The 72,089-nt window shown below is 41.4% G+C and overlaps 1 protein-coding gene across 1 annotated transcript; it reads left to right on the top strand.

Moving 5' to 3' along the window:
* Nucleotides 1–36,969: 36,969 nt before the first annotated feature.
* Nucleotides 36,970–55,215, top strand: LOC110603201 (ras-related protein RABA1d). The gene is made up of 2 exons (XM_021740905.2): nt 36,970–37,380; nt 54,462–55,215. The coding sequence occupies exons 1-2, from the start codon at nt 37,160–37,162 to the stop codon at nt 54,895–54,897; spliced, it is 657 nt and encodes a 218-aa protein (XP_021596597.2). The 5' UTR covers nt 36,970–37,159; the 3' UTR covers nt 54,898–55,215.
* The last annotated feature ends 16,874 nt before the right edge of the window (nt 55,216–72,089 follow it).

Below are 72,089 nucleotides of genomic sequence, written 5' to 3'. Positions count from 1 at the left end.
TTCCAAACCGACATAGATGACTTCAGATCGCAGTCAGGATTCATATTCATTTTTAAATGGTGGAATTGTTAGTTGGAAGAGTTCCAAGCAGAGCACTGTAGCAGATTCTACAACAGAAGCTGAGTATATAGCAGCATCAGATGCAGCTAAAGAGGCAGTTTGGATGAAGAAGTTCATCACAGAGTTGGGAGTGGTTCCCAGCATTGCAAATTCTATGGACCTTTATTGTGATAATAACGGTGCCATAGCACAGGCAAAGGAGCCCAGATCTCACCAGAGATCTAAACATATACTCAGACGATATCACCTTATTCGAGAGATCATTGATAGAGGAGATATCAAAATATGCAAAGTAGACACAAATGACAACATTGCAAATCCACTGACCAAGCCTCTTTCACAGATCAAGCATGATCAGCACGCTAGGTCTATGGGTATTAGATACTTATATGATTAGGCCTAGTGCAAGTGGGAGATTGTTAGTGTATATGCCCTAGGCCATTATCTTGGACCTTTTTGTATGTCATTTTTTGTTATAAATAAAAGAGGTTTTTATCATTATTATTTGTTTGCATGTTACATAATAATGATTATCATCCCTGGTTACTTATTATTATGTTGATAATAATAAAATATAACTGGTATGGTTATTGATTGATAATCATGAGATGATTATGTATATGTTGATATAATTCAATAATCATAAATACTTGTTGGAGAACAAAGTATTGGATGGACCCGCATTGAGATCACTACATGGGTCATTGTCATAAGTGAATCTCAAAGTAGTTATGTCTTAATCCTTTGACTTGAGATTGTCATAGTTTCCAACATAAGGACTATTATGTTTTGACATAATCAAACGTTGTCTTTAATCGGACAATCATAAAGGTTATGATTGAACATAATAGAAATTATGTAGAGGAAACTATGACAATCTCAAGTCAAAGGATTAAGACATAACTACTTTGAGATTCACTTATGACAATGACCCATGTAGTGATCTCAATGCGGGTCCATCCAATACTTTGTTCTCTAACAAGTATTTATGATTATTGATTTATATCAACATATACATAATCATCTCATGATTATCAATCAATAATCATACTAGTTATATTTTATTATTATCAACATAATAATAAGTAACCAGGGATGATAATCATTATTATGTAACATGCAAACAAATAATAATGATAAAAACCTCTTTTATTAATAACCAAAATGACATACAAAAAGGTCCAAGATAATGGCCTAGGGCATATACACTAACAATCTCCCACTTGCACTAGGCCTAATCATATAAGTATCTAATACCCATAGACCTAGCGTGCTGATCATGCTTGATCTGTGAAAGAGGCTTGGTCAGTGGATTTGCAATGTTGTCATTTGTGTCTACTTTGCATATTTTGATATTTCCTCTATCAATGATCTCTCGAATAAGGTGATATCGTCTGAGTATATGTTTAGATCTCTGGTGAGATCTGGGCTCCTTTGCCTGTGCTATGGCACCGTTATTATCACAATAAAGGTCCATAGGTTTTGCAATGCTGGGAACCATTCCCAACTCTGAGATGACTGCCCTTTTAGCTGCATCTGATGCTGCTATATACTCAGCTTCTATTGTAGAATCTGCTATAGTGCTCTGCTTGGAACTCTTCCAACTAACAATTCCACCATTTAAATTGAATACGAATCCTGACTGCGATCTGAAGTCATCTATGTCGGTTTGGAAACTAGCATCTGTGTAACCACTTACAACTAGCTCGTCTTCCAATCCTCCATAAACTAGGAATGCATCCTTAGTCCTTCTAAGGTACTTTAGGATATTCTTAACAGCTGTCCAGTGACTCTCACCGGAATCTGTCTGATATCTGTTTGTTGTGCTCAAGGCATATGAGACGTCTGGTCTAGTACATAACATGGCATACATGATAGATCCAATAGCAGAAGCATAAGGAATCTTATTCATCCATTCTCGCTCATCAGATGTCATAGGATATTGATTCTTGCTGAGATGAATACCATGAGTCATGGGCAAGAATCCTCTTTTGGAATCTTGCATGCTGAACCTTTTCAGCATCTTGTCAATATAAGTACTTTGACTCAGACCGATTATCCTCTTGGATCTATCCCTATAGATCTTAATACCAAGGATATATGCAGTCTCACCTAAGTCCTTCATTGAAAAAGAATTCCCTAACCAAGTCTTAACCTTTTGCAAGGTAGGGATATCATTTCCAATGAGTAATATGTCATCCACATATAGAACTAGTAACACAACTGCACTCCCACTAACCATCTTGTAAACACAAAATTCATCTTTATCAATGAGCAAAGGTTCACGATTATCAGTCATGAGAAATCCATATCTCTCAGGCTGATGACGTGTCTTATCAGATCTGCATGGGACTTGTGTCACCCTTTCAGTCTCCACAACTGTTTGTGGTTCTGAAAGTGGTTCTATCGGCGGTTCAATGCTCTTTTGTGGTGCTTGAGTTTCCTCAAGTCGCACTGTACTCCCACTGAATCTCTGAGAGATAAATTCCTTTTCCAAAAAGGTACCATTTCGAGCAACAAACACTTTGTTCTCTGAGGGAGTATAGAAGTAGTATCCTTTGGTTTCATTAGGATACCCCACAAAATTGTACTTGATAGATTTTGGAGCTAGCTTATCTGAAATTGGACGTTTCACATAAGCTACACAACCCCAAATCTTAAGGAAAGACAAACTGGGCATTTTCCCAGTCCATAACTCATATGGTGTCTTTTCAACCGCTTTCGATGGTACTCGGTTTAGAATGAATGCAGCTATTTCCAAGGCATAACCCCAAAATGATAAAGGGAGATTTGTATGACTCATCATAGATCGAACCATATCTAATAAAGTTCGATTTCTCCTTTCAGAAACACCATTCCATTGTGGACTTTCTTGAGGTGTTAATTGTGAAACAATTCCACAGTTTCTAAGATGTTCATCAAACTCTTGGCTTAAATATTAACCACCTCGATCAGATCGAAGCATTTTAATAGTTCTACCAAGTTGATTTTGTACTTCATTTTGAAAAGTTCTAAACATTTCAAAAGATTCATGCTTATGTTTCATTAGGTAGACGTAGCCATACCTACTGAAATCATCAGTGAATGTAACGAAGTACTGATAACCTCCCCTGGCACTATTGCTTAGTGGGCCACATGCATCTGTATGCATTAAGCCCAATAAGTCTGAAGCCCTTTATCCAGTAAAAGGGTCCTTTGTCATCCAAGCAAACAAGATTCACAAATTTTAAATGATTCAAAATCAAATGAATCTAATAAACCATCCTTATGGTGCTTAGATATGCGACTCTCATTTATATGACTAAGATAATAGTGCCATAATATATTGGGTTTAACTCATTTGGCTTAGTTTTCTTAGAAGTTATGTTATAGATATTGTTGTCTCTAGAATCATCTAGATTAAGGACATAAAGGTCATCATATGAATTTGCAATACAATAAAGCAAATCATCTTTATTAATGGAGCATTTCTTATTCTTAATAAGAAATAAAAAACCTTCATCATCCAAAACAGAAACTCAAAATAGGAACATAAAAGCAATTGTTCAAAACTAACAAAAGCCCATCGGGCAAAATAAGTTCATAAGTCCCTACAGCTATGGCAGCAACTCTTGCTCCATTGCTTACACGTAGGTCCACTTCGCCCTTTTTCAGTTTTCTACTCCTTTTGAGATTCTGCACATTTGTACAAATGTGAGAACCATATTCGGTATCTAATACCCATGAAGTAGAAATAGATAAATTAATATCTATAACATAAATACCTGAAGTCGTAGTCTCACTACTCTTCTTCTTCTTGTACTCATCCAAATAGAGTTTGCAATTTCTCTTCCAATGCCCTGGTTCCTTGCAATGGAAGCAGATTCCTTCCTTAGGAACTATTTCCTTAGGAACTTTTGCCTTGGATTGCCATTTAGGCTTGCCTCGTCCCTTAGGCCCATTACCACCTTTAGACTTGGGCTTCCCCTTATTTTTCATGGGCTTACCCTTATTGACATTTAAAATTTGGGTAGACCTTTTCTTGATATTTACCTCAGCTGTTTTTAGCATCCCATGCAACTCAGGAATGGATTTCTCCATATTGTTCATGTTATAGTTCATGACAAATTGAGAAAAACTGCTAGGTAAAGAATGTAGGATCAGATCCGTAGAAAGTTCTAAACTCAAAGGATAGCCAAGCCTAGCAAGGTGATCAATGTAGCCTTTCATCTTTAAAACATGAGCACTAACTGAATCACCTTCAGCCATTTTGCAATCATGCAATGCAATGGTAGTTTCATACCTATCCTGCCTAGCTTGTTGTTGGAAAGCTTGTTTGAGATGGACACTCATCTCATAGGCCTCAAGGTGCTCCAGATCCTTCTGAAGTTCTGGGCACATAGTCGCCAACATAAGACATCCAATGTCATTAGAATCATCCATATGCTTCTTATGCTTGTTCTTAACAGCATTAGTAGCATCAGCAGGAGGTGGTTCAGGGACAGCTTCATCAAGCACGTAGGACTTTTTCTCTTGCTTTGAGAACAATTCTCAAATTTCTAAACCAATCAAAAAAAAATTAGTCCCTATTTTCTTTCAGTTTATCCTTCTCAAGGATAGATCGCAGTGATAAGGTGTAATTGTTATTAGCAGCTATAATTATCTACAAAAATATGCAAACATAATTAATTTAGTAGACAAATTAATATTGAGGTGATAATAATCTCCCACTAAAATATAACCCTCAAAATAATAATAATATTTTAGTGGGCTAAGATCCATATTTCACCTAATTCTAAGTCAGCTTTGGCATGACGCTTAGAATTAAGTTATTTAGGTAGGTAACCCCTTACCAATTACATCTAATGTAACTCTTAAATTATGAGGTACTGACATCATATGTCAAATGCATGTTATATCCCATCTAATGCCTTAGGCCCAAAACCGTTTTGATAGCCTAATTAAGCTCAACCAAAATTAAATAAATGAGTAACCATTACTCATCCTACCTTACTAGGATAACCTAATGCACTTTGCTTTGGCAAAACCTGCATTTTGGTGATCTTAGTCTTGATAGGTTTTAATATATGGGTGGCATTAAAACTTAAAATTTTAGAGTGAGGGTTTAACTTTTAATTTTAATTATTTTGTCTTGCATATATATATTATATTATAGTATCTCATACTAATATATGACAAAATAATAAAATTATTTTATCTTACATATATATATATATCATAGCATCCAATATGCATACATATATATATATATAGACAATGATGCATAGTATCCCATACTAATAAAATATAGTCATTTAAATCTAATTTAAAGACTAAAAATAATAATAAAATATAGTCATTTAAATCTAATTTAAAGACTAAAAATAATAATAAAATATAGTCATTTAAATCTAATTTAAAGACTAAAAGAAAATAATATTTTCTTATTATTATTATTTTTATTTTTATTAATTATTTTCAGAGGCAAAAACGTAATTTTGGGGCATCATCTTCTTCCCCCAGCTTCTGCCCGAAGGTCCAGAAGCCCGCCGGACGCTCCGGCCGTCGCTGCCACCTCGACGCGCGACTCAACGGCGGGAGAACCACCGGTGCGCGATCCAATGCGCGACCACTGGGCGCGCGATCCATGGGTCGCGTGATCCCCGGGTGCGCTATCCACGGGTCGCGCGATCCCCGGGTGCGCGACCCACCGGAGGAGCGATCCTCCGGTCGCGAGGCCCTCCAGGGGGCGCGATCCGCCGGCTCCGGGACGCGCAATCCCTGGGGCACGATCCCTGGGGCGCGCGACCCACTGGGCGCATGACCCCGGGGCGCGAGGCCCTTCGGGACGCGCGACTCTCCGGGTGCGGGACCGTTTAGTTTCCTGCTCGACGTCCGGTGAATTGCGCAACGATTGCGCGTCCGCCGAATGTCTGAGCCAACGCCGGCAGCGGAGACATTCTCCGGTTTGCCTGTTTGTCCCAGCCGCGGTAATTTCTGGGTTCACAATGACTTTCATCGTGAATCCTCCTCCTTTTTTTTTTTTATTTTATTAATTTAATTTTTCTAACAAAATTAAAATTATTTAAATGATCTAATCATTTATCTATAATTATCATGCCATTCTAATAAACATATATCACATATATAATATCAATCATGGCATAATTAATTTAAACGAAAAGCACAGGTAGGCTCTGATACCACTTGTAACATCCTTTGGGCCCACACCAGTAGATATTGTCCGCTTTGGGTTCACGCCCAGGGTTCACGCCCAGCTTCCTTCCCCCGCGTCCTTCCCCTCACGGGTTTGTTCTTGGGTCAAGGGATTTGATACCCTTTCTTCCCAAAACGCGTCTACTGGGGTCTCTTGGGGCTTGCTCTTATAAGGCTTCTCCCCTCCTTACCTCTTTCCGATGTGGGATACTTTTAATCCACCTCATGGGCCTCATGAGTACGGTATGCTGAGCGTCCTCTGTTGGGAAATCCCGAGATTAATTGCAATCCAGTTGCGCAGCGGAAAAATAAAATTTTGGATTTCCTTTCCCAGAATCCGAGTGCTCCGTTTAAATCATAAGAAAGATGTGAGACTAACCTGTTAATCTCGTAGTGAAGATACACTGGCGGACTGATGGTGCTGCCTTTTCAAACGAACACCCTCTATGGTATCCACACGAACGTTTTCTATCCTTCTAGAGTGCTAGCTCTTTTCAAGATGGATAGATTATGTGCTCTATGTTCTACAATCTTTTAGACTGAGTTTTCTCAAATTTTTTCAACTACCTACTCAATCTGTAGAAGGAGTATTTATAGGCCTCAGTCTTTTAATTTTCCCACAACTCTTTTCCTAAAAGAGTTGTGCTTAGAACCCACTATCACAATCTCACAGATACTCAAATATCTTTATGTGATAGAGTCCTTTATCTGTAACACTTACAGATAGACTGCAGATCTTTTAAATATTATTATCTCATAATAATAAATTATTATTATTAATAATAATAACACTTATTATTATTAATTATATTAATAATTAATATTAATAATAATATTAATAATAATAACACTTTATTATTATTAATTATACTAATGGGCTTTTAGCCCATTAATATAGCACATCAACAACGTTCTTGTGTGTGACCCAATAGGCTCATATTAATTGGCAATAGGCCCAGTCCAACAAGGCCTATAAGTCATAAGTGGCCTCTAGCAAGACATTATGACTACCCAACTAATATGAGGATCAATAGTCCAATAAAGCCTATTAAATAGAACATGTATTAATTCCTTTGTCTCACGATATCTAGTTTGAACATAAGTCATGGTCAATGTCAAACTTATAATGTTCAAACTTATGATTTCTCGATCTCTAAGTAGACTGATAAATTCAAATGATATTGATCACACTATCAATTCATTTGAGCACGGCCATGCATTTCTCAGTCTCACTTATCGAGGGGCCCAGAAGATATCTCTCTCATAGAGAGGGACAAATCCTATCTTGATTGTTCATTTTCCTCTACATAATTTCTATTATGCTCAATCATAACCTTTATGATTGTCCGATTAAAGACAACGTTTGATTATGTCAAAACATAACAGTCCTTATATTGGAAACTATGACAATCTCAAGTCAAAGGATTAAGACATAACTACTTTGAGATTCACTTATGACAATGACCCATGTAGTGATCTCAATGCGGGTCCATCCAATACTTTGTTCTCCAACAAGTATTTATGATTATTGAATTATATCAACATATACATAATCATCTCATGATTATCAATCAATAACCATACCAGTTATATTATTATCATCATAATAATAAGTAACCAGGGATGATAATCATTATTATGTAACATGCAAACAAATAATAATGATAAAAACCTCTTTTATTAATAACCAAAACGACATACAAAAAGGCCCAAGATAATGGCCTAGGGCATATACACTAACATGAGTTTCGTCTCTGTCTGGGACTTTCGGCCGCCGAAGGTGCCGCCGAACATGCATGAGTTTTGTCTTTGTCTGGGAGTTTCGGCCACCGAAGGTGCCGCCGAACCTGCCTGACTTTCAGCTCTGGAGGGACTTTCGGCCGCCGAACCTGCCGCCGAAAGTGCTCTGTCCAGCCATTTCTTGCATGTTTTTATGTGATTGTTTTATGATGTTTTAGGGGTTTTTGGGGAGTATATTAGAGTCATGTTTATGTATGTTTGGTCCCTCATTGGAGTCCACCTGTGTAGGTTCGGACCCGAGGAACCGAGGAACCCAGCAGTGAGCCAGCTGCTACAGAGTTTGTCAGAGCTAGCCAGAGGTGAGTGGAATAAACTTTAAGTTTTAAAATAAATGAAAATATGAATCTTGAGCATGATCCATGCATCATGAATGCCATGAGATATAGTAGGTTGTTTGCATTAGTATTCACGAATATGTTGCATTGCATTTATGATGTTGATGTTGATGTGGATTGGTTATTGGATGATCCTTTAGTCCTCATATGATATGATGATGTTATGGCATGATATGGTATGGAAGTCCAGGTTGTACCCATTCTACGTCCCTGGCACGATGTAAGAGGAAGTCCAAGTTGTACCCATTCTACGTCCCTGGCACAGTTGGACTGTATGATATGTTATGTTAAGGGAAAGACCGGTTGACCCATTCTACGTCCCGGCACAGTTGGACCTATGTAGAGGACTATAGGTGACAATACCATCCGAGATGTGATTTGTTGTGATGTGTTGCATTCCATGAAAGCATGAAATTTTAATGTATTGTTTTCTACTATTCTGCTCACTGGGCTTTGTAGCTCACCCCTCTCCCCTAACCCCAGATGTGCAGGTACAGGGTAGACCAGGAGGTTAGCCAGAGTTTTGAAGCATGTTTTTTGTAATAGTTAGATTGTGGACATGACAATTGTATTATGATATAATGTAAGAGTTTACAGTATGTTATGTAATGAGGAATATTGAGGTTATAGATGTGCTTGACCCTATGAGTATTGTAATCCCTTGTTAATGCATGATCTTAGATATTTGATGATACAGAATGTTAGCCAACTCATCTCATGTTGTATCGCCCGTTGGGGCATTGTTGAGATCCCACAGAGGGATCATGATTATGATCATGACTATGTACATGTATGTTCAGGTTGAGTTGGATGTTTAAAGGAAAATTTTAAATTTTTATACATGTTGTTGATCGTGTATGGGATTATACAGGTTTACAGGTTATATGTCAGGCTTGCTACGGGTCCCGGCGGCCTTAAGCCGATCTGGATCCTAGCGCCGGTAGCGGTCCGATTTTCGGGTCGTTACAGAATGGTATCAGAGCCCTAGGTTCATAGGATCGGACCTAGAGTGTCGGGCTCATAGATGTTATAGAAGGTCAAGCACAATAGGAAGATCATGTCCACTAGGATAGGATGTGAAGTCCTGTCTTGATTGATGATGTGAAATGCCATGACTTTATGCATGTGCATTAATGATATGCTATGCTATGTGATGTATGTGATGAGGGTTCATGTGTGCCCACATGAACCATATGATGCTAATGTTTGTATGATGAGTACTGTTTTTCAGAAAACAGGAAGAGAGGAACTCGTCGATCTGCACGATTGACTGGAGTGCCACCTGAGGATGAGGGCACGAGCGCCCGTCCTCCTACATTGCCTAGGGCAATGTCATGTAGAGCAAACAGAGAAAGAGTGTCAAGGGACCCTAGAAGGTCTTTTGACGCTAGCAGAAGGGGGACAGATAGAGGAGGAAGTTCTTCAGGAGTGAGGGAGGTTATGGAAGAGTATCAGAGGAGGGATGGGAACCTGGATGTGAGCATGGAGGAAGAAGGGACAGGGGAGTCTCAGGGAGGCGTTCAGGCCTCAGGGTATGGTTTTCCACCCCATTATCCACCCTTCCCCCAGGGTTCAGGGTATCCGATGGGAGGTACATCGGATTACTCCAGCTTTAACCCCTACCCTACCTACATGCCTTATCCACCTTTCTATCCACCTTACACGCAGTACCCAGCTTATCCACCCTCACCTTTCTATCCAAACCCGGCAAACCCCACCTCGGGGAATGCTGCACCTCCACCTCCACCACCTACAGAACCAGCAGCCCCAGTTACTCAACCTCCTAGACCTAGCTCAACTGATGGGAGCAAGGTAAAAATGACAGATTACCTCAAGCTAGATGCTCCCAAATACAAGTCAGGAGATGATCCTTTTGAGTATCTGAGAGTGGTGAAGACAATAACTGATGAGCTAGGGGCTAATGATAGCAGGGTCATTCAGATGGCAGGGTTCACTTTGAAGTGCAAGAAGGCACGGGAATGGTTCAAGTGTTATGTGGACCCGAGACTAGACGGAATGACATGGGAAGAATTTGCGAATGAGTTCGCTGGATGGGCTTTTCCAGACAGTTCCAGAGAACTGAAGATGATTGAGTTTGAGCAACTGAGGCAGTCAGAGCACATGGGTGTAGAGGAGTTCACGGATAAATTCTTGGAGCTATTGCCTTTTTCAGGGCAAGCTCTAGATACAGATACGAAGAAAGCCAAGAGGTATGTTATGAAGCTGCATTCCAGGTACTCCTCGTTGATTCAGTCAGCGGAGAGAGAAAGTTTCCACACTGTGGTGGATATGGCTCGAAGAATGGAAGCAAGTGCTATAGTTGAGGGGTCAGTGAAGCAGTCAGTGACCCAGTCTTCAGGGGTTAAGACCCCAGGCAGAGGAGGACCAGGTTTCTCTTCTCAGAGCTCAGGAAAGAAGAGGTGGGATAACACCACCAGGAAGTCGAAGAAGAATAAGTTTTGGAACAAGTTGAAATCCGGTCTGGGATTTGGCGGTGGCTCAAGCTCAGGCTCAGATGGTACAGAATGCCAGAGATGTGGAAGACCGCACAGGGGAGTGTGTCGAGCTGGGACTAATACATGTTTTAGATGTGGACAGGAGGGACACATAGCTCGGGATTGTCCTAGAGCGCCTTTTATGGGCCAGCCCCAGCAGACAGCTTCTGGTAGTGTGGCACAGCCAGCAGTTCCAGCCACAACTCAGGGCAGTGGCAGAGGTAGAGGGAGAGGGGCAGCCTCTTCTTCTGGTTCCCGAGGTGAAGGTCCATCAGCTCCAGCCAGGATCTTCACCATGACACAGCAGGAGGCTAACACATCCAACACCGTGGTGTCAGGTAATCTCGTCATTGAGTGTTCTGATGTGTATGCATTAATGGACCCGGGTGCATCTCATTCATTTATTGCTCCGAGAGCCGTTGAGAGGTTGGGTCTGATAGTCTCTGGGTTAGAGTGTCCCCTATGGGTCAGTGGACCCAAGTGTGACCCGTCAGTGGCAGTGTCAGTCTGCCAGTACAGTCCAGTTTTTGTTGAGGGAAGATGCCTCTCCGCCGACCTTGTGGTTCTAGATTTGACTGACTTTGACGTCATTCTAGGGATGGATTGGCTATCTATCCATGGTGCTACCTTGGACTGCAGAGACAAGGTAGTCAAGTTCAGAGATCAGGACGGGTCAGAGGTCGTCTTCAGAGGAGACATGAGGGGCACACCTAGAGGTCTGATATCAGCTCTTCAGGCTCGTAGGTTGCTTAGGAAGGGATGTCAGGGGTACTTAGCTCATGTGAGAGAGCTAGACAGTCAGGTCAAGGAGCCGGCCTCGGTGCCAGTTGTCAGAGAGTTCCAGGATGTCTTTCCAGATGAGCTTCCAGGTTTACCACCTGCTAGGGAGATAGAGTTCGAGATATAGTTGGTGCCTGGAACTAGACCGATCTCTATCCCTCCCTACAGGATGGCTCCAGCCGAGTTAAAGGAGTTGAAAGAGCAATTTCAGGAACTGGTAGAAAAGGGCTTCATCCGACAGAGTACCTCACCTTGGGGTGCTCCAGTCTTGTTTGTGAGAAAGAAGGATGGATCCCTTAGACTTTGTATCGACTACAGGCAGTTGAACAAAGTCACTACCAAAAATAGGTACCCTTTGCCAAGGATCGATGATCTATTCGACCAGCTAGCAGGAGCGGGTTGTTTCTCCAAAATAGATCTGAGATCGGGGTACCATCAGCTAAGGATAAGGGATGAAGACGTGCCAAAGACAGCTTTCAGGACCAGATATGGGCATTTTGAGTTCCTTGTAATGCCGTTCGGGTTAACAAACGCCCCTGCAGCATTCATGGATCTCATGAACAGAGTATTTAGTCAATACCTGGATCACTTTGTTATTGTCTTCATAGATGATATCTTAGTGTATTCCAGGAATGCAGAGGAGCATGCCCATCATCTGCGGTTGGTCTTGCAGACTTTGAGGGAACATGGCTTGTATGCCAAGTTCTCTAAATGTGAGTTCTGGCTGAGGAGCATTTCGTTCTTGGGGCATGTAGTATCAGAGAATGGTATAGAAGTAGACCCCAAGAAGACAGAAACTGTGGCTAACTGGCCTAGACCCACTTCAGTGACAGAGATTAGAAGTTTCTTGGGTTTGGCAGGTTACTACAGGAGATTCGTTCAGGACTTCTCAAAGATAGCAGCTCCTCTGACCAGACTAACCAGGAAGAATCAGAAGTTTCTGTGGACCGACCAGTGCGAAGAGAGTTTTGAAGAGCTTAAGAAGAGGTTGACTTCAGCACCAGTTTTAGCTCTGCCATCTAGTGATGAGGACTTTACGGTCTTTTGTGATGCGTCCCGTGTGGGACTGGGTTGTGTACTGATGCAGAATGAGAGGGTGATTGCTTATGCTTCTAGGCAGCTGAAGAAGCATGAGTTGAATTACCCCACACATGACCTTGAGATGGCAGCAGTAATCTTTGCACTCAAGATGTGGAGGCACTACCTCTATGGGGTAAAATGTGAGACCTTCACAGATCATAAAAGCCTGCAGTACATCTTGAGTCAGAGGGATCTGAATCTGAGGCAGAGGAGGTGGGTAGAGCTGCTGAGTGACTATGATTGCAAGATTCAGTATCATCCGGGTAAGGCGAATGTCGTGGCAGACGCCCTAAGCCGGAAGTCACTAGGCAGTTTATCCCACATATCGGCAGAGAGGAGGCCAGTGGTGAAGGAGTTCTACAAGCTTATTGAGGAAGGTCTACAGATGGAGTTGTCTGGTACAGGTGCCTTGGTGGCCCAGATGAGAGTGGCACCCGTGTTTCTGGAGCAGGTGGCTCAGAAACAGCATGAGGACCCGGAGTTAGTGAAGATTGCCAAGACTGTTCAGTCAGGCAATAATAGTGAGTTCAGATTCGACAGCAAGGGGATCCTCCGCTATGGGAGCAGACTATGTGTACTAGATGACATTGGGCTAAAAGGAGACATTATGAGAGAGGCTCATAATGCAAGATACAGCATTCACCCCGGAGCCACCAAGATGTATCAAGATTTAAAGAAGGTTTATTGGTGGCCAGCTATGAAGAAAGAAGTGGCACAGTTCGTGTCAGCCTGCAAAGTGTGTCAGAGGGTGAAGCTGGAACATCAGAAGCCGGCTGGAATGCTTAACCCGCTACCTATTCCAGAATGGAAATGGGAAAATATAGCTATGGACTTCGTAGTGGGGTTACCGGCGGCGTCCAATAGAGTGGACTCCATATGGGTGATTGTGGACAGACTCACCAAATCTGCTCACTTCATTCCTGTCAGGAGTGGCTACTCTGTGGACAAGTTGGCGCAGGTATATGTGGATGAGATCGTCAGGCTGCATGGGGTTCCTGTTTCGATAGTGTCAGATAGAGGGCCCCAGTTCACCTCCAGATTTTGGCGGAGTCTGCAGAATGCCATGGGTACTAGGTTGGACTTCAGTACTGCCTTCCACCCCCAGACTGACGGATAGTCAGAGAGGACCATCCAGACCATAGAGGATATGCTTAGAATGTGTGTGCTGGACTTTGGCGGTTCTTGGAGGCAGCATCTACCTTTGGTGGAGTTTGCCTACAACAACAGCCATCATGCTAGCATTGGGATGGCTCCATATGAAGCTTTGTACGGAAGGAAGTGCAGATCACCTGTTTGCTGGGAGGAAGTTGGAGAAAAGGCCTTGGCAGGGCCTGAGCTAGTAGAGATCACCAGCAGGGTAGTACCCATAATCAGAGAAAGAATCAAGACTGCTGCAAGCAGACAGAAGAGCTATGCAGACGTCCGCAGAAGACAGTTAGAGTTTCAGGAGGGGGATCTGGTATTGCTCAAGGTGTCTCCAATGAAAGGAGTGGTTCGCTTTGGGAAGAAAGGTAAACTAGCCCCACGATACATCGGACCCTTTGAAATCTTGCAAAAGATTGGGAATGTGTCGTACAAGCTGGATTTACCTGCTTCAATGGAAAGAATCCATCCGGTTTTCCATGTTTCAATGTTGAGGAAGTTCGTGTCAGATCTGAGCAAGGTTCTTAGTGAGCCTGATGTGGAGGTCCAAGAGGATCTCACCTATGTTGAACAGCCAGTACGGATCATAGACACCCAGATCAGAAAGTTAAGAAACAAGGAAATCCCGATGGTGAAAGTCCTGTGGAACCACCACAATTTAGAGGAATGCACTTGGGAGACACGGGAGTCTATGCTCCAGCAGTACCCTCATCTCTTTTAAGGTTAGATCCCTATGTGTTGATGTATTTTGTATGTTATGTTCCATGCCATGCTTGTGCTAGTTGAGGTACATTCGGGGACGAATGTTCTTAAGGGGGGGAGAATGTAATACCCGGCTAGACTCCGGTATCGAAATTCCTACCGTCCGGTGGAATCTCGGATGTCGGAGACCTCTAGAAGGGTAGAATCATGTTTTATAAAAATGTTTTCATAAAATGTTTTAAGGTATTTCATGGTTTTAAGTATAAAAATTAAATGAGTTTTTGCATGAAAAGTCTTTGGAGGAAAACCCAGGTTCGGCCGCCGAAAGTCAAGTTCGGCCGCCGAACGTGCATGCGTTTTGGAGGCACGTTAGGCCCCCGAAAGCAGGAGTGAGGGCAGTCCAGGTTCGGCCGCCGAAAGTCAAGTTCGACCGCCGAACATTTCATGGATGCGGAGGCACATTCGGCCCCCGAACGTGGCCTGGCCAGCCACTATAAAAGGGTCACTTAGCCGAAATGGGCGAGCTTTCTCCCATTTTCGGCCATAGCTAGCTTCCGACCTCCCTCTTCCAAATCTAGTGTTTTCCCTCCAAATTCCCACCATTTTTCTTGAGTTTTAAGCTTGCATTGAAGGTTTTGAGCTTTTAAACCAAGTTTTGGAGCTTTGGGAACTCAGGAGCCCATTTTCGTGGATCTCCAAGTTTAGGTCGTCTCCCTCTCGATCTTCAAGAGGTAAGAGCTGATCTTAAGCTCCTCATGTGTTTTAAGTAAGTTTTATGCTAGATCTATGGGTAGAAATGCATGTTAGGTTATATGTTGAGTTATGGGTTAATATTGATGTTTTGGTCAATGTGTGTTGATTGGGTGTATTTGAAGTGTTGTAGTTGGGGTATATGCTTGTTTGAGGCCCCTAGGATCTTGTATGCATGTTTTGGTTGAGTGGTATGCATGATTTGAGCTTGGGAGGCGAAATGTGCATAGGAGAACTGAGTTTCTGCCATTCTGGGAGAAACCAGGTTCGGCCGCCGAAGGGACTTTCGGCCGCCGAACCCTCTTGTGGAGGCAGGCCTTTCGGCTGCCGAAGTTGCCCCTGAAAAGAGACTTTCGTCTCTGTCTGGGACTTTCGACCGCCGAAGGTGCCGCCTAACATGCATGAGTTTCGTCTCTGTCTGGGACTTTCGGCCGCCGAAGGTGCCGCCGAACATGCATGAGTTTCGTCTTTGTCTGGGAGTTTCGGCCACCGAAGGTGCCGCCGAACCTGCCTGACTTTCAGCTCTGGAGGGACTTTCGGCCGCCGAAAGTGCCCTGTCCAGCCATTTCTTGCATGTTTTTATGTGATTGTTTTATGATGTTTTAGGGGTTTTTGGGGAGTATATTAGAGTCATGTTTATGTATGTTTGGTCCCTCATTGGAGTCCACCTGTGTAGGTTCGGACCCGAGGAACCGAGGACCCCAGCAGTGAGCCAGCTGCTACAGAGTTTGTCAGAGCTAGCCAGAGGTGAGTGGAATAAACTTTAAGTTTTAAAATAAATGAAAATATGAATCTTGAGCATGATCCATGCATCATGAATGCCATGAGATATAGTAGGTTGTTTGCATTAGTATTCACGAATATGTTGCATTGCATTTATGATGTTGATGTTGATGTGGATTGGTTATTGGATGATCCTTTAGTCCTCATATGATATGATGATGTTATGGCATGATATGGTATGGAAGTCCAGGTTGTACCCATTCTATGTCCCTGGCACGATGTAAGAGGAAGTCCAGGTTGTACCCATTCTACGTCCCTGGCACAGTTGGACTGTATGATATGTTATGTTAAGGGAAAGACCGGTTGACCCATTCTACGTCCCGGCACAGTTGGACCTATGTAGAGGACTATAGGTGACAATACCATCCGAGATGTGATTTGTTGTGATGTGTTGCATTCCATGAAAGCATGAAATTTTAATGTATTGTTTTCTACTATTCTGCTCACTGGGCTTTGTAGCTCACCCCTCTCCCCTAACCCCAGATGTGCAGGTACAGGGTAGACCAGGAGGTTAGCCAGAGTTTTGAAGCATGTTTTTTGTAATAGTTAGATTGTGGACATGACAATTGTATTATGATATAATGTAAGAGTTTACAGTATGTTATGTAATGAGGAATATTGAGGTTATAGATGTGCTTGACCCTATGAGTATTGTAATCCCTTGTTAATGCATGATCTTAGATATTTGATGATACAGAATGTTAGCCAACTCATCTCATGTTGTATCGCCCGTTGGGGCATTGTTGAGATCCCACAGAGGGATCATGATTATGATCATGACTATGTACATGTATGTTCAGGTTGAGTTGGATGTTTAAAGGAAAAGTTTAAATTTTTATGCATGTTGTTGATCGTGTATGGGATTATACAGGTTTACAGGTTATATGTCAGGCTTGCTACGGGTCCCGGCGGCCTTAAGCCGATCTGGATCCTAGCGCCGGTAGCGGTCCGATTTTCGGGTCGTTACAACATCATACCCCATACAGGTAATGCCTCCACATCTTGAGTGCAAAGATCACAGCTGCCTTTTCTAGATTATGTGTAGGGTAATTTCAACTCATGCTTCTTCAGCTGCCTAGAAGCATAAGCAATTATATTCTCATACTGCATCAACACACAACCTAGTCCCACTCGGGACGCATCACAGAACACTGTGAAGTCTTCATTACTGATGGGCAGAGCTAACACCGGTGCTGATGTCAACCTTCTCTTTGGCTTTTCAAAACTTTCTTCACACTATCCTGACCAAACCAACCACTGATTCCTTCTTGGCCAACCTGGTCATAGGAGTAGTAACTCTGGGGAAGTTCTGAATGAACCTCCTGTAGTAACCTGCCAAACCCAAAAGCTCCTAATCCACATTACTGTAGTGGGTCTAGGCTAGTTAGCTACAGCTTCAACTTTCTTGGGGTCTACCTCAAAACCCTTTTTTTTACATATCATGACCCAAGAAAGATATGCTCCTTAACTGGAACTGACATTTGGAGAACTGGGCATCCAAGCCATGTTCTCTCAGGGTCTGCAACACTGTCCTCAGATAATGGGCATGCTCCTCTGCGTTCTGAAATACACCAAGATATCGTCAATGAAGACAATAACAAAGTGATCCAGAAACTGACTAAAAACTCTGCTCATGAGGTCCATGAATGCTGCAGGGGTATTGGCTAGCCCGAACGGCATCACTAAGAACTCATAGTGCCCATATCTGGTCCTGAACGCCGTCTTGGCACATCTTCTCCCTTGATTCTTAGCTGATGGTACCTGGATTTCAGATCTATCTTGGAAAGATAACCGGCTCCTACTAGCTGGTTTAAATAGATCGTCGATCTTACGTGACAAATATTTGCTCTTGGTAGTAACTTTTTTCAACTGCCTGCAGTCATTACAAAGCCTTAAGGATCCATCCTTTATTCTCATAAACAACTCTAGAGCACCCCAATGTGAGATACTCGGTCGGATGCAACCCTTGCCCACCCACTCTTGCAACTGCTCTTCAACTTCTTTAACTCTGCAGGTGCCATCCTGTAGGGAGGGGTAGAGATGGGTCTGGTTCCCATCATCACTTTAATTTTTAAACTCTACCTCCCTAGCAGGTGGTAAACCTAGCAGCTCGTCTGGAAAAACATCTAAAAACTCTCTGACTGCGGGCACTGAGGCGGGCTCCCTAACCTGACTATCCAGCTCTCTCACATGAGTTAGAAACCCCTGACAACCTCTCCTGAACAACCTACGAGCCTGCAGGGCTGATATCAAACCTCTAGGTATCCTTACTCTGTTCCTTCTAAAGACTACCTCTGATCCATCCTGAACTCTGAACCTGACTACCTTGTCTCTGCTATCCAAGGTAGCACCATGAGTAGGAAGCCAATCCATCCCTAGAATGACGTCAAAAATCAGTCAAATCTAGAACCACTAGGTCGGCTGGAAGGCATCTACCCTCAACATACTCTGAACTATATCGGCAGACTGACTCTACCATCGATGGATCACACTTGGGTCCACTGACCCAAAGGGGACACTCTAACCCAGAAGCTATCAAACCCACTCTATCTACGGCTCTCAGAGCAAACAAAGAAAGAGAAAAACATCAGGGTTCATTAAAGCATACACATCAGAACATACGAGAGTGAGATTACCTGTCATCTCCATGTCCGATGTGTCAGCCTCCTGCTGGGTCATGGAGAAAATCCGAGCTAGAGCTGATGGACCTTCTCCATGGGAACCTGTTGAAGAAGGAGCTGTCCCCCTTCCTCTGCCTCGACCATTGCCCTGCGTCATGGCTGGAGCTACTGGCTGAGCCACACTACCTGAAGCTGTCTGCTGGGACTGTGCCAACAAGGTCGTAGTGGGACACTCACATGCCCTGTGCTCCTCCTGTCCGCACCTGAAACATGTTGTTGTCCCAATCCGACAGACTCCCTTGTGCGGTCTACCGCTCCTCTTACATCCGGAGCCATCTGAACCAGAGCTCGAACCATCGCCTAATCCCATACCAGACTTTAACCGATTCCAAAACTTGTTCTTCTTCGATCTTCTGAGGCCTCTGTCCCCCGCCTAATCCCAGACCAGACTTTAACCGATTCCAAAACTTGTTCTTCTTCGATCTTCTCAGGCCTCTGTCCCCCTTTTTACTCTTTATGGTAGCCTCGCTCAGAGAGGAGAGATTAACATTCCTTATCCCCGGGATTCTGGAACTCGAAGATTGTGCCACCTGTGGTTTAACTGACCCCTCAATGATGGCACTAGCCTCCATCTTCCGTGCTGCATCCACAATGGTGTGGAAGCTCTCCCTTTCTGCTGCAAGGATCAGGGAGGAATACCTAGAGTGAAGTCTCATGGTATACCTCCTAACTTTCTTCTGATCTGTATCATATGCTTGCCCCACATACTAAAGCAACTCAAGGAACTTGTCTGTGTACTCATCCATACTCATATCCTCCGTCTGCCTTAGCTGCTCAAACTCAACAACCTTTAGTTCCCTTGAACTGTCTGGAAAAGCCCATCCTGCAAACTCGTTAGCAAACTGCTCCCAGGATAAGCTTTCCAACCTTGGGTCCACATAGTGTTTAAACCACTCCCGAGCTTTCTTACATTTCAATGTGAACCCCGCCATCTGAATGGCTCTACTATTATTAGCTCCTAGCTCATCCGTTATCATTTTCACCGTCTTGAGGTCCTCAAACGGGTCATCTTCGGTTTTAAACTTGGGAGCATTCAACTTCAGATAGTCAGTCATCTTTACCTTGTTCCCAACTGATGAGCTAGGCTTGGATGTTTGGACATCCGGGACTATTGGTTCTGCTGGTGGTGGAGGAGGTGTAGCACTCCCTGGGTTAGGGTTTGCTGGGTTTGGAAAGAAGGGTGAGGGTGGGTACATAGGATACTATGTATATGGCGGGTAAAAGGGAGGATAAGACATAAAGGTGGGATATGGGTTATAGCTAGAGAAATCCGATGTACCTCCCATCGGATACCCTGGCCCCCGAGGGTAGGGTGGATACTGCGGTGGAACAAAACCCAAGGCCTGAGCGCCTCCTTGGGACTCTCCCATATCCTCTTCTGACATACTCATGCCCAAGCTACCATCTCTTCTCTGTTCATCCTCCTCTGATCCCCTCACATCCTCTGACATACCACCCTTAACTGATCTCCTCCTACTCACATTAAAAGACCTTCTAGGGTCCCTTGATGTAATACCCGGCTAGACTCCGGTATCGGAATTCCTACCGTCCGGTGGAATCTCGGGTGTCGGAGACCTCTAGAAGGGTAAAACCATGTTTTCATAAAATGTTTTAATGTGTTTTATATTTTAAGCATGAAAGCAATTGAGTTTTTGCATGAAAATAGCCTTGGAGGAAAAATCAGGTCCGGCCGCTGAACATGCTTGCATTTCGGGTGTGCCTTAGGCCCCCGAAGGCATAAGTGAGGGAAGTCCAGGTTCGGCCGCCGAACCTCAAGTTCGGCCGCCGAACATGGCATGCATGCGGAGGCACGTTCGGCCCCCGAACGTGGCCTGGCCAGCCACTATAAAAGGGTCCCTTAGCCGAAAACGGGCGAGCTTTTCTCCCCGTTGTCGGCCAAGGTGAGTTCTCCGCTGTCCCTCACCAATCTTTGATGTTCTTCCTCTAGATCTTTCAAGATTTTCATTTGTTTTAACTTTGTTTTGAAGATCTGAGCTTTTGAGCAAAGTTTTGGAGCTTTGAGGTTCAAGAACCCAATCTCTCCCACCTCCGAGTTTTAGGTCGTCTCTCTTTCGATCTTCAAGAGGTAAGAGTCGATCTTAAGCTCATTGCATGTTTTAAGTAAGTTTTAAGTAGATCTATGGGGGTAGAATGCATGTTTAGGTTACGGTTATGTTTATGGGTTTATTGTGTGTTCTTGAACAATGTGGATGCTTGATGTGTTGTAGATGGGGTTTATGATGATTTGAGGCCCCTAGGGACATGTATGCTTGTGTTTGTGTGTTGTAGAATAGGTTTGATGCATGTTTGGAAGTTTGGAGGCAAAATGTGCAAAGGGAGCCAAGTTTCTGCCCTTTGGCAGAAACCAGGTTCGGCAGCCGAAGGACTTTCGGCCGCCGAACATGGCTGGGGAGGCAAGCCTTTCGGCTGCCGAAGCCTGCCCTCGAAAGGAGACTTTCGTCTCTGTTTGGCAATTTCGGCCGCCGAAAGTGCCGCCGAACATGCATGAGTTTCGTCTCTGTCTGGGAGTTTCGGCCGCCGAAGGTGCCGCCGAACCTGCCTGACTTTCGGCTCTGGAGGGACTTTCGGCCGCCGAACCTGCCGCCGAAAGTGCCCTGTCCAGGCCTCCTTTGCATGTTTTTCTATGGTTGTTTCATGATGTTTTAGGGGGGTTTTTGGGGAGTAGTCTAGAGATATGTTCTAGTATGTTTGGTCCCTCATTTGAGTCCACCTGTGTAGGTTCGGACCCGAGGAACCGAGGGCCCCAGCAGTGAGTTCAACTGCTTCGGTGTTGTCAGAGTCAGCCAGAGGTGAGTGGAACTAAACTAAATCCTTTAAATTGAGAAATTGAATGTTTTTATCATGTTTCATGCATCATGATTATGCAATAGGACGATTGCATTAGTTTTCACGAATATGCCACATTGCATCAATTGTTGTTGATGTGGGTGAATATTGGATGACCCAATTAGTCCCTGACAGGAAGACCAGGACCCCATTCTATGGCCTGGCACAGAGTAAGAAAAGACCAGGACCCCATTCTATGGCCTGGCACGGTTATGGGACTCGAAAACCAGGAGCCTAGAGGAGGCCCTGGGGTAATGGTAAGTAATATATGATGTGACAGGAAGACCAGGACCCCATGCTACGGCCTGGCACAGAGTTAGCTGGGACTAATTGGTGACAAGTTCACCCAACCCTTATGTGAATTGTCTGTGTTATGATGCATTTCATTGGAGCATAGTGTTATTATGTTTTATAGTTCTACTCACTGGGCTTTTAGCTCACCCCTCTCCCTTTACCCCCAGGCTTGCAGGTACAGGATAGAAGAGGAGGTCAGATAGAGTAGAGCTTGTTTATATAATAGATAGAGTGTGGACATGACAAATCGTAGAATGATGTAATGTAAAAGTACAGTATAGTTATATAATGATGTTTATGGATATTAGAGGTGTGCATGACCATAGAATGTTGTTATCCCTTTTTTTAATACATGATCTTGGATATTCTATGATGTTTTGTAGACCAACTCAACATATGTTATGTCACCCATTTGGGGGCACTGTTGAATCCCACAGAGGGATCAATGTTTATGATTTATGTTATGTACAGTGCATGCACAGGTTGAGTTTGAGGTATGAATGGAAAGAAAAGTTTTAGATTTTTATGTATGTTGTTGATCATGTATGGGATTATACAGGTTTACAGGTTATATGTCAGGCTTGCTACGGGTCCCGGCGGCCTTAAGCCGATCTGGATCCTAGCGCCGGTAGCGGTCCGATTTTTGGGTTGTTACAGAGTGGTATCAGAGCCCTAGGTTCATATGGTCGGACCTAGAGTGTCGGGCTCATAGATGTGATAGAAGGTCAAGCACAATAGGAAAGATCATGTCCACTAGGATAGGATGTGGAGTCCTGTCTTGCATGATGATGTGAAATGCCATGATAATTTACATGTGCATTAATGATATGTGATGTATGTGATGCGGGTTCATGTGTTCCCACATGAATCATATGATGCTAATGTTTGTTTGTTATGTGCTGTCTTTCAGAAAACAGGATGAGAGGAACTCGTCGATCTGCACGATTGACTGGAGTGCCACCTGAGGATGAGGGAATGAGCGCCCGTCCTCCTACATTGCCTAGGGCAATGTCTAGTAGGTCTAACAGAGAAAGAGCAGTAAGAGACCCTAGAAGGTCTCTGGATCTGGGTAGAAGCAGATCAGTGAGGGGAACAGTTCAGGGAGGAATGTCAGAGGGCATGGGGGATGATATGGATGTAGAGCAGAGGAGGGATGGCAGTTTGGGAGTTAGTATGTCAGAAGAAGGTATGGGAGAGTCCCAAGGAGGCACTCAGGCCTCGGGATTTGTTCAGCCACCCCACTACCCACACTTCTCACAACATTCCGGGTATTCGATGGGAGGTACATCGGATTACCCTAGCTTTACCCCTTACCCCACACACATGCCCTACCCACCTTACTACCCACCATACTCACAATACCCAATGTATCCACCCCCACCTTACTATCCAAATCCAGCAAACCCTACCTCAGAAAATGTTGCACCATCTCCACCACCTACAGAACCAGCAGCCCCAGTTGCTCAGCCATCTAGACCTAGCTCAGCTAGTGGGAGCAAGGTTAAGATGACTGACTACATGAAATTGGGTGCTCCTCAGTATGAAAGAGGGGATGACCCATTTGTGTATCTTGAAAGGGTTAAGGTGATCACAGATGAGATTGGGGCCGATGATAGTAGAGCCATACAGATGGCTGGGTTCACGCTTAAGTGCAAGAAGGCACGAGAGTGGTTCAAGAATTATGTGAACCCTAGAGTGGACAGCATGTCTTGGGAGGAGTTTGCAAACGAGTTTGCAGGATGGGCTTTTCCTGATAGTTCAAGGGAGTTGAAGATGATAGAGTTTGAACAGTTGAGGCAGACGGATGAAATGAGTGTAGAGGAGTACACCGACAGATTCTTGGAGCTGTTGCCTTTTGCTGGGCAAAGTCTGGATACAGATTCGAAGAGGTCAAGGAGGTATGTCATGAAACTTCATTCCAGGTATTCCTCCTTGATTCAGTCAGTGGACAGGGAGAGCTTCCATGCCATAGTAGATATGGCCAGGAAAATGGAGGCCAGTGCCATCGTTCAGGGGACAGTTAAGCAGGCAGTGGCACAGTCTTCTGGTCCTAAAACTCTGGGTGGGGGAAGATTAGATCCCTCTACCCTGAGTGCAGCAGCTTCAGGCAGTAAGAGATGGGGTAAGTCCAAGGGTAAGAAGAATAAGTTCTGGAACAAGGTTAAGTCTAGTCTGGGATTTGGAAGTGGCTCAAGCTCTGGTGCGGATAATGCAGTTTGTGCGAGGTGTGGTAAGCCACACAAGGGAGTATGTCGATTTGGGACGAACGCCTGCTTCAGATGTGGTCAGGAGGGGCACATGGCTCGAGAATGTCCAAGAGCAGTCCCGATGGCTCAGTCCCAGCAGACAGCTTCAGGCAATGTAGCGCAGCCAGCAGCTCCAGCCATGACTCAGGCCAGTGGCAGAGGCAGAGGGAGAGGGGCAACCTCTTCTTCAGCGGGTTTCAGAGGAGAAGGTCCATCAGCTCCAGCACGGATCTTCACAATGACACAGCAGGAGGCAGATGCATCTAACACCGTGGTGGCAGGTAACTTAATCATTGGTTGTTCAGATGTGTATGCCTTGATGGACCCTGGTGCATCTCATTCTTTTATTGCTCCGAGAGCCGTGGGGAGGTTGGGTCTGATGACTTCTGGGTTAGAGTGTCCTCTCTGGGTCAGTGGACCCAAGTGTGATCCATCAGTGGCAGAGTCAGTCTGCCAGTGTAGTCCTGTGTTTGTTGAGGGAAGATGCTTGTCCGCTGACCTAGTGGTTCTAGATTTGACAGATTTTGACGTCATTCTAGGGATGGACTGGTTATCTACCCATGGTGCTACCTTGGACTACAGGGACAAGGTAGTCAGGTTCAGAGGTCAGGATGGGTCTGAGGTTGTCTTCAGAGGAGACAGGAGGGGTACACCTAGAGGTCTGATATCAGCTCTTCAGGCTCGTAGGTTGCTCAGGAGGGGATGTCAGGGGTATTTGGCTCATGTGAGAGAGCTTAGCAGTCAGGTTAGAGAGCCCGCCTCGGTGCTAGTGGTTAGAGAGTTCTTAGATGTGTTCCCAGACGAGCTGCCAGGTTTACCACCTGCTAGGGAGATAGAGTTCGAGATAGAACTGATGCCTGGAACCCGACCGATCTCTATCCCTCCTTACAGGATGGCACCAGCAGAGTTGAAAGAGTTGAAGGAGCAGTTACAGGAACTGGTAGACAAGGGCTTCATCCGACCGAGTACCTCACCCTGGGGTGCTCCAGTTTTGTTTGTGAGAAAGAAGGATGGATCCCTTAGACTTTGTATCAACTACAGGAAGTTGAACAAAGTCACTACCAAGAACAAGTACCCATTGCCAAGGATCGACGATCTATTCGACCAGCTAGCAGGAGCGGGTTGTTTCTCCAAAATAGATCTGAGATCTGGGTATCATCAGCTGAGGATCAGAGAAGAAGATGTGCCAAAGACAGCTTTCAGGACCAAATATGGACATTTTGAGTTCCTCGTGATGCCGTTCGGGTTAACCAACGCCCCTGCAGCATTCATGGACCTCATGAACAGAGTGTTTAGTCAGTACCTGGATCACTTCGTTATTGTCTTCATAGATGATATCTTGGTGTATTCCAGGAATGCAGAGGAGCATGCCCATCATCTGAGGTTGGTTCTACAGACCTTGAGGGAACATGGCTTGTATGCCAAGTTCTCCAAGTGTGAGTTCTGGCTAAGGAGCATTTCATTCTTGGGGCATGTGGTGTCAGAAAATGGAATAGAGGTAGACCCCAAGAAGATAGAAGCTGTGGCTAACTGGCCTAGACCCACTTCAGTGACAGAGATTAGAAGTTTCTTGGGTTTGGCAGGTTACTACAGGAGGTTCATTCAGGACTTCTCGAAAATTGCAGCTCCTCTGACCAGGTTAACCAGGAAGAATCAAAAGTTTGTGTGGACCGACCAATGCGAAGAGAGTTTTGAAGAGCTCAAGAAGAGGTTGACTTCAGCACCAGTGTTAGCTCTGCCATCTAGTGATGAAGACTTTACAGTCTTTTGTGATGCGTCCCGTGTGGGACTGGGTTGTGTACTAATGCAGAATGAAAGGGTAATTGCTTATGCTTCTAGACAGCTGAAGAAGCACGAGTTAAATTACCCCACACATGACCTAGAGATGGCAGCAGTAATCTTTGCACTCAAGATGTGGAGGCACTACCTCTATGGGGTAAAATGTGAGATCTTCACAGATCATAAGAGCCTGCAGTACATCCTGAGTCAAAGAGATCTGAATTTGAGACAGAGGAGATGGGTAGAGCTGCTGAGTGACTATGATTGCAAGATTCAGTATCATCCGAGTAAGGCGAATGTCGTGGCAGACGCCCTAAGCCGGAAGTCATTAGGCAGTCTATCCCACATCACGACAGAGAGGAGACCAGTGGTGAAGGAGTTTTACAAGCTCATTGATGAAGGTCTACAGTTGGAGTTGTCTGGTACAGGTGCTTTAGTGGCCCAGATGAGAGTGACACCTGTGTTTCTGGAGCAAGTGGCTCAGAAACAACATGAGGACCCAGAGTTAGTGAAGATTGCCAGGACTGTTCAGTCAGGCAAAGACAGTGAGTTCAAATTCGACAACAAGGGGATCCTCCGCTATGGGAATCGATTGTGTGTACCAGATGACGTAGAGCTAAAAGGAGACATTATGAGAGAGGCTCATAATGCAAGATACAGCGTTCACCCCGGAGCCACCAAGATGTATCAAGATCTGAAGAAAGTTTATTGGTGGCCAGCTATGAAGAGAGAAGTGGCACAGTTTGTGTCAGCCTGCGAAGTGTGTCAAAGGGTGAAGTTGGAACATCAGAAGCTGGCTGGAATGCTTAACCCGCTACCTATTCTAGAGTGGAAATGGGAGAATATAGCTATAGACTTCGTAGTGGGATTACCGGCAGCGTCCAACAGATTGGACTCCATATGGGTGATTGTGGACAGACTCACCAAATCTGCTCACTTCATCCATGTTAGGAGTGGCTATTCTGTGGACAAGTTGGCGCAGGTGTACGTTGATGAGATCGTCAGGCTGCACGGGGTTCCTGTTTCTATAGTGTCCGATAGAGGGCCCCAGTTCACCTCCAGGTTTTGGCGGAGTCTGCAGGATGCCATGGGTACCAGGTTGGATTTTAGCACTGCTTTCCATCCACAGACGGACGGACAGTCGGAGAGGACCATCCAGACAATAGAGGATATGCTTAGAATGTGTGTGCTGGACTTTGGCGGTTCTTGGAGGCAGCATCTGCCTTTGGTGGAGTTTGCCTACAATAACAGCCATCACGCTAGCATCGGGATGGCTCCATATGAAGCTTTGTATGGGAGGAAGTGCAGATCACCTGTTTGCTGGGAAGAAGTTGGAGAAAAGGCCTTGGCAGGACCTGAGCTAGTAGAAATCACCAGCAGGGTGGTACCCTTAATCAGAGAAAGAATCAAGACTGCTGCAAGCAGAAAGAAGAGTTATGCAGACATCCGCAGAAGGCAAGTAGAGTTCCAGGAGGGGGATCTGGTATTGCTTAAGGTGTCTCCAATGAAAGGAGTGGTTCGCTTTGGGAAGAAAGGTAAGCTGGCTCCGCGGTACATCGGACCCTTTGAAGTCCTGCAAAGGATTGGGAATGTATCGTATAAGCTGGATTTACCTGCTTCAATGGAGAGAATCCATCCGGTTTTCCATGTTTCCATGTTGAGAAAGTTCGTGTTAGATTCGGGCAAGGTTCTTAGTGAGCCAGATGTGGAGATCCAAGAGAATCTCACCTATGTTGAGCAGCCGGTACGGATCCTAGACACTCAAATCAGGAAGCTGAGAAACAAGGAAATCCCGATGGTGAAAGTCCTGTGGAACCACCACAATATGGAAGAATGCACTTGGGAGACACGGGAGTCCATGCTCCAGCAGTACCCTTATCTTTTCTAAGGTTAGTTTCTTATATGTTTCATGTGTTTTATGTGTATGATATGTTGTATACCTTGTATGTGCTAGTTGAGGAACATTCGGGGACGAATGTTCTTAAGGGGGGGAGAATGTAATACCCGGCTAGACTCCGGTATCAGAATTCCTACCGTCCGGTGGAATCTCGGGTGTCGGAGACCTCTAGAAGGGTAAAACCATGTTTTCATAAAATGTTTTAATGTGTTTTATGTTTTAAGCATGAAAGCAATTGAGTTTTTGCATGAAAATAGCCTTGGAGGAAAACTCAGGTTCGGCCGCCGAACCTCAGGTTCAGCCGCCGAACCTCAAGTTCGGCCGCCGAACATGCTTGCATTTCGAGTGTGCCTTAGGCCCCCGAAGGCATAAGTGAGAGAAGTCCAGGTTCGGCCGCCGAACATGGCATTCATGCGGAGGCACGTTCGGCCTCCGAACGTGGCCTGGCCAGCCACTATAAAAGGGTCCCTTAGCCGAAAACGGGCGAGCTTTTCTCCCCGTTGTCGGCCAAGGTGAGTTCTCCGCCGTCCCTCACCAATCTTTGATTTTCTTCCTCTAGATCTTTCAAGATTTTCATTTGTTTTAACTTTGTTTTGAAGATTTGAGCTTTTGAGCAAAGTTTTGGAGCTTGGAGGTTCAAGAACCCAATCTCTCCCACCTCCGAGTTTTAGGTCGTCTCTCTCTCGATCTTCAAGAGGTAAGAGCCGATCTTAAGCTCATTGCATGTTTTAAGTAAGTTTTAAGTAGATCTATGGGGGTAGAATGCATGTTTAGGTTACGGTTATGTTTATGGGTTTAATGTGTGTTCTTGAACAATGTGGATGCTTGATGTGTTGTAGATGGGGTTTATGATGATTTGAGGCCCCTAGGGACATGTATGCTTGTGTTTGTGTGTTGTAGAATAGGTTTGATGCATGTTTGGAAGTTTGGAGGCAAAATGTGCAAAGGGACCCAAGTTTCTGCCCTTTGGCAGAAACCAGGTTCGACAGCCGAAGGACTTTCGGCCGCCGAACATGGCTGGGGAGGCAAGCCTTTCGGCTGCCGAAGCCTGCCCCCGAAAGGAGACTTTCGTCTCTGTCTGGCAGTTTCGGCCGCCGAAAGTGCCGCCGAACATGCATGAGTTTCGTCTCTATCTGGGAGTTTCAGCCGCCGAAGGTGCCGCCGAACCTGCCTGACTTTCGGCTCTGGAGGGACTTTCGGCAGCCGAACCTGCCGCCGAAAGTGCCCTGTCCAGGCCTCCTTTGCATATTTTTCTATGGTTGTTTCATGATGTTTTAGGGGGGTTTTTGGGGAGTAGTCTAGAGATATGTTCTAGTATGTTTGGTCCCTCATTTGAGTCCACCTGTGTAGGTTCGGACCCGAGGAACCGAGGGCCCCAGCAGTGAGTTCAGCTGCTTCGGTGTTGTCAGAGTCAGCCAGAGGTGAGTGGAACTAAACTAAATCCTTTAAATTGAGAAATTGAATGTTTTTATCATGTTTCATGCATCATGATTATGCAATAGGACGATTGCATTAGTTTTCACGAATATGCCGCATTGCATCATTTGTTGTTGATGTGGGTGAATATTGGATGACCCAATTAGTCCCTGACAGGAAGACCAGGACCCCATTCTACGGCCTGGCACGGTTATGGGACTCGAAGACCAGGAGCCTAGAGGAGGCCCTGGGGTAATGGTAAGTAATATATGATGTGACAGGAAGACCAGGACCCTATGCTACGGCCTGGCACAGAGTTAGCTGGGACTAATTGGTGACAAGTTCACCCAACCCTTATGTGAATTGTCTGTGTTATGATGCATTTCATTGGAGCATAGTGTTATTATGTTTTATAGTTCTACTCACTGGGCTTTTAGCTCACCCCTCTCCCTTTACCCCCAGGCTTGCAGGTACATGATAGAAGAGGAGGTCGGATAGAGTAGAGCTTGTTTATGTAATAGATAGAGTGTAGACATGACAAATCGTAGAATGATGTAATGTAAAAGTACAGTATAGTTATATAATGATGTTTATGGATATTAGAGGTGTGCTTGACCATAGAATGTTGTTATCCCTTTTTTTAATACATGATCTTGGATATTCTATGATGTTTTGTAGACCAACTCAACATATGTTATGTCATCCATTTGGGGGCACTGTTGAATCCCACAGAGGGATCAATGTTTATGATTTATGTTATGTACAGTGCATGCACAGGTTGAGTTTGAGGTATGAATGGAAAGAAAAGTTTTAGATTTTTATGTATGTTGTTGATCATGTATGGGATTATACAGGTTTACAGGTTATATGTCAGGCTTGCTACGGGTCCCGGCGGCCTTAAGCCGATCTGGATCCTAGCGCCGGTAGCGGTCCGATTTTTGGGTCGTTACACTTGATGTTCCTTCTCTACTGGACCTACTAGACATTGCCCTTGGAAATGCAGGAGGACGGGCATCCATGCCCTCATTCTCTGGTGGGACTCCAGTCAATAGTGCAGATCGACGAGTGCCTCGCATTCCGCTTTCTGAAACACAACATATATACATAAACATAAGCATCATATGGTTCATGTGGAATACATGAACCCGCATCACACACATCACATATCATTAATGCGCATGCATATTATCATGGCATTTCACATCATCATCAAGACAGGACTCTACATCCTATCCTAGTGGACATGATTTTTTCTATTGTGCTTGCCCTTCTATGACATCTATGAGCCCAACACACACTAGGTCCGACCATATGAACCTAGGGCTCTGATACCACTTTGTAATGACCCAGGAACCGGACCGCTACCGACGCTAAGATCCAGATCGACTTAAGGTCGCCGGGACCCGTAGCAAGCCTAACATACATCCTGATATACCTAATAAATCCCATACATGATCATACATATTCATAAAACTTTAAACTTTTCACATATACCAAGCTTGACCTGAGCATGCACCATAACTATAAACATAAAACCCCTTACTGGAGCCCTCATCAAATGCTCCAATTGGGTCAACATCTCATATGTCAAGCCTGGTTCAACATGTCTCATCATTAAACATTTACATTAATATCATGTACAACGGAGATTTACAATAAACACTAGGGCCAAGCACAATACTAATCCTCATTACATTACTTTACTTCGCATCATTTTACATTTCATTATATTACATGTCCACTAACACTCTATTACATGACATAACCATGGCCATTACCCTTGCTGACTCCCTGTGCTATCTCTAGTCCTACAAACCTGGGGGTTAGGGGAAGGGGTGAGCTACTAAAGCTCAGTGAGCAGAACAATAAAACAGTTCATAAAGGTATGCCATCATGAAATGCATCACAACACAAGTAAATCACCTTAAGATGGTATTATCACTAATAGCCCTCTACATATCCAATAAATGCCCGGCCCTCGACGGAGCTCCTCAGGACTTCCTTTTAATCATAACATAACATGTCCAATTGTGCCAGGGGCGATACGGTCACACCTGGTCTTCTCTTACATATTACCAGGGGCGATACGGCCACACTTGGTCCTCCCATCTCATATCATATCATATCACATCGAGGGCTAATGGATCATCCAATATCCATCCACATCAACAATGAATAATGCAATACGTCATATTCGTGGATTCTAATGCAACAACCTATAAACATGGCAATCATGATGCATGAACATGCTTAAAAGTTTATTTGCTTTAAAATAAAAGTGTCGTGTTCTACTCACCTCTGGCTGACGCTTTACTGACTCTGTAGCAGCTAGCTCACTGCTGACCTCCTCGGTCTCTCAGGTCCGATCCTACACAGGTGGACTCAAATGAGGGACCAAACATACTCTAACATAACTCTAAACATCTCCCCAAAAACCCCCCTAAAATATCATAAAACATTCATAGAAAACATGCAAAGGAAGGCTGGACAGGGCACTTTCGACGGCAGGTTCGGCGGCCGAAAGTCCTTCCAGAGCCAAAAGTCACAACCTTCGGCGGCAGGTTCGGCGGTCGAAACTCCCCTCCAGAGCCGAAAGTCTAAACTTTCGGGGGCGAGTTTAAACGGCCTAAAGCTGCCTCCAAGCAGGTTCGGCGGCCGAAACTGGCTTCGGCGGCCAAACCTGGGATCTCCCAAAGGGTAGAACCCGAGCCTCACATGCACATCCAGCCACCCCAAAGCCTCTCAACTCATACCAACTCACACAAAAGCATGCATAAACATATATTCAAGCATTTAAGGGCTTAAAACTAGCCTATACCCCAACAAACATCACATTAAGCATGCATTTATCATAAAGGGTACATAAACCCTAACACTTTAGATCTACTCTAAATATGCATTAAAACCCTTAACCCCTTCTTAAAACTTACTTAAAACATGAAAGAAGAGGAGGATCTACACTTACCTCTTGAAGATCGAGAGGAGATGCGATCCCAAACTTAGAGATGTGGAGGAAACGATCTCCGGAGGTCTCCGAGCTGCTAAAACCTTGATCTTAGTTTAAAATCTTCAAAACATGGTAAAAACTCATAAAAACTCTAGGAGATTTGAAGGAAAACATAAAATCAACCATGGAGGGTCAAGAACTCACCTTTGCTTGAAAATGGAGAGAGAAAAACTCGCCCATTTTCGGACATGGGGCCTTTTATAGGTGGCTGGCCAGACCATCTTCGAAGGCCAAAGGTGCTTCCACAACTCGACCATGTTCGGCGGCCGAACATGAGGTTCGGCGACCGAACCTAGCATTTCCCTTCAAAACTTTCTTTTCTTTCAAAACTCAATTTTCTTTCTTGATCAAACCATAAAAACATGTAAAAACATTTTTAGAAAACTTTTATTTTACCCTTCTAGAAGGCTTCCGACATCTGAGGAAATTCCAGATTCCAACGGAGATTCCGCCGGAAGGTAGGAATTCTGATGCTGGGGTCTAGCCGAGTATTACACCAGGTTCGGCCGCCGAACCTGCTTGTGGAGGCAGCCTTTGGCCGCCTAACCTGCCCCCGAAAGGATGGACTTTTCGGATCTGTGAAGGGGTTAGGCCGCCGAACCTGCCCCCGAAGGTTAGTGACTTTTGGATTTGTGAAAGGCGTTTGGCCGCCGAACTTGCCCTCGAAATTCCCTGACTTTTGAATCTGGAAGGGACCTTCGGCCGCCGAACCTGCCGCCGAAAGTCTCCTGCTCAGCCTTCCTTTGCTTGTTTCCTATGCATGTTTTGTTATGTTTTAGGGGTTTTTGGGGAGTTGTTTAGAGTCTTGTTAGAGTTATGTTCGGTCCTTCATTTGAGTCCATTTATGTAGGATCGGACCTGGGAGACCGTAGAGGCCAACAGTGAGTCAGCTGCTATAGTTTTAGTCAAGCGTCAGCCAGAGGTGAGTAGAACTAAACTATCTTTTCAAAGTAACTAAACTTTTTAAGCACGTTCATGTATCATGAATGCCATGTTTATGTATTAGGTTATTTTGCATTAGAATTCACGAATATGATGCATTACATAATTTACTTTGTTGTGGATGGATATTGGATGACCCACTAGCCTCGATATGATATGATATGATATGATATGAAAATCCAGGTCGATGCCCATTCTATGCCCCTGGCAATATGTAAGAGAAAGTCCAGGTCGAAGCTTATTCTACGCCCCTGGCTTTTATGGATATGTTATGTTATGTTTAAGCGAAAGTCTTGAAGAGCTCCGTCGAGGGCCGGACACATTGGATTATGTAGAGGGTTACTGATGACAAGTCCATCTTGATGTGAATTGTTTGTGATGTGATGCATTTCATACGAGCATATGTTTATAAAACTGTTTTTATGTTCTGCTCACTAGGCTCTTGTAGCTTATCCCTTTCCCCTAACCCCAGGTTTGCAGGATCAGAGATAGCACAGGGAGTCAGCTTAGTGGCTGGTATAGCTGATGTAATAGAATAGTTGTGGACATGTAATGTATAATGGATTAGAATTGTGCTTGGCCTTAGTTTTCTTTATCGTGTAATCCCTGTTAATATGATCTTTATGTAAAAGTTTTAAATATGTTTTATGTTTGAACCAAGCTTGAGGCATGTGATGTTAACCATACTAGAGCATTTGATGAGGGCTCTAGTATGGGTTTTATGTTTTCAGTATGATACATGTACAGGTTGAGCTCGGTTTCATGAAAATGTTTAAGTTTTTTATGATAATGTATGATCATGTATGGGATTTTATCAGGTACACAGGATGTATAGTAGGCTTGCTACGGGTTCCAGCGACCTTAAGTCAATTTGAATCCTAGCGCCGATAGCGGTCCGGTTTCCGGGTCGTTACACAAAGCTTCCAAGCTGGTCCTTAAGAATCAGGCAAAGACTACTGAGGATCAGGTGACCCTATTGCATCACCAAGTCTTTTATAACTTCAATGGAAATATTTTCTTATATCTTGTCATTATTTTCACTGAGTGTCTGTATATTCTGTGCTCGTTCACAGCTCTCATTCAAGACTTAAAATAATTTCTTTTAAAGAATTGCTAAGAGTTAACACCCGTCCACTATAGTAGTAATAAATAGCTTGAAAATCTTTGAACAATAGAGATAACATCTGGATATTTGGCTTAGCAAATGCTTGCCTCGGGTTTGAGATATCCTATAGGATTTCTTATAATCATGAGACTAGTACTCGCCTGTGAACACTCGCCTTGTGGCTTGAGCTCGAATACCTTAAGAGTCTTATATGGGGCTTATACTCACCTTGTGGCCTTGGGCATGCCTTAGAATTTCTTATAGGAGATTAACACCAAGTTAAACCTGCTGTGGTGGTTTTTGATTAATGGGACAAACACCCGGATTATAGTTTAGCAGAATCTGCCTTGTGACCTGACTTAGCAAAACTTGCTTTGTGGCTTTGTTTAGTGGGACTAACGCCTAGATGGTTTGGCGAAAATCTTATGGCCTAGCAAAATTCGCCTTGTGGCCTAGCGGAATCCGCCTTGTGGCCTTATTTAGTGGGACTAATGCCCAGATAGTCTGGCGGAACCCGTCTTGTGACCTAGCTTGGTTTGCCTTGTGGCCTTGTTTAGTGGAACCAATGCTCGATGGTCTAGCGGAACCCACCTTGAGCATTGACTTGGCGAAACCCGCCTTGTAGCCTTGTTTAGTAGGACCAACGCCCGGATGGTCTAACAGAACCCGTCTTGTGATTTGGCCTAACGAAATCCACCTTGTGGCTTTGTTTAGTGGGATTAACGCCCAGATGGTCTGGCGGAACCCGCCTTGTGACCTGGCCTGGCGAATCCCACCTTGTGGCCTTGTTTAGTGGGATCAACGCTCGAATAGTCTGGCAAAACCCACATTGTGATTTGGCCTGTTGAATCCCGTCTTGTGGCTTTATTTAATGAGACCAACGCTCAGATGGTCTGGCAGAACCCACCTTGTAATCTGACCTAGCGGAACCTGCCCCGTCTTGTGACCTTATTTAGTGGGATCAATGCCCGAATAGTGTGGCAGACGTTTTCCATTTATTAGATTATTGCCACGTGATCTTATCTAGCTGTGACAACTTATAATTTATTTTATCATGTTGTTATATAACATCAATACTATTGATATGAATTATAATTTTTCTTTATGTTACTGAAATGTATATATAGTACCAGATCTAGAAATTTAACTCAAAGTACATAATTTTATCTTTTTACCAAAATCTTCAATCTCACTCCCTCCAAAAAAATTTTATTCATATAAATACTAAAAATAAATTTCTTAAGTGGTAATTCAAAATAACTAAGAGAAAAATCACGTGAAACCATTTTTATAAGTTGAATCAATTCGTTCACTTTAAGATTTTTATTTATAATTTTTTTAACTTATTATCTACATAAATGTTATTTGATTTATATATATTTTAAGAATTTTTTTTTATAAAATAATCTAATTCATAATCTATTAAACTCTTTTTTTTTAAAATTAATTTTTTAAAAAAATCTAAAAAATTTATGAAGCAAATTATATAATCTACAAAACTATTGTAAAATTGTAAAATTTATTTCTATAAATTTAAATAGTCTAACATATAATTTTAATTATATAATTAAATAAAAATAAATAAAAATAACTATTATTTTTAATAATAGAAATATATAAAATATAAATTAAATAATAAATAAATAACTTATCATTTAAATATTTTGAAAAAAATAAGACATTTAGAAATAAAGTCTTGAAAGTTAGGAGGAGATGCTTGCTGTAAAAATAATATTAGATTGTAATTTATTTATAAGTGAATTATTATAAGTTTTTGAATTTTTAAAAAATTCACTAGTTTATTTCTATATCAAAATTATTCAATTAAAATATTATTATATTTTATAAATCAAATTATTTAATTTATTTGTAAAATTTTTTTTATTCAACTTATTTTAATATAAATTAAATAAAATAAATATTTAATTTTACAGATACTAAATAATATATATATTTAAAATTATATAAACTAAATAATATAAATATTTAAGATAAATATAATTTTTTTTAAATAAAAAATTAAAAAATTTAATATTATAAAATTACAAATACTTACATTGTTGTTATATAATTTTTAAATAGAGATGAATTAATAATTTTTTTAAAAAAATTTAAGGTCTTAATAATAATAGCATTGAATATAAATATAAAATATTTTAATATATATTATTTATGTATGATATATTATGTAAAAGATATTTATTTGAAATAAATATTTATTATTATATGTGAAAAAGATAAAAGATATTTACTTTTAATATAAAATTGAAAATTATGATATTATATATTTATTAATAAAAAACTTAAGAACTATTATTTTTTTTTATATTTAATTTAATCTTTATTGTTATAATTATAATAAACTGAAAATATTTGCTTTTTTAAAGTTTAAAGTAAAAGTTTTGGTTTTTTTTTTTTTTTTTTTTTTAAATTTTGTTGGGATTTTAACTTGCCTATTAATTAAAGATCATCCACGATGCAATAAACTAAATACACTGATCGAAAGACCGAAATACCCTCAACTTAAAGCCGCACATGGGAGTAGTAATAGGTTACTAATTTGCTTTGTCCAAGGACATTATGGTCATTTAGAGCTCCTTCTAAAGATTACACCACGCCTTCACTTTCTCCAATTTTCTCTTCGCGATTCCAAGGAGGCAAGCAGACAGGGGTCTTCACCCATTTCCAGCTTACTTCTAGAGCAAAATACAGACACAAAAAAGCTTTTGCATTTGAAGGATTCGAATTTTTTTTTTTTTAATACAAGGAAAAATCTTTCTCTACTCTTTTCCTTTCTTTGAAGCAACGCAAGAGTAGAAGTAATGGCAGGGTACAGAGCTGAAGATGATTACGATTACCTTTTCAAGGTGGTGCTGATAGGCGACTCTGGTGTGGGCAAGTCCAATCTACTGTCCAGGTTCACTCGGAATGAATTCAGTTTGGAATCTAAGTCCACTATAGGAGTTGAGTTTGCTACTCGTAGCTTGAACGTTGATGGCAAGGTCATCAAGGCCCAGATTTGGGACACTGCTGGCCAAGAGAGGTCTGTGTTCTTCTGTTTCTTTCGCTTGTGTATTTGTGGATTTGTGACCTGGGTTTTTCATTGGTTTCTGAAGTTTCATTTTTCTTTTTTATCCCCTCTAAGTTTCTGTTTGTTTTTTTGATCTGTGTGCGTCTTCTTTTGGAAATTAGCGACCTGGGTTTTTTTTGGCAGCTCTTTTTTGGATGTTTTATGCGTTTGACAGGGTTTTCTGTTTTTGTGATCTGTGTTACGGTATATAAGATGTTTAGCATGTTAATTAAGGTTTCTGTTTGTTGCTTCCTTTGAAAATTGAGAAAAAGATAAGCAAATTGATGTTGAATGTTCTGTGTCATTGTTGGACTTTGAGATTCATCTGTTATGTGGGTTTACTTTACTTTTACATCAGTGATCTTGGTTTTTGTGAAATTTTGGATTGAGATTTGCGATGTAGACCAGTAGATCTTGTCATTTTACAGCTTTTATATTCAGTTTGATGTTTATGTTGCCCGTTTTATGAATAGGTTGACATGGAGTTTTAGGAATTAAGTAAAAGTACTCAGGTGTTCCCCCCCCTCTCTTTCTTTCTCGTTAGGTTACTGCAATCTTTGGTAGTTGTTAAGTAAAACAGAGAGCATCATCATTGTGTAGAAATATTCATTTTTTATTTTTATTTTCCTTCTCTCTCTCTCTCTCTCTCTCTCTCTCTCTCTCTCTCTCTCTCTCTCTCTCTCTCTCTCCTTCCTTTAGGTTACTGCTATCCTTGGTAGTTATTAAGTGAAACAGAGAGCATCATCATCGTGTAGCCTATGCGTTGAACCTGATAGTGAGTATTTATAAACCATACATACTGTAAAATCAGGATTACCTTTTGAGTTTACCCATATTTTGATGGCAGGCAAATGATAAGTTATTTTGGATACATAGATATGATTAGACAGATTGATAGTGGTGTATCTGAATTGGATTTTGGGTCATGCTTGTGTGGAAAGTAGGATATAGTTAGCATACATGAGAACTATGTAGTTGTGTAAATACTTAATCCTATATATTTTTTTTCTGGGGAAAATTGTTATTTTGTTTGTAAGGAGAAGGGGAATGGAGATAGGGAGAGGTAGAGGGTGTTGGGATTTGAATTCTTCACTTTTTATTATATGAGGTAGAAACTTTACCATTGAACTATTGTCCCAACGGTTATTTTTTTATTTTTTACTTTTTGTCAAAACCAAATGGTTAAATTGATAATGTTGTTTTTGGAAATGGCTTAAGGGACAAAGTGCCTTATTCAGCTGAGAAACAAGAAGAAAAAGAGCATACAAGTGTTCCCAAACAAAACCAAATCAAAAGGCCATTCTGGTAACGGGACCCACTTTCAAGCCCAATTATGGAGGCTTGCTTGTTTATTGATCCACACTTTCAAATCCGTTATTTTCAACATGCTATCAAGTGGTGAAACCCAAGTGCTATAGATTCAGGACTAGAAAGCATGATGATTGAGCTTAATGGAGCTAGACCTATGAGCTGAGTCAAGGATGAGCCAGACCCATGTGGACCCAAGGCCTGTCGGGTTAGTCAAGGAGAATTAAACCTTGAGTGCAGAGTTAAGAGGAGCTAGACCTATATACATGTATCACCCATGCAATGCCAACTTAAAACTGGAACTATGAAGTCTAATCTGGATCTAGTTTCACGGGATGTTGGAAAATGGCTTAAAGGGACAAAGTCCCACGTTTGCAGAGAAAGAAGAAAAGGAAAGGCATATAAGTTTTGGCAAACCAAACTGAAATTACTTAGAAAGTGTTTAGTTTACTCTTTTCTTCTAGCTAATAGCTGATTAACTAAACAACTAATTTAAGTGTTTGATAACCTCCTTCAAAGCTAGCTAATAACTAATAGGTACCCTATCAGCTGTCTTTTTTATTGGCTCTAATTTTAGAGTTTTTTCTCAACAGCTGACAGCGAATGAGACTTCATATTTTATTTTGACCATATTATCCTTTTAGTATTTATTAATTATAAAATTTTCATATTAACATAAATTTTAATATATATTAATAAATTATTTATACTTATAAAATAAATATAGATATAGAAGTAACTATATTAGTTATAATATTTTTATATAATAAAAATGCTGATATACATGAAAATATAAATTTTATTTTATTAACAATCATGTTATTAAATCTTATATATATTATATGATACATTATTGCTTTTGTGTACTTTAATAATAAATAAATCAATATTATTGGTCATTTTGTATATAAACAACAATTTTACATAATTTACCAAACGCTTCCAATGATTCAGTTGCAATTAACAGTCAGCTATCAGTTACTAGCTATCAGCATCAACTAACAGGTACTAGTTATGAGCTGTATCAGACAGTTGAAGCAAACAAGCTCTTAGTCCATTTTAGTGATGGGGAGCTTAGCTTTAATCCTAGTTTAGTATGGAGGCTTGACTATTTATTGATCCACACTCCTGGAATTTTCAATAGTTATCATTAGATTGCCCTTCAGTTTCCTTCTACACTCTACCTAGTGCCTATGTATCCTTTATTTCTCACTCTAAAAATATACTTAAAACAAATATACCATATATATATATTGACAATGGGGAATGGGGATTGGGGGTAAACCGTACTTTGTGGAGAATCATCTCTGCGTTGATCTCTAATTCAGTTGACAAGTTGTGTCTATGTTAAAGTGCGTTATTGGAGGTTAAACCATACACTTTTTTAAATAGAAAAAGATAGAAAAGAACTTAAACAGAGCGAGCAATGACACATTTGCCGAAAATGAGCACATAAAGTGACTGGAAATTGTTTATATTAGTGTAATTTAGTGTTAGGAATTTTCTAGATGACATGATTTAGTTTCATGAAATGAAAATGTATTTAGATGTTGAAACTCATAGTAATTAGTAGCATGGTGCTTCTTTTGCTTTAATCCAGTCTCCCTATACATATTCCTTTACTTCATATTGAAATTTGTTTAATCTATGTAGATCATAGTTTCAACTAGCGGCCGCGTTCGCGGTCACAAGTAATGGAAATAGGCTTGTAATGGTCATAACGTAACGGTAACGGTCTATCACTGAGCAATTTTGTTTGAAAAATTTGCAAAGTTCATGAAATTAGCAAATATTCAAAGATTTAATCAAAAGTAACTTATACAACTTAATAATAAGTATAAATATATCTAATTGTTAAATTTGGGCCAGGCCTAACTCATCCCTAAAGCTAGCTCAAGGGTGAGGAGTGCCTATGGCTCATATAAGGGGCACATTACCCCTTTCTACAACCGATGTGGGATTCAACACACCCCCTCATGCCCGGAATTTTTTTACTGGTGCGTGGCACATTTATGGGGCGCCCAACATCGGATGGGGAGGCTCTGATACCATGTTAAATTTGGGTCAGGCCTAACTCACTCCTAAAGCTAGCTTAAGGGGGAGGAGTGCTTATGGCTCATATAAGGGGCACATTACCCCTTTCCACAACCGATGTGGGATTCAACACTAATAAACACAAAATCTATAATTTTTAAACATTATACATAATAACTAACCTCAATTACCATTAGAATGAGCACTTAGCATCTACGTTATGCAAAAAAAATTAAATTATTTGAAGAAACTACATTTTAATTTAAGGTTATGTTCTTTTTTATCCTTACCCCTTATTTTTCATGAATTTTTAATCTTGTAAATTCCATATTTATATTTTATACATAATACTTAGTTATCATTTATTATAACTTATAAGAGCATAAAACTCATTTAATAATTAGTAGTAATTATATTAGGTTATAATTTTAAACTTCTAAAATTCTACATTTCTAATCTAACGTTCTAACTTCTAATTATTTTTATTATGCATTCACTAAAAAATGATTCAAAAATATCTAAAAACTTGTTGAAAAAATAGTAAAAACTTATGTTCTAAATTTCTAATATAAGTTATTTAACATCCTAACTTCTAATTATTTTTATTTATGCATTCACTAAACATGATTAAAATATCGAAAAATTGTTGAAAAATAATAAGACCCAACTTTTTGCTCAATAGTACTTCAAAACTACTTAGTATCTTGGATGATTTGAGCTCTTCAACACAAAAATTTGTAGAGAAGATTAATAGCACTTGAAGAGTCTTAAAGTTGAGAGAAAATTTAGAAAAACTTGAGAGAAATAAAAAAAGGGTAAATTTTGGCTAGGGAGGAAAGTAGAAGGCTTTAAAATGTGAGGAAAAAAGTGTCTTCTTCTTTCAATAATTCATACACTACATTGCAAGTGGTCTTCTGCAACAATTTCAAAGATTTCTACCCATCAAATGAAGGTGATGGCTTTATGGCTGTTAAGCTGCGGCAAATAATGGCCGTTACCGACACAATTTTTTATCGCTGTTACCAACTTCTTAGAAACTTATTCTTTTACATCAGGTTGAAATTTTGACCCATCGACTATGAGATAATTTTGTTATCCTAAGTGAGTCTATTCCCAAGTCTTTAGTGCTATTATGGATTGTTTGTGATGATTTCTGTAGGTAGTTTTAGACATGAAGCCTAGGTCTAGGAGTGGCAGAGCTCCTAGCTTTAAGGTCTGCAGGCTGAGTTCACATGCTTCTTAGCTGCAAAGAAACTCAATTTCTTTTGGTTTCAAAACCCTTGCAGTTGGAAGATGCCTGCTGGTTTGCTGGTACATTCTGGTTGATATGAAACTTAAGTTCTTGGTTCAAGACTCCCAGGATCTTTAGCTCCATTTCTGTATTCTAAGTTCCAACTATTCTGCTAAGTAGCAGCAGTAAATAGTGTTGATGTTTAAGTTTCTTATAAAACGTTACATATAGAAGGACTAGGTAAAGGAAAAAGCCTGGTAACACTAGAAGGGATTTATAGTTTGTTTCAGATGTCTGGAGGGAGTAACAGAAGTTGAAGCTGGCGGGAACATTTAATTTAGCTGGAACAACTGGAACTAGTTTGCAGGCTATATGAATACAGCTTTAGGGACCTGTATTGAACATCTGAGGAAATATCAAGAATCCTAATAAACTCTTCATTCTTTGTATTCTAATTTCTCTCATCTCTGCTCATTCTTCATTTCTTCTGTTCCCTAGCATAAAATCCTGACTTCTGACAAGTGACAAGTTGAAGTTTATTTCAGGCCTAGTTAAGTTTCTGGGACATGATAATTGAGCCTAGTCAAACAAGCCCCAATAGGCCAGATTTTATGGTTAATAGACTACCCAATTGTCACATGTAGGAGAAAGAAATGGAAGAAGAAAGATAATTCTGGAAGAGTCTAGAGAGAGAAGAGTTTTGGAGGGAAATAAAATAATGAGATGGGTGTGAGTCTCAAGGAAATCAAATGTTAGTTAGAGTTGTTATAAAAAGGGGATGACACATGTATAGTGGCATATATGAGTTTTATTCAACCAAAACAAATATTCTCTCTCAATTCTTTTCTCCTTCTTTGCTCTACTTCTTCTTTCCACTTAATTCTATTCTCATTCTCTGCAATTCTCTTCTCCTATCTCAGTCAATCCTTATTCTAAGGGATTGCTACCGACAAATTGGTATCAAGAGCCTTGATCCAAGAGTGGGTGAGTTCAAATTATTTTGGGGAGGTGTTGCAAGATGACTAGAAGTGTGGTGGTGAGTGTTGATGTGGTCAGATTGGATGAATTGGAAGAGCAGATCCGTAATCTCCAAGGATGTCAAGTTAGAGCCTTAGAGTCAATCAAGGCTGAATTGAAAGCTGACAGCATAATTGATGTCAGAAAAATTATGATGGCTGAGATGCAATCCATAATGAGTGGAGTTCTGAAGGAAAAAGGCAATGTTGACGGTGGAGATCAGGGAGAAAACTTGGGAGGTCACCAAGAACCAAGCAATAAGGGCATCCTGCCTATTCCGAGGGGAAGCATGAATTAGGTAAGCAATCCTTCACCAGTACAAATTGGGGTTGCGACTGCTTTGTTGCCTAAAATTGAGTTAATGACTTGTGATGGGAAAGAACCAGAAGCATGGGTTAGAAAATGTGAGAAATATTTTGATATATACAAAGTTCTTGTGGAACAGAGGGTTGGGATTGCTAGTGAAGAATTTGAGTGTTTAATTGCTGTAAAAGATTATCTTTAGAAGCTATGTGCATTCTAATTTATACATAAAGAATCAAAGCTAATAAGGAAAATACAAATAATAAAATCTCTACAATTATGCCTAATAAATTAGCCTAAAATATGGCATGACATCAACCATTATCTTTGCAATTATGTCCTAAAGATCTCATTAGTCAACAGCTAGTCTATTCTTGATAGACAAAGCAGATTCATGGTATCAGAATTGGAGTAAGGGAAAGGAAATATTGAGGTGGGAGGAATTTGAATTATGTAGGAGGTTTGGGGAAGATGAAATGGCTGATGTAGTAGAGGAATTTATGAGAGTTAGGCAAGATGGAATAGTGAGGGACTACCAAGACAGATTTGAGGAGTTAAGGCTTAGAATGGAGAGAATTCTGCCTAATCTAGATGAGAAGTACTATCTTTCTGTGTTCATGTGAGGATTAAAGGATACCATTAGACCTATGGTCCGGATTGTGAAGCCTACAACTCTCTCCCATGCCTTTGAAATAATTAGATTCCAAGAAAAGTTGATTAATCCTTCTGGGACCTATAAAAACGGAACCAACTCCTATAAACCCTATTCTAGTTCTCCTTCCCATTTAACCTATAAAACCTCCCAGCTGCACCATAATTTTCCACATGCCACTAAACCCCCAAACACTAGCCCAGCTGTGACTAAGAACCCAATCAACTTCCAAAAGTCTAACCAAAATTCTATCACCAACTCCACCCATACCAGCACTAGTTCTATGGGTCAAAACTCTGTCAATAAAGGGTCTGCAGTTACTAAGTATTTTCCTGGTCATGTGTGTAAGCAAAAATCTGTGAATGCCTGAAGTATTGAAGATGTTGGGGGGGGGGGGAGATACATTCAATGACCAGGAAAAGGAAGATTTGAAGGAATGTTTTCAAATGTTGAATGCTGGGGGAGAAGAGGTTAGTGAGGAGGACATTACTCTGTCTGTATGTGCTATAGAGGGGAAACAAGGGGTGTAGACTATTAGGATATTTGGGAATTATCAAAACAGGAAGTTGTTGATGATAGTGGATAGTGATAGCACCAACAACTTTATTGATATTTGGGAGGAATTTTTGATTTTATTTTAATTTAATTGATCTTTACAAGATTTGAGTATTTATACACAGAATCAATCTAATTTAGAAATATTAATTAAACACCTAATTAAGAATATCTACAATAATTGAAGAAAATAAAATCACTGTAATCAAGCCTAATTAGGATCCCAAGGATTTGAATCCTCCTAATTAAGAACCTTCTATGTTGGTCAACACTCCCTCTCAAGTTGGTGCATAGATATCACACATGTCCAACTTGAAAATCAAGGTATGATAGGTCTTATTGCTGAGTCCTTTGGTAAACACATCAACTAGATTGCTCATCAGAAGGCACATGATCTAATCCCAAAGCACCATTTATTAACTTCTCTTTAATAAAGTATCGATCAATCTCTATGTGCTTCATTTGGTCATGTTAAACCGAATTGAGTTATACTGATGACAGCTTTGTTGTCGAGTGTAAAAGCAGTTTGTCTCTCTCCAATAATTTCAATTCCTCCAACAATCTTTGCAACCACAGGAGTTTACAAGCCTTGTGCCATGGCTCTTTACTCAACTTTAGCACTTGATCGAGCAACAACACTTTGCTTGTTTCTCCAAGTGGCAAGCTTTCCTCCCACAAGTGTGTAGCAACTAGTAGTCAACCTCTTATCATTAAGGGATCCAGTCCAATCTGCATCCATGAATGAATGTATGCAGAGATGACCGTGTTTAAAGAATATGAGACCTTTCCTAGGAGCAGACTAAGCTGACTGCATATGCTATGTCTGGTCGAGTATGTGAAAGATTAATTAGCCTGCCTAACAACCTCTGATATCTACCAATATCTATCAATTTACCCATCCTTGTTTGTAGCTTGTGATTACTTTGGAGTTTCTGCTGGTTTGCAGCCTAACATACCAGTTTTTTTCTAAAAGATCCAAAATATATTTTCTATGAGAAATAAGGATTCCCTTATTTGATCCAACAATTTCGATTCTCAGGAAATATTAAAGTTTTTTTTCAGATTTTTAATTTTGAACTCCTGAGCCAAAAGCTTTTTCGGTCGAGTCATCTTTTTCAGTATCATCCTCTGTCATTATTATGTCATTAACATAGACTATAAGAAGAGTAATTTTATTTTTGTGATATCTGATAAATAGAGTATGGTCAACATTATTCTATTGATAGACAAAGGAAACCATAGCTCTATTGAATCGATCAAACCAAGTTCTGGGTGACTGCTTCAACCCATAGAAAACCTTATAAAGCCTTTTTTAACATGCACACATTTCCTTGTATTTTTTCATCAACAAATCCAAGAGAGATTTCCATATACACTTTCTTCTATTAGTCTTCGTGGAGGAATGCATTTTTCACATCAAATTGCTGTAGGTCCTAGTTAAAATTGGCAGTGCAAGATAGCAATATTCTGAGTTCATTTTGGCAACAGGGACAAATGTCTCCTGGTAATCCACTTCATACGTCTGATTGTATCCCTTGGCAACAAATCTGCCCTTGAATCTTTCAATTGGTCCATCTGCTTTGTGTTTTACAGTGAACACCCATTTGCAGTCAACTAGTTTTTTTTTTCAGGTGAAAGAGAGAAACTCCCTGGTCTCATTTTTAGCCAAGGCTTTCATTTCTTCGATCATTGCTCCTTAAAATATTTGAGAGCTTCCTTCTAATTCTGTAGGATAGACATAGAGGAAATAGACAAGATAAAGGTTTTATATGATGAAGACAAAGAATCACAAGAGAAGAAGTTAGAAATAGAATTTTTTATGCAAAACCTAACTCCTTTTCTTTGAGTAATTGGTTTATTTAAATCATCAATGGGCTCAAGGTTTAGAGTTGACTCACCAAATGGAGAAAAAGAAAATTCATGACACTGAGTAGGCTACACAACTGCTTCTGTTTTGTCTCTTTAAATTTGGTTTATTCAAGCGTTCAATTATTTTTTTCTAATCATCAATAGTCTCTTCCTGTATAGTAGTCTCCTCTTGAGTAAAACGCTCCAGAGTTATAAGATTAGGAATCATCTCTTCTTTCTCGTTGTCCTCCCCATGAAGAGGTGATGGGTAGTACTGAAGTAACGTTCTAAGCATAACATCCGTACTAATAAAGTATTTTCTAGATAGAGGTGGTAACACTTGTACCCTTTTATGTAGGAGAGTACCCAACAAAAGCATATGTAAGAGCCCCTGGATTGAGCTTTTCACCTGTCCTAGTATGAACAAAACACGTGCACTCAAACACCTTTAGTGGAACAGTATAAACATTTTTTTCCTTGTAACACCTCTAAAGAGCTTTTAAAGGTAAGATCTTTGAGATACATTCTATTAATGAAATAAGTTGTGGCTAAGACTGTATCTCTCTAATAGGTTTTTAGAAGATTCACGGTGAAAAAGGAGAGATCCGATAATTTTCAACAGTTGCTTATTTGTTTTTTCAGCAACACCATTTTGGGTACTAGTGTAAGGATAACTAGTTTGATGTAGTATCCCATTAGACTCCAGATAAGCAGAAAAATGGCCATCTATGTATTCTGTACCATTATCAGTTCTCAAAACTTTTATCATAGCATTAAATTGAGTATAAACTATCTTGTGAAAAGATTGAAAGCAAGAAAACACATCACTTTTATCTTTATTAAATAAACTCAAGTTATTCGGGTGCTACAATCAATGAAAGCAACAAACCAACGATTACCAGATAGAGAGACACCAGATAGAGAGACGGCCTGAGTAAGCCCCTAAATGTCGGAATGAATACTCATAAATGGGATTGTACTCCTATTATTACTCGAAGGATAAGTGTTTCTTTATATTTAGCATACTCACAAATATCACAAATTAAAGAATCACATTAAACCTTGAAAAACAAATCAGGATAAAGTTTCTCTATATTTTAGAAGGATGGATGTCCTAACTGTCTATGTTATTGTATAATTTCCTAGTTGATATCCTTATTCTTTCCAAAAAGAGCCTGATGTGAATTCAAACTCAGATTTCCTTCCAATATATATAAGCCATCATGCAGTCTACGATTGTCAATCTTATTTTCGGTTTGAAGTCCTGAATAACACAACCGTCAGGGAAAAAAAATCAACTTTGCAGTTAAAAGATTTAGTAAGAGCATTAATAGATAAAAGATTAACAGGGAAATGTGGAACATGAAAAACAAAAGAAAATTTAATATTGGAATTACAAATAATTGATCTGGTTCTAGAGACAGGAGTCAGGGAGCTATCGACTATTCTGACCGTATCCTTTTGTAGACACAGAAGGTAATTAAGAAAACCTTTAGACGAGCTCGGCATATGTCATTTGCTCCAGAATCAATAATTCATAGAACAATATTAAAAACACTTACATCACCTCCATTAGTGTCTTTCTGGTTTGCCATTTTAAAAAAAATGGGGTCAGCAATATAAGGAATAAGGGACACCACAAATGGGTGTCAAAGTTATTGTTAAAAACACCTCGAAAAAACAAAAAAAGAACCGGTCACGGAACTGGACTGGTCAGAGGCGCGACATTTCGGAAAGAGAGTCGAAAAGGAGCATCGCTGAAAAAGGGCATCGGAAAGAGGCTCACACGCTGACGCGAGGAAGAAGACGCAGAGAGCTGTAGCGGCACATGAGGTCCTGCGTGGGATCGGAGCAGTGTTGCGTCGCTGGTGATTGGCTGGAAATTGAATAGGCTTTCCTTTAGGACGGGTGGTGTCTACCAACTCCCTTGATATAGTCGCCTAGGAGCTTGACCTATTAGTTAATTCTAACTTTTCGTTATGGATCTAAAACCTATGCCAAAGAAGGTGGCAAGACTTTGATACCGTGAAGAATTTTAGGAGTTATTTTTTATTCTATTACAATTTAATTGATTTTTATAAGATTTGATTATTTATGTATAAAGAATCAACCTAATTTAGGAATATTAACAACGCACTTAATTAGGAATATCTACAATGAAGGAAGAAAATAAAATCCCTGTAATCAACTCTAATTAGGATCCCAAGAATTTGAATCCTCCTAATTAGGAATCTTCTATGTTGGTCAATAATGCTAAAGTAGCAAGGGAGTTAAAACTACCATTGGTTTCAGTACCACCTATGAGAGTGTCCGTAGCTGATAGGAGGAAGATGGAGTCCACTTCTATTTGTACTCAGTTTGCATGGAAAGTACAGTTATTTGAGGGTATTAGAATTGGGATGATATGACATTATACTTGGAGTTTATTGGATGTAGAGTTTCAACTCAGTTCTGTTTGATTTCCAGCATTCCGAGATTTCTTTCAGAAAGGCAGGAGCTGTTATAACCTTGCAAGGGTTGACTGGATAGAAGAACTTACAAATGAAGTTAAGTATTGTGAAGATTTATAGCAACTCTTGAGCAAAGGAGGAAAGGATTTTTAGAGTCCTTTGTTTTGTGTATATCTGAAGGAACAGTAGGAACAAATGATGGCTATAGAAAGTAGCAATGATACCTCTCTTAATGCTGAGATCCAGAGTCTTCTAAAAGACTACCAAGACCTATTGCAAGAGTCCACTTCCTTACCCTATTTAGATCTTATAATAATTCCATTCTCCTTCAACCAAACACTAAACCTATCAACATTAGACCCTATAAGATATCCCCGCTATCAGAAAGCAGAAATTGGGAAATTAGTAAGTGACATGCTTGCTACTACTGTGATCCAACCAAGCACTAGCCCCCATGCATCCCCAATTTTATTAGTTAAGAAAAAGGATGGGACTTGGAGATTCTGTATAGATTATAGGAGGCTCAATGATCAAACCATAAAATACAAATTTTCATTTCCTACGATAGATGATTTGCTAGATGAATTAAATGGAGCCACCGTCTTTTCTAAAAATAGAGTTGAGGGCTTGTTACCACCAAATAAGAATGAACCCTCTTGATGTCCCTAAAACAGCTTCTAAAACACACCATGTGCATTTTTAATTGACTGTTATGGTCTTTGGATTGACTAATGCACCTGCTACCTTCCAAGTTCTTATGAATCATATTTTTCAACCCTATCTCAAAAATTTTGTCCTTGTATTTTTTCACATCCTAATTTACAGCCCCAATATCTCAGCATTTACAGCATCTTAGGAAGGTTTTTAAGGTGTTAAGAGAGCATCAGTTACATGTTAAATTGTCTAAATGCACTTTGGGGAAATCAAAGGTAGAGTATTTGGGGCACATCATTTTAGAAGCAGGAGTTGCCACTGACCCAAATAAGATTGCTGCAATGGTTTCGTGGCCTATCCCTCAGTTTGTGAAAGAGTTAAAGGAGTTTTTTTGGGATTAACAGGCTATTACAGGATGGCTCTATAGCTAAACTCCTGACTGATTTATTGAAGAAGGATGGGTTTAAGTGGGGAAAAAGACCTCAACAGGCCTTTGAAATTCTCAGAAGTGCAATGTCTAAAGCCCCTGTTTTGCCCTTACCTGATTTTTCCAAACCTTTTATTGTGGAGACTGATCAAGCAGTATGGGTATGGGTGCTGTGTCACCGCAGGAAGGCCATCCAATTGCTTTTATTTCCAAAGCATTTGGACCAAGAAATAGCAGCCTGTCATGTCAGTTTATGAGGAGTTATTAGCAATTACATTTGCTATGTCCAAATGGAGCCATTACTTGGAGCAAGGATTCTTTTATATCACAATAAATCATGAGTATCAAGTATTTGCTTGAACAAAGGTTACACACTAGCCTGTAGCAGAAGGGGATTTCCAAGTTGTTGGGGTTGAAATATAAGATATTGTATAAAAAAGGGGTAGAAAATAAAGTGGCTGATGCTCTCTCTAGAAGGTGCCATGTTGAAAAGGGGTGTTCAGCTCTCACAGCCTTTCAGCCTACTTGGGTCAATCCTGTAATAGCCAGCTATGAAGCAGATGAGAAGATAGCTGAATTATTGACACATGTGGCAGTAGATCCTAATGCTTCCACAGATTACACTTGTAAGCAAGGCTTGTTGTACTATAAAGGGAGACTAGTAGTGGGAAAAAGTGCTAGACTGAGACACCAATTAATAGGTCTGTATCATACTTCTGCCATGGGAGGGCATTCTGATATTCAGCCTACTTATTTGAGGTTGAAAAGGCATTGTTACCGGCAAGGGTTATTAAATGTAATGCAATGGTGAAACAGTGTGATGTTTGTGCAAGATGTAAATATGAGCCTGCAGCACCAGCAGGTCTCCTTCAACCCCTTCCCATCCCATCCCAAGCCTGGCAACATATTTCCATAGATTTCATTGAGCAACTACCCAAATCAAGAGGAAAGGACACCATTTTAGTTGTTGTGCGTCGTTTGACTAAGTATGGACATTTCATTCCTCTTGCTCACCCTTTCTCTACTGCTACAGTTGCTAAAGCCTTTTTGATACTGTCTTTAAGCTCCATGGTGCTCCCATTACAATTGTTTCTGGTAGGGACAAACGGTTTGAAGGAACTATTCAGAAACTTGGGCACTTCCTTGGCATATTCCTCAGTCTATCATCCTCAGTCTTATGGACAGACTGAAAGATTGAATCAATGCCTTGAAAACTACTTAAAATGCATGACTCATCATCAACTTCTCGATTGGTGCAACTGGCTACCTCTTGCTAAATGGTGTTACAATACTTCTTCTAACAACAACTTAAAAATGAGCCCCTTTGAAGCCTTATATGGGTACAGTCCCACTTCTGTGCCTTTGCTTTTAGAAGACAACACTACTGTACAGGCTGTTGCAGATGTGCTGCAAGCCAGACAGCAAATGCTCTCCCTTATTAAAGACAATTTGCGGCATGCTCAAGCTAGAATCAAACAGCAAGCAGATAAAAAAAAATGTGTGAAAGGACCTTTCAGGTGGGGGATTGGGTCTATCTTAAGCTCCAGCCATACAGACAAACTTCCATTGCAGTGAGAAGGACCCTTAAGTTGTCTGCTAGACTTTATGGACCCTTCCAATTTGTTGCCAAAGTGGGACAGGTCGCATAAGCTGGAGCTTCTCTCTTCTGCCATAATTCATCCTGTGTTCCATGTATCCTTGTAACAAACTAGTTGGGGAATAATATTACACCTATACTGGAACTACCTCTTGTTAAGAAGAGAGACTAAGAACAGAATTTAGAGATGGGAAAGAGAAGAAATTGAGATGAGAAGTAGAAGATGAGAATGAGATGAGAGGAATCAGATTAGATGAGAAGAGAAACGAATATTTGAGAGAGAGAAAGATGATCTTTGTTATTGATTCTTTAGAATAATTGCTGAGTGTTTGTCGGCTGTTATTTATACATCAGAGTAGTATAATTGCCTCTAACGAACTCTAACTACTAGGCTGACCTGTACAGAACTTCCCCCCAAATCATACTAAATAATAACTGCTTTTTCCTCCCATTTATCTCTTCATAATTCCTTTCTTCTTCTTTCTATAATATGTGACAATACCCTCCCCAAGAGAATCTTCTTCTCCCCAAGAAGATGAAAATTCATGAAATTGAACCACTACAAAAGAACGATCTTCCCAACTAGCATCTTCCTCGCATAAATTGAACCATTTGATAAGTCCTTGAAGAATGTGTTGATTGTTCCAAGTCTTCCTCGAGTAATATGTGATCACATGCTCTTAACAACTTTTTTTTTTTTTTAATTCTATTATCAGTACAATTCTCCATAGTGCAGAAGTTATTCTTTTTCCTTTGTCTTCTTGATTTTTCCCATTCGTCCTTCAAAAGAATGATAAAATAACATGAACTGAACTCCTTTGTGAATTTCAGCTCTAGACATGTTGCAAGACTCTGATCTTGATAAATCAACAAAATACTTGAAATGGAGCTTATGCGTGCTACCTTCGTACTTGTCTCTAGCTTCATTGAAGATCAGTTTCTCATTCTCATTGACCTTCATTATGATAAATTTTGGTACGCTAATAGAAACAGAAATGTTTACAGCAGAAGAAGTAAGATTATCGTTTACATCTTCTGCATGCTCACCAAACTTCTCCATGGAGAATCCATTTATCTTGAATCTCTGAGGGCAAAATAGTACTTACAGAAACTTGGACCAGCACAAATTGCTTCTCCCAAGACGCATCCTCTCTATCACCACTACTAACAACCTGTTCCTCTTCCCTATCGTCAACAATATTAACATCTTTTGCTATGTCGACATCCTTAATAGACACTTGCTTCTCTATATTTGGGGATGGAATAGCATCTGTTGTAACAGTTTCCATTTTCTTAGGGTTTGATTCTTTCAATTTACCCATTTTCTCTTCACATGATATCTCCCACTTCACCCGTATTTTATCCCACCTTTCCTCGGATCTTTTAAATGCTCTCTCAGCAATTTCACAAATGCATTGTTCCAAATCCAACAGCTTTTGTTCCTGAGATTGTGTTTCCATAATATGAAAACCTTATTATATCTTTGTTTGCAAGAGAAATTAAGAATGATACAAGACTCAAGAAAAGGTATTCAGCACCAAGTCTGGTAACCCTATCAAATAAAATAATTGGGAAAGAAGAATAAAGAAAGGATGAGAGGAAATTGCAGAAAAAAATATCGATTTCAGCAAAAACCCTAGATTGAAATTTCAACACATTCAAGAAACAGTTTTCTTGAAATCTGCGGGAAGTGAAAAAATAATGGAGAAAATAAAGGAAAGAACTAGAAGTCAATTAAAGAATAAAGAATTTGGTTCAAGAATTCAAGGAAAAAAGAGGAAGAACTTAAACTCTTAAACTCTGTCCTGTTCTTCCTGGTATAACTATTGATTAAAATGTGGAATATTTTATTGACATGTCAATGTTGATACCATAATGTGTATGCCAGAACATTCAAAGTCCTGGGCGTTTATTTGAAATGGAATTTAATTTGTTAGCAGAACTGGGGATTTGTTATTTAAATATAATCACATGAATTTTACTACTAAAGTGAGAAGTCAGGGACATCAGCTCATACTCTCCTTTCTTTAAGAAAATGGGCTTGGCCTACTCATCTCTAAAAGCTAGCTTAAGGGAGGAGTGCCAAGGCTTTATGAGGGGCATTACCCCTTCCCAAACCAGTGTTAGGATTTAACTCTCTCCTCACACTTAGGACCACCAAAAACCTTGAGTGTGAAACACTTGCGGGAAGCCTAACACTAAATGGGGAGGCTTTAACAATTAAATAGGACGAGAAGAGGAAGGAAAGGAAGTGAGGGAATAACCCAAAGGATTGCATTTTCATAAATATGGAGTTCTATATATTATGTAAAAATGAATAGCGAATGAAATTGTAATCCTTGGGGTTATTCCCTTTCTCTTTCTTTCCTTCCTCTCTCATCCTATTTAATTCTTAAAATTTAACACTTCTCATGGTACTCATAAATCAAGTGCAACTTCTGTGACTTAAATGAACTATTTTAAGCATCATTTCACATGATTGTGCTGTAGAATTATTGTCCTGTTTAGGAAGCACGCAAATTTGTTTGGTTGAGCATGGTGTTAATGGGGTTCTGAGCAAAATTACTTCAACTGACTAGACAAGGCAAGTGGACATAACACAACTTGACCAAATGTTACTGGATGACATGCTAATTTGAATGCTTCTCCAGGTTACAGTTACCAATTTATGTGAATACCTGACTACCTGTCAATTTACTGCTTTAATGGGATATGAACTGTCAATAGTTTGATATAGCAATTTCCATATTTCCTGTGACTCTGAAGCATCCAACATTCAAAGTGTATTTTCAGATATGATGCAGAAAATGGATTTTTTTTTTTTCCTTTGGGGGCAAGCCATTTTAGTTGCTAATGACTGTTCTGTTATATATAATGCTGTTCTGGTTTTTCCCACTATGTGCTCTTATGGTATCAATCACCCATTGGCTTCTCTTCTACTCATTGTTACTTTGAACTGATCTTCTTGTGGTTTATAGGTACCGAGCCATAACTAGTGCTTACTACCGAGGAGCAGTGGGTGCACTACTTGTGTATGATGTCACCCGAACGTCAACATTTGAAAATGTTGAAAGGTGGCTAAGGGAATTGAGGGACCATACAGACCCCAACATTGTGGTGATGCTCATTGGTAATAAATCAGATCTTCGCCACCTTGTGGCCGTCTCAACTGAGGATGGGAAATCCTTTGCAGAGAGAGAGTCACTCTACTTCATGGAAACTTCTGCTCTGGAAGCTACTAATGTGGAGAATGCATTTGCTGAAGTTCTTACTCAGATCTACCGTATTGTAAGCAAGAAGGCTATGGAGGCTGGTGATGAAGGTGCTACATCAGCTGTTCCATCGAAGGGAGAGAAAATTGATGTCGGTAAAGATGTTTCTGCTATGAAGAGAGTAGGGTGCTGCTCAAGCTAGGAGTTTGAATTCACTTGTTACAGAGGATGGAGCTGGTTTCTTTTTGCTTCATGTGTAAAATTTTCTCGAAGATGCAAACAATAGGAGAGCTGGGGGTTGATTTTTATTTTCAGTTTTGGAGCAAAACTTTGACTGTTATTTCTAGCTGACAAGAGAGCTTAAATAGGGACAAAATATTACACTACTGTCTTTAAAATGGTTCTGAGTGAAGTCCAAACCTGCATTAGTCTATCTGTTTAGTTGTATTCATTATGGAATCACATTGTCTGCACTAATTCGTAGGCAATTGAATTAAATTACCCTGTTGGTTTCTGAATATTTGCTTGTGTCTCTCGTATTCTTTGAAGCTAATAGATGATGTGTGCTTTACTTTCTGTGACCAAATTGTCTTATTGATATTCTATGGGCATCTTACCGTTAAGAAGGATCAGTTCCTCTGTTTAGAGTAGTTTTTTTTTCTAGTTATTTTCGCAATTTTGGTGTCTTGCCTTTGCTTGTTAGCCTTTCATGAGTCTCTCCATTTCTCTTAGTGGCTGGAGATATTTGAAAAAATTATTATTGCTAGCGATAAATTAAACTATTCGAATTCGATTTAGTTTAATTCGAATTCGATTTATATTAGTAGTATTTGAATTCGTTCACGATCTAATTAAAATTTAATTTAAACTATCCAAATCGTTTTAAATCTCATTATTATTATACGAATAATATTTAAATATGTTTAGTTTTATATATTTTAATTAATAATTTATATAAAAAATAATTTTTATTAATAATTTTTATTTAAAAAATTTAATATTTTTTAAAAAATATTTAAATTTTAATTTTTAAATAAAAATATAAAAAATTTTGTAAATATTATAAAATATATTTTTTTATATTAAATTAATTATTTATATAAATGGATTTCAATAATGGATATCCTATATAAAATCCGAATCCGATTCAAATTTACAACGGATATTATTTTTTAAATCTGAATTCATTCTAAATTTAATTATAACTATCTAAATCTATTCTATTACGATTTTATGAGATCGGATATTCAAAAATATTCCATCCATTTCTGTTACTAATTTATTGCAGGTGATTTTAGATTAGAAATTGTAATTCTATGGAAGTGACCTTTTTCGGAATCAAGCTGCTTCCAAATGTTGACACTATGCCAAATGTTGACACTTATGACTTACAAGAAATTTACCTGCGCGTTGCAGTAAAAGATTATTATTTACAATGCTATATGGTTAAATTATTCAGCATATGTTTGTTCATAAGCTAATTACAAATAATAGGACATCAAATCCTTAATTAATCTTCTTTCTTCAATCTATTTTTGTAAAAAAAAAAAGATATATATCAAATTTGATAATTATTTAAAAAATAAAAATATGAAACAAAACATTCGAAGGCATACTAAAAAAATAATATATGAAGACATAATTACTTACTCTCTGCTTTCTTAATAGCCGATTTCCTTTGACTTAAAGTCGCAGTGTTAGCTAATTTTGAATCTCATGCTATGAGGAATCAGGCGTTAGCAAGGTTTTGCATGCAACTCTCTCTTTAGCATATGATAAATTAAGCTTTTTTCATGCGCTATTTATTTTTGCTTTCTGATGTAGCTGAAAATAATCTGATGATGTGGTCAAAATGGAGTTGTGTTGTAATTGGCTAATCCTGTAAAAGAAAAAGTGAAGTGGTGGATACTCACAGCAGCCACTTCAACGTTCAAATCAGTAAATTAAAGAAAATGGTGAATGAAGAGCTTGAGAGTATTTGTGTAAAGAAATAGAGTATCTTTACCTCTGTGATCATTCTCCATTTATACTGTAAGAAAATCGAGATAAATATAGTATTTTCTGATAATCTGGCAATGATGTGGCCGGTGTGATCATTCTCCATTTATACTGTAAAAAATGAGGATAAATATAGTATTTCCTGATAATCTGGCAATGATGTGGCCGGTTGTTGGTAAAAGATCTTTACTGGCTAATTAGTCGAAAATCCCGAGATCGAAGACATAAAAGGGATCTGCTAGATTATAACTGTTAACGAGAATTTCCTTATGGAGCCTCGCCCTGAAGTTAAGAGCGCAAGTGTTGTTTGACCTGAGGCCGACCTGTCTTGAAGTGTCTGGGTCTCATTTCTCTTGATTCCAGGCACCATGGTCGTCCGAACCTTCTTTTATACAGGTGGGACCGTATATTTGGTTTATCAGATTCTTACCACGTGATCCAGTCTTATGGTGACAGCTTACTACCTTCTTTGGGCAAGTCTCATGTAGCATCAGAGGTCTCTTGCTAATATTTGATTCTTTAAATTCGAAGGTGATAGTTATCTTTATGATTTGGATCATGTGGCTTGTTTGTCCGGACTGAGCACATGATGTCCTTCCTTTCTTGCTTACCCTGCTGACTAGTCAGGTTTAAGATCTTGTCTTAACAAAAATTGATCTGAGTAATATAATAATACCTTGACGAGTTTTTGGGCATTTTTCAGCTCTTGCGAGCTCCGGGTCTTTTGCAGCCTTATCGTGCTTTCGAGTATTTTTCAGTCTTGATGAGCTTCCGGGTATTTTTCTAGCCTTTGCAAGCTTTTTAGCCTTTTCTAGCTTTGATGAGCTTCCGGCATTTTTGTAGCCTTTGTGAGCTCCTTGGCATTTTTCCATCCTTAATGAGCTTTTAGGCATTTTTTTAGCCCTTGTAAGCTACTTAGCCTTTTTTCAGCCTTGATGAGCTTCTGGGTATTTTCTTAGCTCTTAAGAGCTTCTTGGCCTTTTTCCAGCCTTTGATGAACTTTCAAATATTTTTCTAGCCTTTGCGAGCTCCTTGGTATTTTTCTAGCCTTTTTGGGCATTTTACAGCCTTGACGAGCTTACGTGTATTTTTACAGGCCTGACGAGCTTTTGGTCATTTTTCTCCTTGCAAAAGTTTTAGATTTTCGAGAATGATTGTAAGAGCGGCAACACATGCCTTTGATACTCCTTGTGAGATGGGACCAATGCACATGGTCATATGGCCTGGTTCATACTCGCCTTGCGACCTGGTATTCGAATGCCTTAGAAACTTCTTATGAAGCAGAAAAGTCACCCTGTGGGTTGGCCTGACATATACCCACCTTGGAACTTGGCATGAGATGCCTTAGAATCGTTTTATGATGCGGGACTAACATCCGGTCTTTTGACTTGGCGTATAGTCGCTTTGAGGCTTGACATGAAATGCCTTTGGAAACTTCTCATGAAGTGGGATTAACACCCGGTAGGTCGGCCTGACATTTACCCACCTTAGACTTGGGCATCAAATGCCTTAGAAACTTCTCACAAAGTGGGACTAATACCTGGTAGGTCAGTCTAGCGTTTATCCGCCTTGAGGCCTGGCATCAACTGCCTTAGAAACTTTTTGTGAAGCGGGACTAACACCCGATAAGTTGGTGTAATACCCGGCTAGACCCCGGTATCGGAATTCCTACGTTCCGGCGGATTTTCCGTTGGAAGTCGGGATTCGAGGATGTCGGAGCTTGCCCTAAGGGTATAAGAAAGTTTTTTAAGATGTTTTTAAGTGTTTTTATCATGTTTGCATGTTTTGAGTTAAGAAAATTGAGTTTTGAAATGAAAAGGCCAAGGGGACAAAAGCCAGGTTCGGCCGCCGAAGGTGAAGTTCGGCCGCCGAAAGTTGCATGGTTTTGCATGCACGTTAGGCCGCCGAAGGAAGAGTCGGTTGGCCACTACAAAAGCCCTTTTGCCCGAGACTTGAGTGTGAAACACTCTGTTTTTGGGTCAAAGGTAGGTTCAAGCTCTCCTTGGTGTGATTTCTCATGTTTTTCTCAAATCCTGCATGTTTTAACTTGATTTGAGCTTTGTTTTAGAGATTTGAGCAAAAGGAAGCAAAGTTGAGCACTTGGAGAGTTTGATTGAGTTTTTCCCCATCTCCAAGCTTGGATCATCAATCCTCTAGTTCTTCAAGAGGTAAGCATGGATCCGCACCTCCCTTTATGTTTAAAGTATGTTTTAAGCGTTTTTAGAGAGTTTTATGGCATGATTGGGGGTATAAGCATGAGTTTGAGCATATGTGGCTCATATGAGTTTTTAGGAGTTTTGTTGTTGTTTTTGGGGCTTGAACTAGTTTTTAGGCCTCTATATGCATGAGATATGATATATGTTAGTTGAGAAGTGTTGGTATGCATGTTATGGGTGTTTGATAGGATTTGGAGGCTGAGAGCATGAGTTGTGCTCGGATTCTGCCTTTCTGGAGAATCCAGGTTCGGCCGCCGAAGCAAGGTTCGGCCGCCGAACCCCTTGTGGAGGCAGTTTCGGCTGCCAAACCTTGCCCCCGAAAGCTAGGCTTTTGGGTGAGAAAGGGGCTTTCGGCCGCCGAAAGAAGGAGTTCGGCCGCCGAAAGTGCATGAGTTTCGTCTCTGGACGAGACTTTCGGCCGCCGAAGGTGCCGCCGAACATGCATGAGTTTCGTCTCTGGAGGGAGGTTTCGGCCGCCGAACCAGCCGCCGAAAGTGCCCAGTCCAGCCTTCTTTTGCCCATTTTTCCATGCATGCCTATGATGTTTTAGAGGGGTTTTGGGGAGATAGTAGGAGTTATGTTTAAGTAAGTTTGGTCCTCATTTGAGTCCACCTGTGTAGGTACGGACCCGAGAGACCAAGGAGGCCCACAGAGTTAGAGTTACAGAGACTGCTCAGCAGTTGACAGCGGTGAGTGGAACAGAACTTTATTTCAAAAGTTAAGAACTGTTTTAGCATGATTCATGCATCATTAATGCCATGTTTATATAGGATGCTTTGCATTAGTATTCACCAAGTTGAGGCATTGCATTATTACTTGTATATGTGGATTGGACCGAGGCGATCTCAATAGCCCATAAGTCTGTCATTATTGTATGTCCTGTGTGAGCTCCTTTGGGGCCGGGCATTTACCTTGGATGAGTCCTGTGAGAGCCCTTATAGGGTCGGGCACCATGAGTAGTTAGTGAAAGACCTGTGTGAGCTCCTTTGGGGGCCGGGCACTGACAGAGGGAGTTTTGGGATCATGTCCAATCCAAGATGTGAAATGTTTGTGCAGTGATGCATCATATGATAGCATGTTTTAAATGTGATTTTTTTTATAGATTCCGCTCACTGGGCTTTAGCAGCTCAACCCTCTCCCTAACCCCATTTTTCAGGGCCTCAGAGAAGAGAAAGAGAAAGAGAAAGCAAGGGTAAACGCATATGTACTAGTATAGAATAGGGGACATGATAATGATGTACAGTACAATGTTTATGTAATGTATAGAAATGATGTAATAACCAGTTATGTATTGAGTTATAGAATTGTGCTTGGCCCTAGTGTATGTTTATCCCTTTGCACATGATCATTTTATGATTGAGATAATGTTGTTATGATGCGCTAGGCTTGGTGCATGGTAGTCTTTCTATCTCTGTAGTGACTGTATGGTACCATAGCAGGTATCACTCTTCGAGTGCATACAGACAGAGCATGCATAGTCCAGGCTTAGTTGATGAGAAAAGTTTCAAGAAAAGAAAAGATAGTCAAGCAAAGAAAAAGAAAAAAAAAAAAGAAGAGTAAGTAACAGTTTTAAGCTTAAGTATGATCATGTATGGGATTTATCAGGTACACAGAGTTGACAGTAGGCTTACTACGGGTCCCGGCGGCCTTAAGCCGATCTGGATCCTAGTGCCGGTGATGGTCCGGTAAGCGGGCTGTTACAGATTGGTATCAGAGCATAGGGCCTCTAGAGTACGGTGTGCTGAGCTAAGATGCGCAGGGATTAGAGATATCTCACATCGGAAAGAGGTTGTTTTAGAGGGCAAGCACAATAGGAAGATCATGTCCACTAGGATAGGATGTTGAGTCCTGTCTTGATGTGTAATGCCATGATTTTATGCATGTGCATTTAATGATATGCTATGATATGCTATGTTATGAGTTGAGGGTTCATGTTGTTGATGAAAGCAGGAGGGAGACAGAACAGAGAAGAAGATCTAGTGATACAAGGGAAGAGATGGATGTGGATCCAAGAAGGGATGGAGGGTTAGGTGTTGGCACTACAGAGGAGGATGTGGGATCATCACAAGGAGGCGGTCAGGCCTCGGGGTATGGTTATCCACCCCACTATCAGCCCTACCCACAGGGCCCAGGATATTCGATGGGAGGTACATCGGATTATCCTAGTTTTCACCCATATCCCACATATATGCCTTATCCACCGTATTACCCCCCATATCCACCATATCCCATGTATCCACCCTCACCTTTTTACCCCAGTCCAGCATACTCTACACCAGAAAGTTCTGCACCTCCCCCACCACCACCAGTGGTACAACCAGAAGCCCCAGTTATCCAAACACCTCACCCTGGCCCATCTGTGAGGAGCAAGGTAAAGATGACTGATTACCTAAAGTTAGATGCTCCTAAGTACCAATCAGGAGATGATCCGTTTGAGTACATCAAAGCAGTCAAGATGATAGCAGATGAGCTAGGGGCAGATGATACCAGAGCCATTCAGATGGCAGGGTTCACGTTAAAATGTAAGAAGGCGAAGGAATGGTTTGGCGTCTATGTGGACCCTAGGTTGGATAACATGTCTTGGGAGGAGTTTGCTAATGAGTTTGCCGGATGGGCATTCCCAGATAGTTCGAAAGAGCTAAAGATGATAGAGTTTGAGCAGCTCAAGCAGACTGAGGATATGAGTATTGATGAGTTTACTGACAGGTTTCTGGAGTTGCTGCGGTATGCAGGACAGGCCTATGATACGGAACAGAAAAAGGCTAGGAGGTATGCTATGAAATTGCATTCCAGGTATTCCTCTTTGATCCATGCAGCCGAGAGGGAGAGTTTCCACACCGTGGTGGATTTAGCACGGAGGATGGAGGCTAGTGCCATTATACAGGGTACAGTGAAACAGCAGCCGGCACAGTCTTCAGGTTCTAAGACCCCAGGTAGGGGTAAGTCAGAGCCCTCTTCACAGGGTGCAGCAACTTCCAGTGGTAAGAAGTGGAGTGGTTCCACGCAGAAGTCGAGGAAGAATAAGTTCTGGAATAAGATTAAAGCAGGTCTGGGATTAGGCAGTGGCATGAGTTCAGGCTCAGAGGTTCCAGTGTGTGGTCGGTGCGGTAAGGCGCACAGAGGAGTTTGTCGTTTGGGGATTACAGGATGTTACAGGTGCGGCCAGGAGGGACACATGGCTCGTGAGTGCCCTCAGGCATCTTTCACGGCACCATCCCAGCAGACAGCTCTAGCTAGCATGCCACAGCCACCAGTTTCAGTTATGACGCAGGGCAGAGGCAGAGGGAGAGGGTCAGCCTCTTCATCTGCAGGTCCCAGAGGTGGAGGTCCGTCAGCTCCGGCGCGGATTTTCACGATGACACAGCAGGAGGCAAACACTTCTAACACCGTGGTGTCAGGTAATCTCCTCATTGGGTGTTCTGAGGTGTATGCTTTGTTAGACCCTGGTGCTTCACATTCCTTTGTTGCTCCCAGAGCCATAGAGAGAGTGGGTTTGATGACGTCTGGGTTAGAGTGTCCCCTATGGGTCAGTGGCCCTAAGTGTGATCCATCGTTGGCAGAGACAGTCTGTCGACATAGTCCAGTGGTTTTAGATGGTAGATGCCTTCCAGCTGACCTTGTGGTTCTAGAGTTGACAGATTTTGACGTCATTCTAGGGATGGATTGGCTATCTGCATATGGTGCTACCTTGGACTGCAGAGACAAGGTAGTTAAGTTCAGAGATGAGGATGGATCTGAGTTTGTCTTTAGAGGAGACAGGAAGGGCACGCCTAGAGGTCTGATATCAGCCCTACAGGCTCGTAGGTTGCTCAGGAGGGGATGTCAGGGGTATCTAGCTCATGTGAGAGAGCTAGACAGTCAGGTTAGGGACCCCAGTTCAGTGCCCGTAGTCAGAGAGTTCCCAGATGTGTTTCCAGATGAGCTTCCAGGACTACCACCTGATAGGGAAATAGAGTTCGAGATAGAGTTAGTGCCTGGTACCAGACCGATCTCTATTCCTCCCTACAGGATGGCACCAGCAGAGCTAAAAGAGTTGAAAGAGCAGCTACAGGAGTTGGTAGATAAGGGTTTTATCCGTCCAAGTACCTCACCCTGGGGTGCTCCAGTGTTGTTTGTTAAGAAAAAAGATGGATCCCTTAGACTTTGTATCGACTACAGGCAGTTGAACAAAGTCACTACCAAGAATAAGTATCCTCTACCCAGGATCGATGATCTATTCGACCAGCTAGCAGGAGCAGGTTGTTTTTCTAAGATAGATCTGAGATCGGGCTATCATCAGCTGAGAATCAGGGAAGAGGATGTACCTAAGACAGCTTTCAGGACCAGATATGGGCATTATGAGTTCTTAGTGATGCCGTTCGGGTTGACTAACGCCCCTGCAGCATTCATGGATCTCATGAACCGAGTTTTCAGAGAGTACCTGGATCACTTTGTTATTGTCTTCATAGATGATATCTTGGTGTATTCCAGGAATGCAGAGGAGCATGCCCATCATCTGAGGATAGTCCTGCAGACCTTGAGAGAGCATGGTTTATATGCCAAGTTCTCCAAGTGTGAGTTCTGGCTAAGGAGCATTTCATTCTTGGGGCATGTAGTGTCAGATCAAGGTATAGCAGTGGACCCCAAGAAGATAGAAGCTGTGGCCAATTGGCCTAGACCCACCACAGTGACAGAGGTCAAGAGTTTCTTGGGTTTGGCAGGCTACTACAGGAGGTTCGTTCAGGACTTCTCCAAGATAGCGGCTCCTATGACCAGATTAACCAGAAAGAACCAGAGATTCACATGGTTTGACCAGTGTGAAGAGAGCTTTGAAGAGTTAAAGAGAAGATTAACTTCAGCACCGGTGTTAGCTCTGCCTACTAGTGATGAAGACTTCACAGTGTTCTGTGATGCGTCCCGAGTGGGATTAGGTTGTGTGTTAATGCAGAATGACAGAGTAATAGCTTATGCTTCTAGACAGCTGAAGAAGCACGAGCTGAACTATCCAACACACGATCTTGAGATGGCAGCTGTTATCTTTGCACTCAAGATGTGGAGGCATTACCTCTATGGGGTGAAATGTGAGATCTTTACAGATCATAAGAGCCTACAGCACATCCTGAGTCAGAGGGAGTTAAATTTGAGGCAGAGACGGTGGGTGGAATTGCTTAGTGATTATGATTGCAGAATCCAGTATCATCCGGGAAAGGCAAATGTTGTAGCCGATGCCTTAAGCCGGAAATCACTAGGTAGTTTATCTCACATTACAGCAGAGAGGAGGCCGGTGGTGAAGGACTTCTACAGATTAGTTGAGGAAGGGCTACAGTTAGAGTTAACTGGTACAGGTGCTTTGATTGCACAGATGAAAGTTATACCCGTGTTTCTGGAGTAGGTGGCTCAGAAACAACATGAGGATCCAGTGTTGGTCAAGATTGCCAGGACTGTTCAGTCAGGCAAGAGCGAAGAGTTCAGATTCGACGACCAAGGGATTCTCCGCTACGGGCATAGACTATGTGTACCAGACGACATCAGTTTGAAAGGAGAAATTATGAGGGAAGCTCATAATGCGAGATATAGCATTCACCCTGGAGCCACCAAGATGTATCAAGATCTGAAGAGAGTGTATTGGTGGCCAGCAATGAAGAGAGAAGTGGCACAGTTTGTGTCAGCCTGCGAGATATGTCAAAGGGTGAAGCTAGAGCATCAGAAGCCGGCTGGAATGCTTAACCCACTGCCGATTCCAGAATGGAAATGGGAGAATATAGCCATGGATTTTGTAGTGGGGTTACCGGCGACGTCCAACAGACTAGACTCCATATGGGTGATAGTGGATAGACTGACGAAATCTGCTCACTTCATTCCTGTCAGGAGCGGCTACTCTGTGGACAAGCTAGCGCAGGTATATGTTGAGGAAGTTGTGAGGTTACATGGGGCTCCTGTTTCTATAGTGTCTGACAGAGGACCCCAGTTTACCTCCAGGTTTTGGCGAAGTCTGCAAGAGGCTATGGGCACGAGATTAGATTTCAGCACTGCTTTCCATCCACAGACTGACGGACAGTCAGAGAGGACCATCCAGACCATAGAAGATATGCTTCGAATGTGTGTGCTAGATTTTGGCGGATCTTGGAGGCAGCATCTACCCTTAGTAGAGTTTGCCTACAACAATAGTCATCATGCTAGCATAGGGATGGCCCCATATGAAGCTCTGTATGGGAGGAAGTGCAGGTCACCAGTTTGTTGGGAAGAGGTTGGAGAAAGGTCCCTAGCAGGGCCTGAGTTAGTCGAGATCACGAACAGGGTGGTGCCCATCATCAGAGAGAGGCTCAAGACTGCTGTTAGTCGGCAGAAGAGCTATGCAGACGTTCGCAGAAAGCACATAGAGTTTGAGGAGGGGGATCTGGTCTTGTTGAAGGTGTCTCCAATGAAAGGGGTGGTTCGTTTTGGGAGGAAAGGTAAGCTGGCTCCGCGGTACATTGGACCTTTTGAGATTTTGCAGAAGGTCGGAAATGTGTCGTATAAGCTTGATTTGCCTATGTCTATGGAAAGAATCCATCCAGTCTTCCATGTTTCGATGCTAAGGAAGTTTGTGTCAGATCCGAATAAGGTTCTCAGCGAACCAGATGTGGAGATCCTAGGTGATCTCACGTATGAAGAACAACCAGTGCGGATCATTGACACCCAGATCAGAAAGCTAAGGAACAAGGAGATCCCGATGGTGAAAGTCCTCTGGAACCACCATAACATCGAAGAGTGCACCTGGGAGACACGGGAGTCTATGCTCCAACAGTACCCCCATCTCTTTTGAGGTTAGTGTTAGCTTCTTTTATTCTTTATGCGCTTTATGTTATGTTTTTACTCTGTTTTGAGTTAGAGAGGAACATTCGGGGACGAATGTTCTTAAGGGGGGGAGAATGTAATACCCGGCTAGACCCCGGTATCGGAATTCCTACGTTCCGGCGGATTTTCCGTTGGAAGTCGGGATTCGAGGATGTCGGAGCTTGCCCTAAGGGTATAAGAAAGTTTTTTAAGATGTTTTTAAGTGTTTTTATCATGTTTGCATGTTTTGAGTTAAGAAAATTGAGTTTTGAAATGAAAAGGCCAAGGGGACAAAAGCCAGGTTCGGCCGCCGAAGGTGAAGTTCGGCCGCCGAAAGTTGCATGGTTTTGCATGCACGTTAGGCCGCCGAAGGAAGAGTCGGTTGGCCACTACAAAAGCCCTTTTGCCCGAGACTTGAGTGTGAAACACTCTGTTTTTGGGTCAAAGGTAGGTTCAAGCTCTCCTTGGTGTGATTTCTCATGTTTTTCTCAAATCCTGCATGTTTTAACTTGATTTGAGCTTTGTTTTAGAGATTTGAGCAAAAGGAAGCAAAGTTGAGCACTTGGAGAGTTTGATTGAGTTTTTCCCCATCTCCAAGCTTGGATCATCAATCCTCTAGTTCTTCAAGAGGTAAGCATGGATCCGCACCTCCCTTTATGTTTAAAGTATGTTTTAAGCGTTTTTAGAGAGTTTTATGGCATGATTGGGGGTATAAGCATGAGTTTGAGCATATGTGGCTCATATGAGTTTTTAGGAGTTTTGTTGTTGTTTTTGGGGCTTGAACTAGTTTTTAGGCCTCTATATGCATGAGATATGATATATGTTAGTTGAGAAGTGTTGGTATGCATGTTATGGGTGTTTGATAGGATTTGGAGGCTGAGAGCATGAGTTGTGCTCGGATTCTGCCTTTCTGGAGAATCCAGGTTCGGCCGCCGAAGCAAGGTTCGGCCGCCGAACCCCTTGTGGAGGCAGTTTCGGCTGCCAAACCTTGCCCCCGAAAGCTAGGCTTTTGGGTGAGAAAGGGGCTTTCGGCCACCGAAAGAAGGAGTTCGGCCGCCGAAAGTGCATGAGTTTCGTCTCTGGACGAGACTTTCGGCCGCCGAAGGTGCCGCCGAACATGCATGAGTTTCGTCTCTGGAGGGAGGTTTCGGCCGCCGAACCAGCCGCCAAAAGTGCCCAGTCCAGCCTTCTTTTGCCCATTTTTCCATGCATGCCTATGATGTTTTAGAGGGGTTTTGGGGAGATAGTAGGAGTTATGTTTAAGTAAGTTTGGTCCTCATTTGAGTCCACCTGTGTAGGTACGGACCCGAGAGACCAAGGAGGCCCACAGAGTTAGAGTTACAGAGACTGCTCAGCAGTTGACAGCGGTGAGTGGAACAGAACTTTATTTCAAAAGTTAAGAACTGTTTTAGCATGATTCATGCATCATTAATGCCATGTTTATATAGGATGCTTTGCATTAGTATTCACCAAGTTGAGGCATTGCATTATTACTTGTATATGTGGATTGGACCGAGGCGATCTCAATAGCCCATAAGTCTGTCATTATTGTATGTCCTGTGTGAGCTCCTTTGGGGCCGGGCATTTACCTTGGATGAGTCCTGTGAGAGCCCTTATAGGGTCGGGCACCATGAGTAGTTAGTGAAAGACCTGTGTGAGCTCCTTTGGGGGCCGGGCACTGACAGAGGGAGTTTTGGGATCATGTCCAATCCAAGATGTGAAATGTTTGTGCAGTGATGCATCATATGATAGCATGTTTTAAATGTGATTTTTTTTATAGATTCCGCTCACTGGGCTTTAGCAGCTCATCCCTCTCCCTAACCCCATTTTTCAGGGCCTCAGAGAAGAGAAAGAGAAAGAGAAAGCAAGGGTAAACGCATATGTACTAGTATAGAATAGGGGACATGATAATGATGTACAGTACAGTGTTTATGTAATGTATAGAAATGATGTAATAACCAGTTATGTATTGAGTTATAGAATTGTGCTTGGCCCTAGTGTATGTTTATCCCTTTGCACATGATCATTTTATGATTGAGATAATATTGTTATGATGCGCTAGGCTTGGTGCATGGTAGTCTTTCTATCTCTGTAGTGACTGTATGGTACCATAGCAGGTATCACTCTTCGAGTGCATACAGACAGAGCATGCATAGTCCAGGCTTAGTTGATGAGAAAAGTTTCAAGAAAAGAAAAGATAGTCAAGCAAAGAAAAAGAAAAAAAAAAAAAGAAGAGTAAGTAACAGTTTTAAGCTTAAGTATGATCATGTATGGGATTTATCAGGTACACAGAGTTGACAGTAGGCTTACTACGGGTCCCGGCGGCCTTAAGCCGATCTGGATCCTAGTGCCGGTGATGGTCCGGTAAGCGGGCTGTTATAGTTGGCCTGGCGTTTACCTATCTTGAGGCCTGGCATTAAATGGTTTAGAAACTTCTCATGAAGCAGGACTAACACCCGGAAGGTCGGCCTAGCGTTCACCTGCCTTGAGGCCTAACATTCAATGTCTTAGAATCTTCTTGTGATATGGGACTAATACCCGATAGGTCGGCCTTGCATTTACCCGCCTTGCGACCTGATATGAAATACCTTTGGAAACTTCTCATGAAGTGTGACTAACACCTGGTATTTCGGCCTAGCATTTACCCGCCTTGAGACCTGGGTATCAAATGTCTTAGAAACTTCTCACAAAGTGGGACTAACATTCGTTAGGTCGGCCTAGTATTTAACCGTCTTGAGGCCTAGCATCAACTGCCTTAAAAACTTTTTATAAAGCGGGACTAACACCCGATAAGTCGGCCTGGCATTTACCCACCTTAAGGCCTGACATCAAATACTTTAGAAACTTCTCATGAAGCAGGACTAACATCTAGTATGTCGATCTGACGTTTACCCTCCTTGAGGTCTGGCATTCAATACCTTAAAATCTTCTTGTAATGCGAGACTAACACCGAGAAGCTCGGCCTAGCATTTATTCGCCTTGCGACCTGGCATGAAATACCTTTGGAAACTTTTCATGAAGTTGGACTAACAACCAGTAGGTCGGCCTGGCATTTATCCGCCTTGAGCCTAGGCATCAAATGCCTTAGAAACTTCTCACAAACCGGGACTAAAACTCGGTGGGTCGGCCTGGCGTTTACTCTCCTTGAGGCCTAGTATCAACTGCCTTAAAAATTCGGTAAGTTGGTATGGTGTTTACCCGCCTTGAGGCCTGACATCCAATGCTTTAGAAACTTCCCATGAAGCAGGACTAACACCTAGTAGATCGGCCTATCGTTTACCCACTTTGAGGCCTGGTATTCAATGTCTTAGAATCTTCTTGTGATGCGGGATTAACACTCGGTAGGTCGGCTTGGCGTTTACTCGCTTTGCAACCTGACATCAATTGTCTTAAAAACTTTTTATAAAGCGAAACTAACACCCGATAAGTCGGCCTGATATTTATGTGCCTTGTGACCTGGCATGAAATGTCTTGTCGTGTGGGACCCATGCCCGGATGGCTTTGTGGCCTTTTCTAAATTTGTTTCTGCGGATCAACGTCCGGATTATAATGCGGAATCCATGCCCGAATGGCCTTGTGGCCTTTTATGAATTCGTTTCCACGGACCAATGTCCGGATTATAATGCGGGACCCATGCTCGAATTATCTAGGGCACCTATGCTCGGATGGCCTTATAGCCTTTTATGAATTTATTTTCGCAAACTAACGCCCGGATTATAATGTAGGACCCATGCCTATCTGTGGGACCTATGCCCGAATGGCCATGTGGTTTTTTATTAATTTATTTTCGCGGACCAACACCTAGATTATAATGGAGGACCCATGTAACGACCCGGAAATCGGACCGCTACCTGCGCTAGAATCCAGATCGGCTTAAGGCCGCCGGGACCCGTAGCAAGCCTAACATACATCCTGTATACCTGTTTAATCCCATACATGATTATACATAAACATAAAACTGTAAACTTTTTCTTTTCTTTTACCAAGCTTAACCTGTGCATGCACATAACCATAAACATAAAACCCCACACTGGAGCCCTCATCAAATGCTCCAATGGGGTAACATATCATACATTAAGCTCAGTTTACATAAACATCATTAACACATTACATAGATCATGTATACGCAAAGGGATTAACCATACATATTAGGGTCAAGCACAACTCTAAACCTCAATAAACATCATTACATTACATAACTGTTCAATACTATTCATTACATAATATTCTTTCTCATGTCCACTTACTAGCTATTACATACATAAAACTTCCTACTCTAGCTGACTTTCCGGACTGTCTCGTACCTGCAAACCTGGGGGATTAAGGGAATGGAGTGAGCTACTAGAGCCCAGTGAGCAGAATAGTAAAACATTATATTTAACATTCATGCTTTCATGAAATGCATCACATCACAAACAAATCACATTAAGGATGAACTTGTCACCAATAGCCCTCTACATATCTAATAGTGCCAGAACGTAGAATGGGTCCTAGTCTTTTCCCTTACATAACATATCATAACATTCCAAATTGCCAGGGACGTAGAATGGGTCTTCCTGGACTTCCATACCGTATCATCATCCTATCATATCATACCATACGAGGGCTAATGGATCATTCAATGTTCATCCGCATCAACATCATATTGTGCAATGCAACATATTCATGAATTCTAATGCAAATAACCTAATATATCTCATGGCATTCATGATGCATGAACATGCTCAAAATTTACTTATTTACATTGCAACATAAGGAGTCATTCTACTCACCTCAGGCTAGCTCTGAAAAGACACTAAAGCAGCTAACTCACTGCTGGGGTCCTCGGTTCTTCGGGTCCGAACCTACACAGGTGGACTCAAATGAGGGACCAAACATACAAGAACATGACTCTAAACTACTCCCCAAAAACCCCCTAAAACACCTTAAAATAATCATAGAAAACATGCAAAGGAAGGCCGAACAGGGCACCTTCGGCGGCCGAACCCTCCTCCAGATCCGAAAGTCATGCACCTTCAGCGGCCGAAAGTTCCCTCCAGATCCGAAACTCATGCATGTTAGGCGGCCGAAACTCCCATCCAGAGCCGAAAGTCCAACTTTTGGGGGCAGGGTTCGGCAGCCAAAACATGCTACCACAGGCAGGTTCGGCGGCCGAAAGTTCCTTCGGCTGCCGAACCTGAGTTCTCCCTAAGTGGCAGAACTCAGCCATTCTTGTCACATTTGCCTCCCAAACCTTCCAATCTCACATCCAACACTTCCAAAACATGCATACACACATACATAAGCATATAGGAGCCTCAAACTATCCTAAACCCTAACAACAATACAAAACAACTCAAAATAACATACATTAACCACAAACTCAACATAAACCCTATCAACAACCAACCAACCTCAACATGCATCTCTACCCCCTAAACCATCATAAAACTTGCTTAAAACATACAAGAAGGGTAGGATCTAAGCTTACCTCTTGAAGATCGAGAGGAGAAACGATCCTTAACTTGGAGGTAGGAGAAATCTAGCTCCTTGGGTCTCCAACCTCCACAACTTGATCTTAGTTCTAAAAACTTCAAAAACCAAATAAACACTTGTTAAAACTTGAAAGATTTGAGGAAAATCATCAAAATCAACCATGGGAGAGCATGGACTCACCTCTGGCCGGAAATGGGGAAGAAACTCGCCTATTTTCGGCCATGGGGCTTCTTATAGGGGCTGGCCAGGCCACCTTCGGAAGCCTAAAGTGCCTCCAAAACTCATGCAAGTTCGGTGGCCGAACATGAGGTTCGGCGGTCGAACCTGGATTTCCCTCCATGGTCTTTTTCATTCAAAACTCAATTTCTTTCTTACTTAAAACCCTAAAATACATGAAAACATCTTATAAAAACATGGTTTTACCCTTCTAGAGTTTTCTGACATCCAAGATTCCACCGGACGGTAGGAATTTCGATACCGGAGTCTAGCCGGGTATTACATTCTCCCCCCCTTAAGAACATTCGTCCCCAAATATTCCTCAACTAGCACATGCATAACATAAACGTAAACATACTCATGAAAAACACATAACACTAACCTTAGAAAAGATGAGGATATTGCTGGAGCATAGACTCCCGTGTCTCCCAGGTACACTCTTTGATGTTGTGGTGATTCCAAAGGACTTTCACCATCGGGATTTCCTTGTTTCTCAACTTTCTGATCTGGGTATCTAGGATCCATACTGGTTGCTCAACATAGGTGAGATCTCCAAGGATCTCCACATCAGGCTCACTAAGAACCTTACCCGGATCTGACACGAACTTCCATAACATGAAAACATGGAAAACCGGATGGATTCTCTCCATTGAAGCAGATAAGTCCAACTTGTACGATACATTCCCAATCTTTT

Source organism: Manihot esculenta, chromosome 16, assembly GCF_001659605.2.
Source record: "Manihot esculenta cultivar AM560-2 chromosome 16, M.esculenta_v8, whole genome shotgun sequence".
Classification (NCBI taxonomy): domain Eukaryota; kingdom Viridiplantae; phylum Streptophyta; class Magnoliopsida; order Malpighiales; family Euphorbiaceae; genus Manihot; species Manihot esculenta.
This window is presented reverse-complemented; position numbering and strand designations above follow the sequence as displayed.

Excerpts from the sequence above, each read along its gene's own strand:
- LOC110603201 (XM_021740905.2), top strand. The coding sequence starts at position 37,160 with ATGGCAGGGTACAGAGCTGAAGATGATTACGATTACCTTTTCAAGGTG. Across the intron at positions 37,381-54,461 it reads GACACTGCTGGCCAAGAGAG|GTACCGAGCCATAACTAGTG; the intron begins GTCTGTGTTCTT and ends TGTGGTTTATAG.